Genomic DNA, 72,089 nt, shown 5'->3' with positions numbered 1-72,089 from the left:
CAGCATCGTTGGTGTTGTTATCTGTAGGAGCAGAGCCTGGAGAAAACAGCATGCTGGCAAACATTGGTCACTACAGACCCTCCTGGAAGAAATTCTTGGGTGAGGATGAAGATCTTGGCAGAAGTTACAAAGATTTTTTTTTTTTTTTTTTACTTCAGCAAAAAGCATAGTAGGGTATCTAGGCTGTTGTAGGACTGAGATTTGAGTTCCCTTGGAATTAAGCAATTCCTTACACTTGAGATGTTCATCAGTATTGGGGCAGACCAGCTTCCATTGTACAATATTGGAGAGAATGTTGAAACTACAATTGAGTATTTGGGAACTTTTTCCAACAGATGCCTAGCCACATCCTCCAGCGTCTTTTTGTGTACAGTAGCACCATTGTAAAGGATGGCTAGCTCAGGTGAGGTAAATGATGGGGCTCCTCTCCTTAGGCTTTAAGTTTCAGAGGCTTGGGGATGAGTAGGACCCTGGCTTGGATTCCCAGCTTTCCCGTTTCATTCTCAGCATTTGATGCTGTTCTGCCATGGCCCCTTTCAGACCCTGCATCATGAGGTCCAGAGCTGAAGTGCCTGAGTTAAGCTGAGCTGAGCTGAGCTGGGAGGGGACCCAGATGCTTGGCCTCACAGATGAGATCAGCTGCAGTGGCTCATGGCCCTGAGGTCAGCGGTCTCTGATGCAAAAGCTGGAGGAGGCAGCTATGTGGAGCCCTGACGCTACAAGGACCTCCAGAGCAGGGGCGAGCATCTGCACATCTTGGCCCAGGCTGCACTGCCTGGGGGTGTTAGGAGGATGGAGGGGACCTGGTGGCTTCTACTCCCCAGGGTCTGACCAGCTGTCATTGGCTGAGGAGCATGAGGAAAATATTAATAGTAACTGCAATGGTTTGGATTTACGCATAACTCTTTTAGGAGAATATTTCAAAGGTCATTAGCTTTAGGATGAATCAATACTGCAAGGGGTTGTGTAAAATGGGGTATGAGTGAATTGAGTTATTGAGGTTGCAGTCTTCAGTTTATTCATTCATGGAAATAAGTGGTTGATGGCTTAAAATGAGTAAATTTTTAAATAGGAATTTTAGAAATGACTCAAATGATGGTCAGTCATGTTTATGGTAAATCGACTCAAGTTGATAACCATTGGAACAAAAAATGTGAATTCACAGTAGTCTTATTAAATTCCAATCATCAATTTAGTTCCACCAGAATAACATTATCCGCCACATGAAATTAACGTTAACTTGAATTTTATTGCACTGTTTCAGTTTTTATACTTTAAACTTTTATTGATATGAGACAAGCATAAAATGTATAGATTTTGTATTTATAAATCTTTAAGTAATGTACCAATAAAATAATTTAAATCAAAACTGGGGTTCGAAGTGTACGTGATGAGTTTTAAAGAGATCTTTGATTCTCAGTCCTAGGGCAAGTAGTGTCCGCCAAACGTAATGTCAGTGACACCTAGTGGTTGCAGGAAGCACTGCAATTCACTGAATGCTGGCCCGTTTAAACAGCCTTGCCTTGGATAAACTTCTGCGTTCTTCTGGTGAGGTCTTGAAATGAGGTGAGCACCAGTTCCTCATCTCTCTCATGTTGGCCTGTTCCATACTGTGGCTCTCAAGCGATATGAAGCAACTATATGAGCGAGAGAAGTAGACTCCATGTGCTGGGAACAGAATGTGGAAACAAATGATGACTTTCAGAGTGAGGAAGTTTTCAGGAAAGTGTTGCTAACAGAGTGATCCAACAGTGTATACACTTTGGCTAGAAATTCTCTTCTCTTCGATTTTTACTTTTGGTAGCTCTAACATTTCTTGACCTTTTGCCCTCTGGGTAATCCATTCCCCACCACCAGAAGAGTTTAACCAGCAGCTAATAACCACCAGTCAGGGATTCTATTGACGGGCCTCCTGCATTTGGGTTAGAAGGCCTCCTGGCTGGCCCCAGTGCAGCCCTGAGAGTCTATGGGCTCAGAGTTGGATTTGATTCCAGCGACTCTATGAAGGTAGGAGGGGGAGAGGAGGCCCAGAGCAGGTGGGCGGGACGTGTTGGTCCAGCTTGTTGGGCTCAGGCCCACTCTGCTCCATCCGCTTCTGAATGGTGTCCATCCAGGTCTCCATCCTCACTGTCTCCACGTCACTTGAGCTCTTATTAGGGTCACTTGAATAAAACCTTGCTACTGCCCTCTCCACTGGGGTGTCCTACAAGTGACTGCCGACCAGGGGACAGGGACACTCAGCCCCTGGACTGTCCTGAGCCAGGCCTGAGGGGGCATCTCTCTTTCTTGTGGAGTCTTTTGCCAAACGAGTGAGGAGGTAATCCAGTCAACTCCAGGGCAGGTTGGGTTCAGATTCCTTGTCCTGGGGGTTGGGGATGCCCTGGCCCCCACCTGGGCACAAAGCAGGGGCTCCCTGGAGCTTGAAACAGGAGGCGCCCCATGAATGGAAGCCAAGCAGGCCTTTCCCTAACTCTGCCTTAAGCAGCCCCAGGAGAAAAGTGGAACTTTTCCCTTGTATAGGAGATAACAGCTGAACTATAAGGCCCATTATTTACAAGAGGAATCTTGATTACGTGATGTTACTGAATACAGGTGTGTCATTACTTAAGTTTTATATCTGGTTCTTGTGTGATGATGGTAGTCAAAAATATGTACAGGATTAGCCAAAAAAAATTGGGGGCACGCACACCCCAAATCAACTCAATGTAGGGACATACCCCTAAAAGACAAAATATTATGTGGGAGATACATGTTGAAGACTGTCCCAGAGACAATGCTGACCTCCTGGTTGTCACTCCTGCCTCCCACCTGGGGTGTGACTCTTGTCAGCTCCCCGAGGTTGAAAGCAGTGGCTTTCCTGCCCTGGGAGTGATGGAGCAGAAGCCGGAGGAACTCTGGGTAAAGAGGTACCAGAGCAGTGCGATTCTTGAACGTTTTTACCCCTGACTCACAGTAAGAAACACATATTACATCACCAGCTCTAGGAAATCTGAACTCTGGGACTTCTATTCCATTCCATTTCATTCCATTCCGTTTTCTGGCCCACTAATTGGCTTTTACAGCATTGGGTCTTTGAGATTTTTGTTTTATTTATTCGTATATCCTCAGCCCCCAGAACAATATTGCTTGGAATAGAGGAGAGTAGATGCCTAATAAAGGCTGGTCAAAGGATGAAGAGCTAATACGGAGTGATGATTTGTACCGGGACATTTGTGTTTTGGGATGCCCTGAACATTCCGTGATCTGTTGACGTGTGTTCTAAAGTTATGTGTTGCATCTGGCTGTTTTATGATTAATTAACTTTATCTGAAAAATGTAATACTTTGTCTTTTAGGAAGTAGGTCCATGCATTGAATTGATTTGGAGTGTGTGTGTCCCCAATTATTTTTGGTTAGTTTTGTTTATATGTTTGCCTGCCATAGTCACGTAAGTGCCATATATAAACCTGAAGCAATGACACACCCATACTTTGTAACCCCCTGTAATCAAGATTCCTCATGTAAAAAATGAGTCTTATTTTTTGGCTTTTATTTCCTGTATAAATAAAAGTTGCCACTTAAAGGAATCTCCCTGCGTCTCCGACTGACAGAGCCTGGTAAAGGAGATCTCCTTTGCACCAGGACATGTTGGCAGCTTGGGCACGTGACTGCCCTGACGCTGGAAGCCGAGGGGTAGAAGATAGTGTGACTGTGGGGCTCAGTGGGGTAGGGACACGTGTCCTGCAAACCAACAAGACTCTGCTCCAGAAACAACGGTACTGCTTAAGCCAGTGGTTCTCAAGGTGTGCTCCCAGGACCAGCAGCATGGACATCATTTGGGAACTTGTTAGCCAGGCAAATTCTTGGGCTCCACCCCAGACCTTCTAAATCAGACACTCTACGGGTGGGGCTGGCATCCGTGTTCCAAGAGGCCTCGGTGGTTCTGATGCAGCTGGAGCGTGAGAATCCATGCCCTAGAGGAGGCTACCTGGGCCCAAAGATGGTTCTTGAAGCTTTTTTTGAGAGCAAATATGCCCCAAATGGCCAACAGATCAGGAAAAGAATTGTGCCTTTATCTCTATGAGACAATCAGAGGTGGCCTTGTGCTTAACGTGTGGCAATATGTGCAGATGGGGTCTCAGGAGTCAGAGTCGTAGATTTACAGAATAATCCCAATAAGAACAGTAGTGTAACCCCTAAAACCCCTCACCAGTGTGAGACCTGTCCACTATCACACCTGAAGGGAGACCGACAGAGGCCAGGAAGAAGAATGGGGACAATACGAGATTGTCTAAAACAAATGTGATAAAATCAGGAAGGTCACGGGCAAAATGCAACCAGAGGTTATGAGATATTTACTGTGAGTACCACTGTGAGAGAGGTCCTGTTTAGAAAGAAGAGACTTATGGGGATCCTGAGATAAGAAGAACTTGTAATCTAAAGAAATATTGAAAACAAAGCAAAACCCAGGAATTTCTGTGGTTCCTACAGAACTAGAGTGGGGACAGAACAGGGGAGTTCTCATTAAATGAAGGAGGCAGCCTAACTTCTTAAGAGGAGTGAGAACCTGGAAGAGATGACGTGCAAAGGGTTTCTACACAGCCCTTCTCGGCAATGCTCCGAGGCCTTTCCTTGGAATTGAATTTCTGGTCTCAGAGCCTCTGTGTTGCAGGCCCTGGATCAGTGCTGTTTGTGGGAGGTGCTGCCCACTTTGGGAAATCTACTTGACCTAAGACCAAGATCCACATGTTATGCAGGGTGACCTGACCATCGTCTCCATAATTGGTTTCCTGCCTGCAAACAACCAGGTGGAGATTGCGTGTACCCTGGCTGAACTTGACAGGAATTTCTTCAGAATCAGGTGATGCTGTGATCTGTTGCCCAGGGAGCATGCAGACTTCTTCAGCGAGTCTGGCCTTTGGGCCCATTTGGGGTGCCCCTGGCAGCATGGCCATATTATTGGGTACAATCCCAGGCTTTCCATGTGGGGGCAGGGCTGGTCCTCATGGAGCTACAGGTGGATCTGATGTCCTGCAAGGATCAGAGGGAGTTTGTGTGGCCTGGGGATGGGGCATGGTTTTGTGGGTCCAACATGTGACGGACCACCTGGAGAAATGTTCTGAGAGCAGAGACTGAGTATGCAGGCCTTGCAGACAGGCGGCGAGCTCTGTCACCTTCTAGTTGAATGAGCTTGGGCAAGGTAGTGAACTCTGAGCCTTAGTTTCCTTTCTTTCTAAGATGAGGATGTGAAAGTATTAATTGCACCTACCCCAGAGGACTGCATGGAATAATGCCTTGAGGTGCCTAGGCCAGTGCCAGGCACATGGCGGGACCTCGGCAGAGGTGAGTTGCAGTTACTGCAAACCTGTGGATAAGACAGACCAGGGCCAAGGGGTCCATCTGGTTGTCTGGGATTTCATGGGACAGGCCTTTGCCGTAGAATACTGTTAAATGGTCTGGATTATGAAGATTGGGTTTATAAGATTTAGGAAGCCAATAGAGACCAATCATGAGGCATCTCTCTCTCTTCTCTCCTTCTCCCCATCCCTGGTTGCAAAAAGACAATTATGAAAAGTTCAGAAGTGTTTGGTGCCTCCATGATGCTACAAGCAACTCTTTTCAGGATGCCTGTAACTTGGGTGCAAAAGCTTGTCTGGTAATGGGAGTGGGGTCAGGCATAGGCTGCCGAGGAGGGATGTTGTAAAGACTAGAATGACCTTTGGAATTCTGTAACTTAACATCAGTAGGTTTGATTATCGATGAATGACCTGAAGGTCTGTGGCATGTAATGCATAAATTTACGAGTACAAAACTTCAAATCATATGCTCTGTGAGGCTAGTGTGCGTTGTAAGTTGCTTAGCTAGTGAGCGAGCCTAGGAGACAGCCCAGCACACCCAACCAATGTGGTTCTCTATGGGTCTTCATGAGCATGGTAACTCTGGAGATTTGATTAAGAACGAGTGTGTGTAGGGCCGGCCCTGTGGCCGAGTGGTTAAGTTCCCGTGCTCCCCTTCAGCGGCCCAGGGTTTTGCTGTTTCAAATCCTGGGTGCAGACATGGCATCACTCATCAGGCCATGTTGAGACAGCGTCCCACATGGCACAACCAGAGGCACTCACAACTAGAATATATATAACTATGTACTACGGGACTTAGTACATAGGAGGAAAAAGGAGGAAAAACAGAAAAGATTGGTGACAGTTGTTAGCTCAGGTGCCAATCTTTGGGAAAAAAAAAGAAAGGAATGAGGATGTGTATGTATGTGTGTGTGAAAATGGCTCTCCAAAGAGAGAAACATGTTGGTGACAGAAAAAATTGTCTTATAGCACGAGAATATTCACAGGAAACATCTGCCTGTTAATGAAAGTGTGGTCCCAGGGACAGAAGAGAGGCCGCTCCCATGGCTCTGTACATGTGAGTTTGGAGATATTTGCAGGTGTCCAGAGAACACCTAGAAAATACCCAGGGTGTCCTGGATGATCCTAATGTCCTGGAGGAAGTGAGGCCTTGTCTGCTCAGACTCTGAAGGTGCCCATCACGCAGGGCCAGGGACGGACCCAGGCTCCCGGCTGCTATCAGAAGACAACCCTTTCATGAATGGGGCTTGGGATCTACTAAGCGGTAACAATGTCCAATGATGTCAGGATGTGACAGCACTGTGGTGACATACGTATAAATTGCACTGACACTCTGATGACCCTCCTTATAATGAGATCTTAACCCTATGTGTTGATGCTGTGACCAAAATGATGAGGGTTGAAGGAAAGCTAAGAAATCTGTATGTGTCTCTGCCTTAAGGAAACACTAACCCTTTGAGAAACTTCCCCTTTCTACCCTTTCCACCATTATGGCTGACAAAACAAGCATACTAGTAAAAGGAAATTGTTGTCTCTCCTCTTCTCACCTCTTGCCCCTAGCTGGGAGAAGCACACACACACACATGTCCTCACTGGAGGGTCCTGGACACAGGAACACTTTCTTCCTTCAGGTTGAATGTTTCTCAGCTGCTTCATGTGGGGCACAAATCTTCAGTGTGTCCATGGATGTCAGTCTGAAGACCAGGGAGAGATCACGGTGAGAAACACTGAGCCACCTTGCCTCCCCTCCCTGCCACCGCGCCACCCAGTGGCTTTCTGTCTGGATGCTGCTGGGCTTTGAGAGTGAGGCCCTGGTTGCTCAGTCTGTTTATACCCCTGCTTTGCTTTTACCATAGGCATGCTCCTTTGCAGAGCATTCACAGAAATACTGGAAATGGCCCCACATGGTAGAGCTCTTGCCTGACTGGGTGATAAATTCTTCCACATGTGCTGAGGCAAGTGATGTTCTTACCGACAGTGATAAATGATAGCTGTGTCCTAGTCAAGCATCTTTCCATGTTTCTATCATTTTACCAAGGGCTCTTTTGCAATCATATGCTGGTGCACAGACTGGGGCGACGGTCTGGTTGTGGGGAGGGAAGGTGTAAATTCTCCGTGGAGAAGTCATGAGCTCTGTAGTGGCTCCGTGGATTTCTGCCCGGTGGAAATGAGGCTCTCCTGAGTTCATTTGTCAGGCCCAGGTCACTTCCCATCATTTGTCTTGAGGGCTTTTTGTTTGCTTTTCTGTTTGTTTGAAAGCACTCGTTTTATTCCTTAGAGTGGCAGTCCTGTGAAAATAGCTTTTCACAAAGAATAAAGCGTAGATGTTACTCTAGAGAATATATTATGAAAGCCTTTTGCATCCAAGTGGGGGGTTTTTGAGGCTTCAGACATTACGTTGTCAATCATCAAAAAGTTGACATTCCCCTTGGGAAATGGTTATTGAGTCCACATGACAGTCGCAGGCTGACCCCAAAAGGGAGCTGTGAGAACTTGTGCTGTGCGTCCTTATACAGCCCTGCAAAGGGCTGTGGTATCTGACAATTTCTTCAAGTCCACATGACAGTATTTGTTACCATGTTTTAGTTTTTTGGTTGGTCTTTTATGAATAGCCTCTAACCAGAATGGGCGGAGATGGGAGGGCCTGGGCGACGGGAACCCCTGAGTAGGGCCCTGTGAGCACCTGTCAGGGGCTCAGCAACCGGGTGCCCAGTTTTGAAATGATCAAGTCAGGACTTTTACGTGTTTGCTCGGTGTGTACAGCAGTCTCCCTGCTCTGTGGTTTCACTTTTCACCGTTTCAGTTACTCATGGTCAACCGCAGTCTGCAAATGTTAAATACAAAATTCCCGAATGAAACAATTCCTATAAATTGCCTGACATTGGGAGTAGCATGATGAAATCTCACACCATCCCGCTCTGTTAGGCCTGGGACGTGAATCATCGCTTTGTGCAGCGTATCCACGCTGTGTACACGACCCGCCCATTAGTCACTTGGTAGCTGTCTACCGAGGGCTACCACCCTCTGCCTCTGTCAGATCGACGGTGGTGGTATCGCGGTGCCTGTGCTCAAATAACTCTTATTTTACTTAATCACGGCCCCAAAGTGCAAGAGTAGTGATGCTGGCAATTCGGATATACCACAGAGTAGCTGCAGAGTGCTTCCTTTAAGTGAAAAGGTAAAAGTTCTCAACTTAATGTAGAAAAAAATATTGATATGACAAGGATGCTAAGATCCACGGGAACTCTTATTACACTATATTGTGGTAATTGCTTTATTTTATCATTAGTTACTGTTGGTAATCTCTCACTAGGCCTAATTTATAAATTAAACTTTATCATAGGTGTGTATGTATAGGAAAGAACATAGTATATATAGGACTCGATATTATCCACCATTTCAGGCATCCACTGGGGGTCTTGGAACATTTCCCCATCAATAAGAGGGACTACTATATTTTTCTCAAGCTTCGTCTCATTCATTTAGCACTTCCTGTGGTGGAAAATCTTGGTCTGGTGCTCGACCATCTGCCTATTACCACAGACTCTTCTGGAAAACACTGTTGATGATGAAGCCTATCTCTGGAGCCCTGATGGCCTCGCCTTACTCAGTGGCCACACAGCCACCATATGTCCTGCTTTGGTCACTCGAGTCCTGCACCTGTTATGTTTCTGCCTCCCTGTGTTGGTGGTCTGTGCACTTTGTACCCACCACACAGGGTGACGAGCTCTCAATGGTCTTAGAAGAAGGACAGAAACTGAAGACTCCTTCCGTTTTGTGGCTGGGGACCCCATGAATGTGGGTCCCTGTCCTGCTGAGGATGAAGAATCTGAAGAGTGTCTGGCGGTCCCACAGGCCTTCCTGTAGGAATCCGGCCCTCCCTGACCCCCTTCCCTTCCCTCCCACAGGGCCGAGGGCCTAACTTATTCTTCTTTCCTTTTAGAGCTTTCACCAGCCAGTTTACCTGGGGTTTTCTCTTCCCTTGACCCTGACTTTGGATCCAGCTCCCTTATGCTTGCCTATTCCTGGGACCCTTCATTTTCAGGATTTTACTGGGTTTATTCTGGGGGTGTAGACTAGGGATTCAAAAATAGGCAAGTTATAAAGTTCAAGAAGTCCTAGGGGTGTAACCTGAGGCTTACCAACTGCTGAGAGTTTTCGTGAAAACCTGTCTGGCTGCAGGCTGCCAACGTGAGAAAGGGGGTACTGGGGGGAGTCATGGCCAAAAGCCTGGAGGTATTTTCCACCCCTACTGGGAGCCAGAGAGAGAGCCGAGCTTGTTTGAGATGAGAAAGATGGTGATCACCAAAACGAAATCATCACATTGGGTTTGGGTTTTAATTTAAAAATTCAGAAATCACTTGAAAATTTTTTGTTCTTGTTGGAAGAGAACAGTGAAATTGTTCCCCTGACACCACAATTAACTTTTCAGCATTAAAAGTAAGTCCTTGACTACTATGGACTTAAAAAGTTTGATCAGTTTACTGCTGAATTATTTCTATCACCCTATATAATTTTCCAAATCACCTTTCATTTTTACCCTCATTATTTTCTTATGGCTTAATTATCTAAACAACATTTCAGTCCTTCAAACTATTGAAACATGAAGGTTTTAATGTGTATCATGTGAACAAAATTGGCAAGTTTCTTTGGATTAAGGGAGTCCTCATTACCATGGTTTGTTAGGGTTTGAATATAGTAAGTGCAGTCAAAGCCAGAGAAAATAAAAACAGAAAACAACAACAAATGTTTGCCCTGAGACTTTTTATTTAAATCTCAATAGCTACAAGTTTACTGATTGGACGCTGTTTTAGTCAGTTAGAGATGCTGCATTAGTCAGGATTCTCCAGAGAAACAGAACCAATAGGATAGATAGACGATGGATGGCTAGCTAGCTAAAAAGGATTTATTATGTGGGATTGGCTCACTCCGTTATGGAGGCTGAGAGGTCCCACAATCTTCCCTCTGGAAGATGGAGGCCCAGGAAAGCTGGTGGTGTTAGTCCCAGTCTGGGTCCACAGACCCAGAAATCAGGAGCGCTGATGTCTGAGGGCAGAAGATGGATGATGTCCCAGCTCAGTCGAGGGCAAATTCATCCTGCCTCCTCCTTTTTGTTCTCTTCAGACGCTCAGCAGGTTGAATGACTCCCACCCACCCACAGTGGTGAGGGGATCTTCTCTGCTTAGTCCACCAATTCTAATGCAAATTTCTTCTGGAAAGACTGTCACATAACACTCAGAATTAATGATTTACCAGCTATCTGAGCATCTCTCAGCTGAGTCTAGTCGATACATGAAATTAACCATCGCAGCTGCCATAACAAAATACTGCCAATTCTACACGTATCAATAACTATAGCTTTGTAGTACCATTTGAAATCAGGGAGCGTGTTGCATCCAGCTTTGTTCTTCTTTCTCAAGTTGGCTTTGGCTATTCAGGATCTTTTTTGGTTCCATACAAATGTTAGAATTATTTTTTCTAGTTCTGTGAAAATTGCCATTGGAATTTGAATGGGGATTGCATTGAATCTGTAGATTGCCTCAGATAGTATAGGTATTTTCACAGTTTGAATTCTTTCAATTCATGGGCATGGAATATTTTTCTATTTATTTGTATCTTCTTCAATTTCTTTCATCAGTGTCTTATAGGTTTCAGTGTACTAAACTAGAAAATATATTAAAGAAATAGACACCTAAAGTATTACTTGGGATTGGCCTTGAATTTCTTCCTCCACACCAACCCATCTTAACTGTTAGTGAAACTTGCCCTGCTGGTGAGTCTGAGTGTTGGACTCTGCAGTCCATCTTCCTTCACAGGCACCAGCAGTCTATGACCTAAGCTGCCTAAAGTGCAGCCTGTGTCAACCTGTTGAGATTAGAACTCCTATTTGCCATTGATGGGTGTGTCTGTAGGGGTGGGTGGGTGGAATGTGCATAGAGGCTGAGGATGGACAGAAAGACCATGGGTTGTATTTAGGGAAGAGCTGAGACTTGGTTGTAGGAAGACTTGGGGTGTATTTAGGCAGGAGCTGAGAGCAAAGAATCAGAACCATTTGTCTGTCTGCATCCCCATTTCCCCTCTCCGTAGGGCTGAATTCCCCGCACCAAGGAAAGGGTGGAGTTGGCCCAGATCAGCGTGATGGCCTGCAGACCCCATGCCTTCTTGAGTTTTATAGCAACTGTTCTATGCCTGGACAGCCGGAACAACATGACCTGCCATTGGCTGAGCCTTTATAATATGTGTAGTACTTCGGCTGAAGAGAAGTCTACTTACATTACCCCCAATGTCATTTATCATTTTAATAATGACACATGGACTGGACCAATTACTACTACTAATAGTGATAAATATCATGACACATGATGATGGTAATAGCTAATGTTTAATGAGTTCTTTCCATGTGCTAGGCATACTCTGAGTATTTTATTCATTCATCATTCATAAAATACTTAATGAGTTCCTACTGTGTACTAACTATGATTCTAAGAGGAGGACACGCAGAGAACGGGACAGACTCAGTCTCATGGACGGCACCTTGGAGCTGGGTAGAGAGCAGATAAACAAAGAAACAGGCCTGTGCCACCTGAGGTCATGCAGTGATAAGTGCCATGAAGAAACTACAAGCAGGGCACAGGGACAGTGAGTGATGGAGGGAGAGCCAATGTGTGGCATTGTTTTCAGTAGAAGGGTCAGAGCCAGCCTCTCTCAGGAAGTGCCATCTGAGTAGAAACTCGAATGCGGTGCAGGAGTGAGCCCTGCGATGATCTAGGGAAGAAAGGCGGGGCACAGCAGGGTCCAAGTCTCTTAGGCAGGAATAACCTGCACTGAAAAACAGCTCCCCTCACATTTAAAAATGTATCCTCTTTTTAGCATATAGTCTATGAGTTTTGACAAACATACACATTCATATCACCACCACCACAGTCAAGATAGAACATTCCATCGCCCCCAGAACCCTGGGTCCCTCTGTAGTGAAACTTTTCTGTCCCCCCTCATCCCACCCCCATCTCTGGCAGCCGCCGAGGTGTTTGCTGTCCCCGTCATTTGGCCTCGTAAGAAAATCATGACAGTGGCATCGTGCAGAGTGTACTTCTGAGAGTGGCTCCCTCCACTTGGCACAGTGTATGAGATTCATCTGCGTTGCTGCAGTGTCAGCAGCTTGCTTTTTTGAAATTTGCTGAACAGGGTTCCATTGTATGGACCTTGTCCATTTTGCTTATCCTATTCCCAGTTAGGGAATATTTGGGTTGTTTCCAGTTTGGGGACACTATCAACAAAACTGCTAAAAACATTCACATGCGGGGTTTGGTATAAATGGAGGTTTCCGTTTCACCTGGGCAAACACCTAGGCCTGAGATTGCTGGGTTGAAGAGCGAGTGTGCGTTTCACTTTACAGGAAACTGCCAAATTGAGAAAGAGTTTTTAAAACTTTTTAAATCTTAGTCTTTACAACAATTGTTTGGGGTGGGTACCATCATTATCCCACTTTCCAGGTGAGGGTTCTGAGCTCTCCTGTGGTGGATCTCGGGAATTTGGGCTCAACTCTCTTGCCTGATATAATTGCTTCTCTCTGCCCAGTGGCTTCTTTCTGGTCTCTCAGGCTGGTTTCCTTGGCTTTCTTGCTGTTTCTGCCTCTCCTAGCATGCAGGTTGGCCCAGTCCTGGCCTCCTGGGGCATCTTCTCCATCAGGACGTGTTCTCCCGTGGTGGTGCCATGGGGGGCTTCCCAGGCACTTCTGCCACGGCTGCCTGCTGAGGGGCCCCTGCCACTGTGCACTCCCCATTGTCCAACCTGAGGCTTCCCATGTCTGGGACACAGCTGGCTGTGTGCAGAATGCCAGCTCTTGCCGCTGGCAGAGCCACTGGTCTCCAGCTGCTGCCTCCTTCTGTCCCATTCTCTGTCACGGCCCCAAGGAGACAGGAGGCAGCTCCCCCAGGTTGTTACTGGGTACTAGTCACCCTCCCAGCCTGGCACCAGCCCGGGGACACAGTGACCTAGCGGTCACTAGTTAGAACTGTGGCTTTACATTGAGTTTCCGATGCGTTGACAACACCCTCTCTGATGCACCTCCACACGAACTAGACACATTCCTGCGGACACGACTCACGCTCGTGTTTACAAACTCAAACAGTAGATGAAAGTACACGATAATAGTAACATTCTCCTCCCTCTTGCTCCAGTTTTAGTCCTTCAATTACCAACTTCTGGTTTTAGCCACCTAGTTATTAGCACACAAAAACAAATAGCATAGGATATGTATGTAAATTATTGCTTTATCAGCTTTAGATAGTGTCTGTTAACTACGTTGTAGGAAAGATAAAGAATTTAGGGCATTATACGACCTTCCTTTCTTCCTGCCCTCTCTTCTTGCTGGTTTTGATCTGTAATGTTACTGGGTTTTCTAGTGGTTAGATGTATGGTTAAAATGAGTGTACTTAAATCTCTATTTCTTGATGGATCGTCTTTACACAAAATCTATTGATGCTCCACTACCCAGAACAAGGAAATTAGCGCACGTAGACTTCCCTCCGCTCTCCCCTCCAGAGTTCCGCCAGCCATACTATCACTTTCATACTGAGCGTGTTTATAGCGTTTAAATACTGAAACAACTATAATTAAGTATTCTATACTTTGGGTTGATTCTGAAAACTGAAAACCCTTAAACAGTGTTTAATGCATTCTGATTATGTAAACATCATTCACTGCAGAACCAAGTCCTCTGATTAGACTCATGGAAAAGGAAATAAAGGACCGTGTAATTAAACTTTGGGCACTCAAGGACAATGTTCTGTGAATGAAGGTCTCTTTTCTTCCGCTCTGTCATTTACCCACAATTACCGCACGCTTCAGTTTGCATCAAATTTGAACCATGACTTTCTTAAACTGTCTCGTTTTTCCCAAGGTTTCTAATTGCCATTTTATTTGTTGTTTTTAGAGAATCACATATATCTTCATTTTATCATTTAGAATTGACGAAGACCTCCTTAGGATCTTTATTTTGAGTTCTTATTCATGTAACTTGCATAGTGGAAATGACTTGCTTTCTGAATACAATCTGTACAGAGTCCTCTGACTGTTTTGGGGCCATTTGCTTCCTAGGGCTGCTGTGTGGCTGTCAGCTTGGGAGTTTTTCATTGCCCACCTGAGTCCTACATTCTCCTTGATCTGGGACACTTTCTTTTTTGGAATTCATTATCATTGCTGAAATTTAGATTTGCTAGGTGCATACTCCATCAGTGTAGCATACCAGTTAAGAATTGGTCTCCTGAGTCTGACATCTGTCTTCACCACTTATTAATTCTGTGCTCTTGAACAACTGTGTGCTCAGAGCCTTGGTATCCTCATCTATAAAATGGCTAGAATACAGCTCCCACACTGGGTATTTCAGGATGGGCTAACAGCGACCAATAAACAATACAAATTAATATTTTGGTGGATTCTGGGAGGGAGAGGAGTAAATTGGTGTGCTCGTGTGACCATCCTGGAGCCTGGCAGACAAGCGTATTTCTGAAGTAGCCATCAAGGACTGTTCTGCCACAGCATGCTCCCTGATTATCTCACGCTGTTTTTTATGGCCAAGAAGCCCACACGCATGTGTCCAGACCTCCCTCCCTGCCCAGACTCCCATCGCTGTCTCTTCAACATCTCCACTTGCATGTCCAGTACACATCTCAAATGCAACTGTTCAGAACTAAAGTCCTGATCTTCTCCCCCAAACTGGTTCCACTCACTATCTGTTTTCCGCTGCTAGAATGACAGCTCCCTGAGGGCAGAGTTTTGATCTGTTTTGTTCACCGATGGATCCAAGTGCCTAGCATGTGCCTGGCTCAGTTGTAGGCAGTAAATAAACCTTGTCGAATGAATGAGTGAATGGCATTGGGGAGAGCCGAGGTTCTCCCACACTGCCTTGCTCCACTGGTGCAGCTCTTTGAAGGTAGCACCTGGAGGGGTCCATCTGGTTAATAAGTCCAGAGAGCAGAATCTCCTTAAGGGTAAGAGTCACAGGGAGGTGGCTTCCAGAGTGCAAGAAGGGAGACAAGAAGCATGAGGATTTCCCACCCCAGCCGTCACTACACCAGCTGGTCTCAAGGGTTCTCTCCAGCTCTAACCTTCTGTGGCCTCACAGCATGCTGAGCTCCCTGGCCCTGGAGGTGTTCCAGCATAGGCTGGATGATGTCTCAATAAGGATAACAAGGGGGGACTCAAGCATGAGAAAAGTACCAAGAGTGGATGACCTTCAAGTTCTCCTCTAATAATAAGATTTGATAATTAGGTGACTAGCCTCCCGCTTGTCTCTGCCATCTCCCAAAGCCAGAGTCACAGCCCTGGAATCCATGGCCTGCTGGGTGCTCCTGAGCCCTGTCCTGACCCTCACTGCTCCCCTATTACTCCATGGTCACAGCCAAAGAAGCTGGTTTCCTTTCCCTTCAGCATTTATTCTATGTTAGACGAGCAATATGGAATGTCCTTGACTGAGAGAGGACATACTGGACAGATGGAAGGGAGGCTAGAGAGGGACATCTGCCTCTCAGTCTTGCTTTTCCATCTCTTCTCCCAATTCTCGCCCCTTCTCACTGACATGGCCACATGGCCAGCTCTGGAGCAGACCTATCCATCAGGATGCACTGTGGCTCTCCACGTGGAGACACAGGTGGACATGTGGGTTCAGAGGTGTAGAGCAAGCCTGGGAGAGATCTGGACAAGAACAGTGATGATCAGGTGGGAAGTGAGGCTGGGGGCTGGGGTGTGGAGGAACCGCCCCGAGGGTCCCATCAGCCTGAATACTCTCTTTTCCTCCTAGTTCTGGGTCCTTCAGCTTCCTGGTGCCAGGAAACCTAGCGCTGCAGCATATGCTGCCCCTTGCCCAAAGAATTGGTATTTATTCCAAGCCCTCTTGAGAGCAAACGGCATGCTCTTTGGTCAAGAAGAGACCTGGAAGAATGCATCTAGGGAATTCACTCCTTTGCTCTTATTTCTCTGGAAAATGGCCAGATAACACCCAAATCACAAAGGTCAATCCCTGAAATGCTAAACACCCATATTCCCACACCTCCCACCTAATTATCCCATTCCCCTCGTGTTAAAAAGGGTACCAAGTGATTTTCCACCGTTTTTCTTCTGGAGTGTCTTTTTGCCAGTTCAGCAGCTGCTTCACTGTAATGATGGGATCAGGACCAATAAAGCAAACAGAAACCAAGGAAAACTCTGTGATGAGCACAGATACCTCACCATCTACTTCTGAGGACACCTGCTCGGTGTTTACACAAACCTCCTCTCCTTCGATATGTAATCTGGTCAGCAGCTGTTATTATTTTTCCCATTTACAGATGAGGGAACCAGAGCGTGGAGAGGCTAGATGGTGAGTGATGGACGCTTACAGGAGCCAGGCCTTCTGACTCCAAGGTTCATGCGCTCCTCTGCTTCTGCACAAATGCCTCTGTCCAAATGGGACTACCGGCCCGTGAAGCCCATCCAGGCCATTTGGTGAAGTGGTTAAGAGCATGGACCTGGGCGCTGGACAGTTCAAGCTCCAACTTACTAATCTGTGACTTTGGGTAAATTGCTTCATTTCTGTAAACTTCAGTTTCCTCATCTGTAAAAGGGATAGCAATGGATACTCATTGTGTAGGTTTATTGTGAGAATTAAACGATGTATGCAGAATGCCTAGCATGATGCCTGACACATTAATTCTTCAACAAATAGTGACTATTCTTATGAGCTAGGTCTCTGTTGAGTGGGCAGAACCGATCAGAGGGGCAGGAGGAGGGGAAGACAACAAGGTTGGCTAGTGGAAGTAGAAGGAGTTCAATCAGGAGACTTTGTGCAGGTCGGACAGATGTCAAAAAGAAAGATGGACTTGAAGAGGGCTAGAGGCGAGAACAGAAAGAGAAAACAGGTGCACCGTTGATATGATTGACATTCTTTTAACCACAAAGTGAGGGAGGCCAGGCAGGCACCTCTCCTTCTTGAGGAGACCCCCAAATAATGCCCCTCTTTCCTGTCAGAGTTCTGAGCCAATTGAGAAACAGACCAAAAGATTTAATGGTGCCAATAGACCACCTTTGTGACTGTGATGGTGAATTTTGTGTGTCACCTTGACTGGGCCATGGGGTGCCCAGACATCTGGACAAACATTCTGGGTGGGTCAAGGCAGGTGTTTCTGGATGAGATTAGCATGTGAATTGGCAGACTGAGTAAAGCGGATTTTTCTGCCTAATGTGGGTGGGCCTCATCCAACGGGTCAAAGGCCTGATAGAACAACAAAGGTTGACCCTCCTCCAAGTAAGGGGCGATTTCTCCTGCCTGACTAGCTTCAAGCTGGATAATCATTTTCCTTCCCACCCTGGACTCAAACTGAAATATTGGCTCTTTCTGGGTCTCAAACCTGCTGGCATTTCGACTAGAGCTATGGCATCAGCTCTTCTGTGTCTCCAGTTTGACAAATGCAAATCTTGGGACTTGTCATAATCACGTGAGCCAATTCCTTATAATAAATCAATCTCTCTCTTCTCTCTCTCTCTCTACATATATATTCTATTGATTCTATTTCTCTTGGAGAACCCTAATGCAATGATTAATAAAGCTGAGTTGTGAGAGCCAAATGGACTCGCTAACTGCCTACTCTCCAGGGTGACCTTGAGACAGCCCACCTCAGGGAAAATTTTGGTTTTCAGAGAAGATTCGCTTCTCTAGATTGCAGGCTTATGCTGGTCCTGGGTAGAGAGGAAGGAGAAAGACAGCAAATCCTCACGCTTAGGACTTGGATAGAGTAGATTCACCAGTGAAGACGAGTGAACCAATGGCCCTCACCCACTAACTGAGGAAGAGTAAGGGGTGTTTAGAGAAAATGCTAATGTTCTGTAGCCTTTGTTCAGACCATTGTGCTCATCCATTAAGCCTGTGGTTGATCAGGGGTGAGGTCAGCAGAAAGAATATCTAGACTGACCACCTATGCAGGGCTGCTTCTCCAAATCAGATATTCCGTTTTTGTGCAGCCTCCTGGGAACGCTGCTGGGCAGGTGGGGTTTTGTCCCTAGGGACCTCTGAAAGGGGTCAGAGCAGTGAGCAAGTTGGAGTCCACTCCAGGTCACCGGCACCTGACGCTGAGCGCTTCCTCTCTGTTCTATTACCCATCCTGAGTTATTTCATCCATATGTTCCAGCCGTTTATCAGAGGCTCTGCAATGAGATCCGATGACATCATTGAGCCCTCCAATCATAACATGCCAGCAGATAGATAGTCTGATGATGAAAACAAAATCCATTCCATTAGGGAATCCTCAGGGAAGAAGACAGTTCAAAGGTTAAATTCCCAAGGAAATTAAAGCAAAATATTTTAAATTAAAAAGCCCAGCAGTCGTCCTCGAAGTCTTATCTGGCTATATCCTTGGCGGGGGTGTCCCAGTGGCTGAGCCAGGCAGGGCTCATTCCACACTGGGAGTGGCAGACGGTGGCCCCCAGGACTAAGGGAAGTTCTATCGGCACCTCGGGGTGCTATCAATTCAACACTGAGCGTCTGAGGGGCTCCATCCTCCCCCACCCAATGTTTTAACTACAGAATTTTCAAACTTCGGAAAACTCGAAAGAGAACAATGTAATGAACACTGGTGTGCCCTTCCTTGCATTCACCAATTGTCAATTTTCTTTGGGTTACGTTTGTACTCTTTCTCTCTCTCTCTCCACAAACACACATTTTAAAAATTTTTACTGAATCATTTGAAAGTATTTCAAATATTTTAAAAAATATTTCTAACGTAATATCAGATTATCGATTCAATAGTATGAGTAATACTTAGTCCATATTCAACTTTCTGTAATTATCTCCAGAATTTCTCCGACGTTTTTTCCTCTGGATCCAGAATCCAATCAAGGTTCCTCTGAGGTTGTTGCGTGTCCTCAGCTTCCCTTAGTCTCGCTGCCCTTTTGTTTTGTCTTTCGTGACTTCCGCAGTTTCAGGAGTCTCTCTCTGAATGGCCCACGTTCTGAATTTGTTCATCTTCTCCCATAGGTTCTGGATGAGCTTCTTTGACAAGAGCACTCTAAGGGGGAGCCTGGACTCGCCCCTGCTCCCATCAGAGGGCACATAGGGTCAGTGGCGCCCACTACTGGTGATGCCATGTCTGATCACATCATTAGGACTGGCCCTGCCAGCTCTCTCTATTGTTAAGGTACATCCCCCCTTTTGATTGACAAGTACTGAGAGTGGTGATGCATTGAGATCCTGTGGATGGCCTGTTGCCCAGCAACCTCTCATCCAGTAATTTTAACATTTATTGGTGATCCTTGCCTGAAGCAATTGTTACCAGGGGATGGCAAAGTGATTTCCTAAGGTCAACATTCCTTCAACACTTACTATCTGTTTTCTTCTGTAAAGAAGAGCTTTTGCCTACCCTTTTTTTCTTTTGAGAATAGTTATCTCACGAATTCTTTTCAAATTCAATGTTATAGCTTGTTGCTACCAACATTCTTTTTCATGCTCACATTATCCCAAGGTTAGCTGGTAGATGGTTTGTCTTACAATTTGCCACATACTGAATGTTTGTGTCTCCTCCAAATTCATATGTTGAAAACTAATCCCCCATGTGATGGTAGTAGGAGATGGGGCCTTTGGGAGGTGATTAGGTCATGAGCACAGAGCCCTCACAGAGGGGATTAGTGCTCTTATAAAATAGGCCCCAGGGAGCTCCCTTGCCCCTTCTGCCATGTGAGCGCATGTCTATGAACCAGGAAGCAGGCCCTCACCAGACACTGACTCTGCCGGCAACTTGCCTGTGGAAATCCCAGCTTTCACAACTGTAAGAAATAAATTTCTGCTGTTTGTAAGCCACACAGTCTATGATGTTTTTCTTAAAGCAGCCCGGGCAGACTGAGACACTATTTAAAACAATCTAGAGAGTAACTAGGACACGTCAGACTACGCAGCACTGGCCCTAGACTCACCGACTGTAGAAAAGGAGCCAGTCTCAAACTCCTGAGCAGTTATCCCAATAAATTCATGTCCCCAGGGCCTGGCATTTAGCATTGCCAAAGAGACTGTGTCTGAATCATGGAGGGGAGATGGAAAAGATCTCTTTAATGTTAGTCTTGCCAGAATGACCTCAATCTTTATATCTGTCTGGAGTCTACAATTGTAACTCAAGTGGAAGAGATCTTTCCAGAAGTGGTTTGCTTTGCCACGATGCAAAGGGGAGGGGGAAGGAGGAGACATCCACCTGGGAGGAGCCTTCCTCTCCCGTTGAGGGATTTTAACATTTCCTATTTTGAGCCTGGTGCTTCTGCTTTCCCTGAGCGACACAGAGGCTGACCTTTATTGGGTCATGTGGCCTCCATAATAGAGTGGGACAGAGTTCTTCCTCTGGTCCTGGGCTACTCTTGCCATTGGCATCTCTTGATTTGCAATTAGACCTAAAATCCTGCCTCCCAGGGCCTGCTTGCCCCCGCTCCACCCCTGGGTTAGCTGCAGTTCTGTGGTGGAGAGCAGGTCTCTCCCTCGTGCTCTGCAAGGCAGCACAGGGCGCTGTTCAGGCTCTTGTCTGTGGTGTCTGGTTTCCTTTTTGAAAGGCTCAGCTGAGGCTGGGGCAGCAGGTGCAGCGCTGCCTATCTTGGCAAGAAGCTAACACCTAACAGCTTGAAAAGCTTTAGGACACGCAAGAAGTCAGCTGCCTTTGATTAAAAGCAGAAAAAATTGCCCTGGCTCCCAATATGTCAAAGGCCTTTCACGAAAAAGTTCTTTTTTATGGTTGAATCTTTGCTGCAGCCACAGCTGTTCAGGAAACCCACATCTGTTGAAGCAAAAGTGGGTATTTTTCAAGGCCCTGGCTTTGCTGAGGCTCTCACCATGTCCTCCCACTTGCTGAGGCCACATGCTGGGCATCTGACTGTTAGGTCCCACGTGGCCACCATTTGGCTGAAACTCTGTGTGGCTTGAGGCCTATGGAACCTGCTGTCTTAGCTCTGGTTCCCTAGAAAATAGCCTGAAGCAAAAGCTCACGTGCTAACCCATTATGAGTGAGTACAATCCCAGGGAAGCAGGAGTGAGAGGGGATGGGGAGGCTGGGGGAGAAGGAGGACACATGTGAGGGTGTGTGTACCTGACTTGGCCACAGCTTACAATAGGTTAATGGCTTGTTCTCTCAGGATGTCCTCCGAGAGGTCACATAAAGCCTTTGTATCTCTGAGTAGTCCATTGAGGAAGGGTTTAGAGTGGAGAAAAGGAGCAAAATTTATTCACTGATTGCAATATCCCATTGCTAAGGTCAACTTCTCTGCACGTCTGCACTTCAGCCCAAGAGAGGAGCCCCAGGGTGGAGCTGAAAGGTGCATGATGTATGTGAGGGAGGTGCTGTCAGGTCATGCCTCCATGGGAGGAACTGGGACCCTTGCCTGGTAGAGGAAGCTGTCTGAATTCATAACCACAGGAACAGCGCAAGCCGCATCTAGGGCCGCTCCAGCCTAAAGAGTCCAGTGCACCTGCTCACCACCGCTTAGTGGTCAGTGTGCGCAGCCCCAGCCCCAAAGCCCTGGGTCAAAGCCAGTCCAAGCTCTAGAAACTTGCCAAAAAACACTGCAGCCTAAGGCTTGGAGCTCCTCCCACCAGTTCAGCATCCAAAAGCCCACTTGGTTCCAAACACATTGATGGCTCTTAGTCAATTGCCATGAAGAACCACAGTAAAACCCACACGGCCTGTGTGGGGTAAGCACCTCCAAAGCGTGAAGCCACCTGCCCTGGTTGGAGCAGAAGCCTCCATCTCTCGCTGTGCATTTTGCTCCCCTGACTTCTCTATTTTTATTTCTTAAGGTTTGAAGCCTCATGAGTCAAATATTGAGGTTAGGGTTATGCCTGTGAAACCATAAGCAGCCCTCTGAGTTGCACGTCCTTTTCAAACTTAGAGCAGAGGAGAACACAAACTCCTGTGGGCTGCTCTTGGCCTTGAGAAAGGGAGACCGAGAGGCAGGGCCGTTCAGGCCCGTGTTAACCTTCTAAGCCCACTAGAGACATAAGTAACTGTTCCTCCTCTGGGGAATGAGTGAGGGCAGGAGTGTTACACTCACAGAACTCCTTCCCCATGGGAGGAAACAACAGGAGTGGAGAAGAAGACATTCCTCTCTAACGTCCCCAAACTCCAGGGCCATCGTGTCAAGATTTCTTAAAAGCTTTCTCACTGGGCTTGGATCTGAGAGCCACTCCAGGAGAGCCAGTGAGTTCCTGATGCCCAAGAAATCTCCTTGAGTGGTGAGGGACTGTCTTCCCTTCTCTAAGCAATTATCTAGGGGTCCTGTCTTCCCCTGGCTGGAGTTCAGATGGGAGGTAAAATGCCCAGCGCCCCTCACTGGATCACCATCTCCTTCCCTATCATCATCCTTAGTGAACTCTAGACATCAGCTCATAAAGGATATATGAGGAGGCAGGGAAGTGCTCAAGAGTGGTGTGGCCACTTCTTAGTTGATCCTGTGGGGGTGTGTCTAGAAGCTGCTCTTCAGAACATGTGGGTAACTATCAACTGTTGAGCTCAGCATTGGAGCTTTAAGTGTTACTCTGAGAAAAGAGGAAAAGTCTCATTCCACACTACTGCCCATTCATTGTTTCACTAGGAATTGAGTATCTATGATTTACCAGGTCCGGTGCTGTGTTTTGGGGGTAATGTGAGGATGCGGGGAGGATTCTAAACTAGAGCAAGTCATAACACTTGATCCTGGAGAGGCTTTAAATAGTCCAGGGAGGGAAGCAGACACACACACACACACACACGCACATGCACACAAACACACACACTCCTGCAAGGACTACAAGAAATGTCGATTCAAAAGGCTATGGAAACCCAGAAGGAAAAGTGAGGCTTCCTTTGACATTTGGACTCGGTCTTGAAGGATGAGTGAGTTCGACAGAGAGGAAAAAAAGGGAAAAGTTAGTAGGAAAAGGCATAGCATGTGCAAAGTCATGGCTGCTTGAGAGGAAGTGGTACAGACAGGAAATCGAGAGGTTTGTGTGGCAGCAGCACATGGTGTATGTCCTTGGTGGTTCAGGGGGATATTGGGAGATGAAGCTAAAGCGTAACTTCGAGCTAAATCATAAAGAGCTTGTGTCCCATGATAGAGTCTGACCTCTGGGTAATTCAAGGATTTCCAGCAGAGGAATAGACAGGGTTGGGATTTAGGAAGATCGTACTAGCAGTCCTGCTGGGGATGGTTCTGCTCGGAGCGAGTCTGCAGGTAGGGAAGGCAGTTCTGAGGCTCCTACAATAGTCCTGGTGGTAGGTGATGGAGGCCTGCCCTAGAGCAGGGGCAGTGGGGATGGAAAGGAGGACAGGATTTGAGATATTTAGGGAAGAAAATTGGCTGAATTGGACTGGGTGACCAAGTCAATGTAGGGACTCAGAGATGGCTATGTATCTTCCATCTTGGGTGACTGGGAAGAGTGGATACCTTCTCTAACAGGTTCTTTCGACTAAAGAAAGAAGGTATCTGGGTACTTTCAAGTAAAAAAAAAAGACGAAGGGAGGGAGGAAGTCCTGGGTTTAGTTTGGTATGAGCTTTGTCACTAATTGGTGGTGTCATTTTCAGCTGGTTGCTTCTGCTTTCTGGTTCTCAAGTTCCAACTACAAAACTAGAGAGTTGTCCTGGATACACTCTAAGTTCTCTCAGAACATCAACCATTGGCGACTCCAAGTCTCATTGTGTAAAAGTACTAGGGGAGCCTGACGGAGAGACGGGTTAACTCTGGTAGGGGCTAACATTTGAGTTGGGGCACGAAAAATGAGCAGGATTCCAGTGGACGGAAATGACGAAGAAAGGCTTCCTAGGAGGAGGAAGTATGGAGAGTCTGTTTTAGGGAATGGAGCAGTTCACCCCCTGACTGGGTGCAGAGTATGGAGGGCAACAAGGATGGGAGAGGCTGAGAGGTAGGTAGGCAGCACCAGTGGAGAAAGACCTTGAATGCCCTATGAAAGACTTTATTCCAGGGCAATGACCCCCACTGAACAGTCCATCGGAGAGTGGAGCTCAAGATAAGGTGTGATGGGTAGCATACAAGTGGAACAAAACATCCCATGGTGCAGGGGTGGGATAGATCAACTTTGCATGGAGAAGGCTGAGGGGTGTACATATTCACAGTGTATTCACTCCCTCTTTTCAGGGGAAAGTGTGAGGCCTGAGGTGGGGAAACAAAGATGGTGGCAGCTGCATTTCCTCTACCCAGGGTAGCTGATGAGGTCCTACACATCGCAGAGAAGTTCTCTCAGCAACAGCAGCTGGTGGTGTCCCAGTGGAAGGACAGCACAGGGAGCAGTGTGCCCTGCGTGAAGGCCCCCATGCGGTTAGGCAGTGGGCAGGCAAAGCTCACGCTGCTTCTCCACAGGCCTCTTCCAAGACCTATGGGGTCTCAGTACTCAGTGTGGTGCTGGGACCAGAAGCATCAGCAGCCCCTGGGAGCTTGTTAGAAATGCAGAGTCTTAGCCTCCACCCAAACCCACTGACTCAGAATCTGTCTGTTTTTTTGTTTTGTTGTTTTGGTGAGGAAGATTGTCCCTGAGCTAGCATCCATGCCAGTCTTCCTCTATTTTGGATGTAGGATGCCATCGCAGTATGGCTTGACGAGTGGTGTGTAGGCTCGCTCCTGGGATCCGAACCTGTGAACCCCAGGCCACCAAAGCAGAGTGCACAAACCTAACCAGTATGCCACTGGGCCGGCCCCCAGAATCTGCATTTTAACAAGATCCCCATGCTGAGCCCTAAGCACACTAAAACTTGAGAAGGCTTCCCACTTGCTGAACACAGCTTTCCTCACTCAAACTCTTTCTTTTAGTTTATTTTGTACTCAGGGAAGACAGAAGAGTACCCCCTGGAATTCCTAGGGAGCACATGAGCCAAATGCTAGTCAGAGGGTAGGAATGCTTCATAATTATCCCGAGTATCTTCCTCATTCATTCACTCATTCAATTAAATAGTAATAGATCACGGCCTATATCCCAATATGCCTTCTCTCTGCATTCCTGGTCCTCCTGGCCACGAATGTGCTGGGTTACTTCTGGCAGAATGGGAAGGATCTGGAAACTGGGGTCTGAAATCCACTTAGTTGGGCAGATAGATATTGGCACATGGGCAGGAGAGAATTTATCCTGGTATTAGGTACTGACCTCAAAGTTTCACACAGGCAGGGGAGTGTGAAATGCATTCCCATTATGGGGAGGTCCATAACAAGCCCAGTGTACGTGTCTCCAGGGGTGTGTGCTGTCCCTTCTGGCAGAGCACCACAGTAGCCCACCAGGCTGCTGGCTGTTGAGAAATGGACCCACTGAGATGTCCACGGCGGAGTACAGGAGCAGTCCTCATTGAGGAATGGTGGGTGTGTGTGTGCAAGTAGGACTCAAAATAGTGACCTAAGCTGAAGCCCACGAAGGAAGCCAGGGGATGTGATGGGCCCCAGGTTGGGACCAACATGTCGTTGGACACAAAGACCACGAGGGCAGGGCTGTAACTTGGGAAATAGGCAGGAGTCCTGCAGAGCCTTGTGTTCTAGTCAGACTGAGGGTGCAGGCACTTGACACAGAGGCCACTGGATGTGGCCTGGGGCAGTTTAAGCCATCCTACTTCGATGACCCCCTCGTCCCCAAGGATGGCTTTCGGGGGCAGAGGCTGAGACAGCAGTCAGGGAGCTATGTGGACTCATCGGTGAGGAGCCGAGGAAGCCAAGAGCTGAGGCCGAGAGGCTGGAGTTGAAGCCACCCTCACCTGGGAGTAGATGACAGAGGAATCCTGGGGGAAAGAGCACACAGGTGAGGCCAGAGGCTGGCGGGCCCATGGCGGGAGGGCACGCGGGTCACGGGACTCACCGAGTTCTTGAGAAGCCCTGGTGTGGAGGCTGCTGTGGAAAGAAGGGAAGTGTTCAGCTGTGAAAGGCCCACTCAGAGCTCTCTCCTTGGCTCTGTGCTGTTAGCCCAGACAGAGCTGCCTCTCAGGGCCCCCTTGCCCTCTGTGGGACGTCAGCCATTCCTTTCGTCCTCTCTCTGTGCTGTCACCGCACCTTTCCTAAGCTCCTCAGCCTCAGGGCTTTGACCAACTCTCCCCTCAACAGCACTTCCCACTTTGTTCCCCACCCGGAGCTCCCTAGGGGCTCTCAAAAAAAATCTACCCTTTATCTTGTTAGTGCTTTGATCATAGATTCATAGCACGGTTCATGGAGAGGCAGCCTGGCCCGGAGCGAGGCAGGACAGTGGTTTAGAGAGCGGGCTCGAGATCCATACCACCTCAGGCCGAGCCCTGGGCCGGCTGTGTCATTCCTGGGCAAGTCACTCTACATCTCTTGCCTCAGTTGTCTCATCTATATGATGGGAATAATAGTATCACCTACCTACAGAGTTATTGTAAATTGATGTGTTTATGAGTGTGTGTGATTTCTAATACCTGTCATGATTGCGCGGTTCCTACGTGCCAGGTACAGTTCTGAGTGCTATAAATAAGCAACAAACAAACTATAAATGTATGTGTGTGCATGTATTTATGGCACATATATTCAGAGTGTATTTATTTATAGCACTCAGAACTGTACCCAGCACATAGGAACTGCTCAACACATGCTGATGCGATGTTAGAAGTTATGATTATTGCCATATTGTCTTAAAACTGGAGTGAAATATGACATTCTTCAAACAGGGCTCTCTGCTTTTCACCTGGAAGGAGCATGAAGGCTCCCTGGAGCTGCGCTGAGGAGCAGAGCTTGGTCGAGAGCCTGGACTCTGGAGACAGATTCATCTGTGATTTACAAGCTATGTGGCTTCTGGCCAGTCATTTAAGGTCTCTCTGCCTCAGTGTTCCCTCATCTGTAGAATGAGGATGATAACAATCCTCATCTCAAAGTGGGTTGTAAGTGTGAGTGAGTTCATATGTGTTAGATGTGGACCATTGAACCAAGAATGGGGCACAAACACGGTCCATTTGACTTTATACAAGAGGGATCAGAAAACCAGAGAGGGAAGCAGAATGGCTAAAATCACACAGCACGTTTTACAGAGGAGAGTTAGAAAGACATCTGTTCCAAAGACTGTCCTGCTCTTAGTGGGAGGAAGCCAGGCTGGGACCCACTACCAAGGACCATCTACCCTGAGTAAAGATGACAACATGGCCAGACAACCAGCATAGAGTCATCCTCAAAGCTGCTTACTACACCGCTGTTGTAATAGCATTTCCTCCTCGTCTTCTCATTTGACCCTCACAGTCACCCTGTGAGATGATGTGGTGGGCAGAATAGTGCCCCCTTACCAAAGATGTCCATGTCCCAATCCCTGGAACGTGCGAAAATGGGACCTTAGAAGGGAAAAGGGGCTTTGCAGATGTGACTAAGATTAAGGACCTTGAAATTTTCCGAGTAGGGTTTTAAGGAGGCCTTGAGAGTCAGAGAACTCCTCCCAGCTGTGGTCAGAGGGAGACCTAACCAGGGAAGATGGCCAGAGAGATGCAACCTTGCTGGCTTTGAAGATGGAGGAAGGGGCCATGAGCGACGGAAGGGGGTGTCCTTTAGAAGCTGGAAAAAGCAAGGAAATACATTCTCCCCTGATGACTCCAGAAAGGAATGCAGCCCTGTTGTCGCTTTGTTTCTAGCCCAGTGAGACCTGTGTCAGACCTCTGACCTACAGCAAGGTAAGATAATAAACTTGTATTGTTTAGTCCCACCAGGTTTGTGGTCATTTGCCACAGCACAATAACAAACTGATACAGGTTGGGAGGGAATAACAGTTTTGTCTCATTTTCCAGGTGGGGACACTGAAACTCTGGGAGGTTAAGTGACTGCCCAAGGTGATGGCCTTGTGACTTGGCTTGTGCTTAGGTATCTGAGGAGAATGGAGAAAGCAGCACTCCGTGATGGGCTTGGATCAACACCTCAGTGTGGGTGGGCACCAGTTAAGAAGCCCAGGGACCCAGCGTGAGAGGTGACTCTGTGTCTGGCTGGCCCAGACCTGCTGAAGTGGTGGAGACTGAGCAATTGGCTGGATTGTCAAAATCAAGGGTCCTCAGGTCTTACCTGCATGTTTGTTTCCCTTCTGAATGCTCCGGACTTCCGTGTACACCACGTCTTCTCCTTCAGGATTTACTTGGAAAGAAGTTGAAGTTTGAGAGGATTCTAAGGTTCTTGCCTCTTGTCTGAGCTACTTCCTCCTCCCCCAGCTAGAGCTTGTCCTCTGTGGGGACTGGAGCCCTACATGCCTCTGTATAGTCCCATCCTCATCTCCTGTCCCACCTCTTCCCGGATCAACCCTGGGGTCCCTGCCCAATGGAGGGTCCCCGCTCCTCACCATTGCTGTACACTGGTTGCAGTTCTATCCAGGTTGGCACATTGTGGTAGGTGGGCTCTTGGGAGTCTGAGCTTGAAGGCCTCCTATGAGACAGAAACGTTGATATTTCCCAGGAATCCTGACAAAGTAGCTATAATGATTGTTCCCTGTTAGTGAGTCTTTACCACAGGGTGGCTGTCAAGCCTGGAAACACAGATCACTACATAACAAATGGCCCATTCTTATGGAATATTATATTACAAATCACGATAAATTAATATTATCTGTGTTTCCAGACTTTATGGCTGTGTGGTATGTACCAGGCACTGAGCTAGTTCTTATAACACTATTAAGTTGATTCTATCATTATCCCTATTTATAGATGAGAAAAATGGAGTTTACAAGAGGTGAAGTGACTTGCTCAACACTATGTAACCAGAAAGGGATAGAGCCAATATTCAAACCTGGCTCCAAAGCCTCCACTCTCAGAGGGATGAGGATCTCAGAGAAATCAGTGATTAGAAAGGCTCTGAGGAACCCTGCACGTTTTGGACACTGCTACCATGGGCTTGCCCAGGGATAGTTTGTGAGCTGTGGTGTGGCTCCTAAAGTCAGCCTTTGGGATCCAAGATGGCAGCCCCTTCTTCACAGGCACCACGTCCTGTTGGCAGAGTGGCTTCTCTTGGTTGCCAAGTTGTGTGATTCCATCCTCTTGGCTGTCATCACAACATGTATTGGTTAGGTTGGCCATGTCCAGACTTTCTAGGCTCGTTAAGCTAAGATCATCTTTGAACATGGATGGATTCGGTGGTCATAGTGATCACTCAGACAACCAAGGGAACAATGGTACAAGCATTTAAGTTAATGAAAAAAAAGCAATTAACATTTGATGCAAGCAAAAGGCCTATGTGGCTAAGGCAGTGGGTAAGAAGGTCCTGGGAATTTCCTTGAGATATCCCAAGGGAGATGACAACATACAATTGGCACAACCCATCTCAGCGACACAAAGCAGTGACTGTGCTCTCAGCAGTAACCACACTAAATTCCATTTTTATGCCCTGAAGGCATTTTATTAACCACACAGGAATACAGCCTAGCTCTTACCTGGAAGGGTCGGAGTTAGACTTTCCTCCTGCAAAGGAAAGCAGAGGGGCATTAGATCCGGAAGAAGGAGGACTTCACAAGGAGCACAGCTTGTAGGAGGCTCACCTAGAGCCTGCCAGGAGTCACTGTCACTAAAGTGTGAACCCTTCTTTGCTATGCCCAAGGGAGGTGGCAGATTGGGCAAAGACGATGGACCCTGGCTTCCAGAGGGGTAGAGTTATAATGTGAAAAGGGAGCCCACAATCCATATCCTTCAACCTGGAGTTTGTAAAGAACGACGGTCAATAGCTCCGGTTGGGAAAATACACTTGTTCAGCTATGAAAATACTGGACATTTAAAAGTCAGTAACTTATCAAACCTCATTTGGTTTCTGTTTTCACTCCTGTTTCTCAGAGTCTTTCTTCTCCTCTTCCCATTCTTAGGGAATCTTGTAAGAGGAGAGAGGGAGATACACCACAGTTTATGATGTTGAATAAACTACATCTCATCAAGTCATCTTCTGCCCGATAGGGTTGCTTTGGAAACTTTGCGTTTGGTAAAGATAAATTCTGGGGTACCTAGAGGGAAAGTGCGGACTGTGGGACAGTGGTGGGAGGAGCTGTTGAGAGCTTGGGGGCGGTTACAAAGGCAGCAGGAGCCTGAGGGAATGGAGATGGGAAGGGCATGGACTGAAGCACAGTTTAGTCAAGGAGTTACCCACCTGCTTTTCTTGGGAGCCAGTAATAGAGCAGCAGTGCCGCAGCAGCAAGGCCCAACAGGCTGAGCAGTCCACCGGTGACACCTGTGGCGACAGGGCCGCTTCTGCTCCCTGTCAGCCCTGAAAAGCAAACCCTGTGCATGAGCCAGAGGGAGAGGTTTGTGGCCTTGGGTTGCCCCTTCCCCTGGGTCAGAGCTGATGCCTGGGCATGGGAGAGAGGATTCTGGTGTAGAATAGGAAATGGCTCTTCTCTTTGTGAGGAAGCTCATCTCTGCTGCTGAGGCAATGGGTGAAGGTCAGGATGGACAGTGCCAGCAGACAGGCATTAAATGCAATGATCCTCTTTGGCCCCTCTCTCCCACTGAAGTACTATCACTTCAGAAACACTACATAAAACAACAATTTAGAGAACTGCCAGCTTTGTGTACCTGTCCCTGATAAGGACTGTCCTGGTCAAGCATCAGGACGGTTATCAGATTATCCTTGGAGGAAATGTTCTGTCCTCATCTGGTGCTTGGGCATAGGAAAATTACCTGTGATGGAAAGCGTCACTGCCTCACTGTGCTGGGCCCCCAGGCCATTGTTGGCTTCACAGGAGTAGTTCCCAGAATGCTGTGTGGTCAGAGAGAGGTTGAAGGATGCTCCTCCTCCATAGGGGGCCGAGCTGCTCTCCAGGGTGACGTTCTCATGATAAAACTGGTACAGGATCGGAGGAGAGCCTCTCTGGACCTCACAGTGAAGCTCCACCATGTCCCCCACCATAGCCTGGGACCTGGGAGCCCTGAGGGTGAGGACAGGGCGAGACACTGGAACTGAGGGAGACAAAAAATCAATGGGAGTTCCTACTTTGACTATATTTGGAAAGGATCAAAAAATATTATAAACAAATGGCAAAAGTCAGATCTCAATTTCAGAAAATAGATTTAAACACATATGACAGACAAAGCTATTGATTTTAACATACAAATAGCCCTCAGTGCACAAAAATTTACAACAGAAAAGCATGAAAGGGGTGTGGACCACTAAAAACTTCAAATAGTCAATAAATATGTAAAAAGATTATCATCTTCATTACTAATTAAGTATATACAAATAAAAGCACCCATTGGATTGGCAAAGTTTAACAAGACAGCTAATGCTGATGAGGTTGTAGATAAACAGGCACTTCCATGTTCTGTAGGTAGGAATGCAAATTTGATACACTTCTTTGAATGCCAACTTGGCAATATCTACCAAATTTAAATGCACATAAACTTTGACCCAGAAAATGTACTTCTAAGGCTATTTCCTTTAGGGACACTGATATAAGGTATCCAAATATATTTGCACAAGGATGTTTCCCCCCCGGGGGAAGATATCCCTGAGCTAACATCTGTGCCAGTCTTCCTCTACTTTATAAGTGGATCACTGCCACAGCATGGCTGATGAGTGGTGTAGGTCTGTGCCAGGGATCCCAGCTCGTGAACCTGCACTGCCAAAGAGGAGAGTGCCAAACTTAAACACTACGCCACGGGGCTGTCCCCCAAGGATTTTTATTGTAGAATTTTTATACTAGCTAAAAAGTAGAAATAACCTAATTGACTGACTAATAAAATATATCAAAGAGTTAAGATATCAAAAGTGTACTTTTTTAAACTAAAGTCAAGATGTATTTTTAAGTGAAAAATGTAAGTAGCATAACTACATGTGTAATATGATCCTACTTTTGTGAAAAATTCTATGCCTTTATGTTTATAATATATTTAAGCATTTCTAGAAATATACACGGAACTATTAACAGTGATTATGTCTTGGAAGTTTGTGGATATGAAAGTGTGTAGATGCAGGTAGAAAGAGACCTTTACTTTCCATATTGTCCTTTTTGTACCATTTGATATTTTTATCATGAAGATTTATGTATTCTTTCAGAATAATTATTAAAAATTAAAATGTTGTGTTAAAAGGGGCCACAAAGGATGAAGAAATGTCATATGTTAAGAGTTGGATAAGCCCATGTTTCAAGTGGGCTTTGCCATTGCCAGCTGTGTCTGTAAGCAAGTTGTTTCACATCTCCAAGCCTCACTTTCCTCTCCTGAAACTTGGGGATAAAGATGATTGATTTCATTTTGATCCTCACTGGTTTATCTTAAAGATTATTGTGTGTCTCAAGCACAGGGTGTGGCACATGTGAGGGCCCAGTAAGTGTTAATGATGACAATGATGATGATGCTGGTGGTGGTGGTTGTGGTGACAATGATAACGGGAAATATTCCTTTGTCTGGTAGTTCTCCACGATCCGTATCCTAGTTCTAGGACTCAGATACAATTCATTTAGGCTGGGCAAGAAGTCCTTTAGGTGCGTTAGCAGCAGAAATAATATACATTTGTACCAAGCCATCATAGAAACAAAGGAGCAGAGATGAGCAGAAAAGCATGAATACAGAGTGTAGGAGGGATGACGTGTTGGTCCACTGTGTTGTGAAGAGAGAGGGAGCAGCACTCGGTCAGTGGTGCATGCTGGCATGGTGGATTTAATAGGTGTGTAACCACGTAGTAAGAGTCCCTGTGAATCTCAGAGGAAAATTGGCTGAGGTGGATGCTTCTTGCCAGTAGGGAGAGAAGAAGGAACTGGTTGAATGGAAGAAATCAAATCTGAAATCAAGTGGCCCCCTAGATGCTAAAGAGGTGGCTGCAGTGGTCACCTTGATGAGATGCTGAATCCTGAGCTGGCATCCCCAAATCAACCTGCTCCTGTGACTTTGTCTTTATTCCTTAGGATACCCAGGGACCCAGCCAAGAGAAACTAAGAGGATCAGTCTGTATCTTGCTTTACGTATCTCAGAGAGTATTTGCATGCCATTTCATGGTCTCCTGTTTCTCTGGGGTGTATCCCTGGAGCAGGGACTCCCAGCTTTTGATTCTGCATGTCTCTTTCCACGAACCTTTGAGTTTGAAATACTCCATATTCTCTGTGCACCAAAATCATAGAATTCTAAGGCTGGGGATAACCATAATATCAATCGAGTCTGATTTTCCCACTATGTGGATGAGGCAATTGAGGTCAATATAAGGAAATATGCTTGGCCAAGGTCATACAGCTTGTTATCTTCAGAGCCAAGACTAGAACATTCATCTCAAGCTGTTAGCGTACTTTTGATACACCCCTGGTCTCTCTAAACGAGAGTTTGGAGGTTTGGCTCGTAGGGGATCATCACAAAACAGATACAGAGCTCATGAGAAGCAGTTTTCCTTTGGATATCACACTTAAAAGCAAGCGGTAAAATGACAGCTTAGAGAATGAAGGAATTTAATTGGTAGGTGGACATTTCCCTTCCATGTCCTCCTGCTCTTACTTTCTCTGTGCTGGTCCCCTGTGCACCTATTGCTTTAAGAATCACTTTGTAAACTAACTTGGACTGATTGTATCTCCTGAAAGGATATGCACACAGCTAATGTAAATAGTGAATTTGTATTATAGAAATGTGAGGCCTATTTACATCCCTGGTAATGAAAGAAGCTCAAGAGAATGACTTGTTGGGAGTCAGTGAGAGAAAAACCTAGACAAGGAATGGCCAAACCTTTTCTGGAACAGAGACACCCATACTCAAAATTCTTTAGTTTCCCTTTTGTATCATAACTGCAGATCAGAATATAGTCTATGCTCTAAGAAAGTCTTCTTTGCATTTTTAGTGAGGAGTTTTGAACATATTCAAGAAAACTGCTTGAATTGTGCTGCTTGGAAGGGCAAGGTTCCTGAAACCAAAACCACAGGAAAGATGCTAGACTTCCAAATGGAGGTTCTGTGGGCAGGAGGTCTGCTAGGGTACTTCACAGCAGCAGGCGGGAGGGCTGGAGCCCTATTTCAGCTGCTGGAGAAAGAAGGCAGTCAGTCCTTGTTTGTTGCTGATTGGCAAGACCAACTCACCCAAGACATTGAATGTCACCACCTCACTGTGCTGGGCCCCCAGGTCATTGTTGGCCTTGCAGAAGTAGTTTCCAGAATGTTCTGCAGTCAGGGAGAGGTTGAAAGATGCTCCTCCTCCAGAGGGGGCCGAGCTGCTCCCTAGGGTTACATCTTCATGATAAAACTGGTACCAGATGGGGGGAGATCCTCTCCGGGCCTCACAGTGAAGCTCCACCATGTCCCCCTCCACAGTCTGGGCCCTGGGAGCCCTAAGGGTGAGGACAGCGTGAGACACTGGAACTGAAGGAGAAAAAAATAGTTAATTATCACTTCCTACTATTTAACTACGCTCTTCCATAGGAAAGACATTTCAAACAGGGAAATGCTTTTCTCAGTTTTTAGTGACCTTGTGACACCACTCAGGACTCAGCTATAATTTCTTCAGATTGGAAGAAACAACATTTGTGTTGTGCTCTATAGAGTTTGGAGTACCTGGAGGCACAATCTCAAATGTGTTTGGGGAATCTGAAAACAAAGATTAAATTGAATCTCGATAACTGAGAACTCAAAAGACAACCGGGGAAAAGGAGAAATCAGCTCAATGGAAAATAAGGACCAGGAGAGACCTGTTGCCAACATGGCCAGGGAAGAAACTGACCTTGGGTCACATCAGAAATGAGGCCCAAAAGAGAACGAATATTGATTATTTCATTTGCTTACTTTTATATTCATTCATCCTTCTACAAATAATTGAGCAATTAATAACTGTACTACTTGCTGGGGTTTTAATAATGAGAAAGACACAGTCCCCAGTCTCATGAAGCCTATAATCTAGAAGAGACGGTAGGCAGCAATTAAATAAAAATACAAATATAGAATTAGGACATTGATAATTGATATGAAATAAAGAATAGTGTGCTATGAAATGTATAATACTAGGACTTGATCTAGTATGAGTTAGTCAGCAAATGCTTCCTCATTAAGTGATATTTGAAATTAGCCAGGTGAAGAGGGAAGTAAAGAATGCACCAGGCAGGCAAACAGTATGGGCAAAGGTTCTCAGTCAGGAAGAAAGTTGGAACTTTTGAGTTATGGAAACAAGGTTATAGCAGCACTAAGGGTCTGAACAGATGGGTCTGAAGACTACCATGAAATAGGAGGCTGGAGAGCTAGGCAGGGCTTCAGGAGCCACAGTGAGGATTTTGATCCTTCTTCAGGGAGCAGGGGGAAGTCTCTAAATGTCTCACTACAGGGGCATGAGATGATCAAATTTGTCTTTTTAAGACCATTATAACGTCAGTCTGCAAAATGGGTTGCAGTGGGACAGAAGTGGAGTGGAGATGTGGAATTGCAGTATAATTGAAATGATGGTAGGTTTCTCTATGAGAGTGGCAGTAGAGATAGAAAGAAAAGATCCAAGAAATATTTAGGAAGACAAATCAGCAGGACTTAATGATTAACTGGCTGTGGAGGGTAAGGGAGAGAAATGTCAAGGAAGACTCTTAGGTTTCTGCCTTGTATATCTGGATGAATGGCTGTGTCTTCACAAAGGTAGGGACGCTTGGAGGAGAAACAGGTCTGGGGGAATACCATGAATTTAGTTTTAGAAATGTTCAGGCTCAAGAGCCTTTTAGGCTATTTGAGTGGAGATTTGGCATATGCAGGTGCTTAAGTGGGAGGTCTCCATTGGAGATAGTTTAGGAATCACTTATAGATGACATCCTCAGGATCATCCAGAGAAGAAAACATAGATGAGAAGAGAGTGCACATAGGACAAAGCTCGGGAACACATCAATGCTTAGTTTGTCTATACAAGGAGGAGCCAGTAAAGGAGACTGAGAAGGAGGGGCAGAGAGACAAGAGCCAGGAGAGAGTGGGGTCAATGAAGCCAATGAAGGGCGGATTTCAAGAAGGAAGAAAAGGTAAACAACACGGGTTACTTCGGAGAAAGCAAGTAAGATGAGGAGTAGAAAATGGCCATTGGATTTAAAGTCCTGGAGGCCATTGGTGACCCTTGTGAGAACCATTTTTGTAGAAAGGTCAGGAGAAACCAATGTATTATAACCCAGTGGGTAATAAGGAAATGGAGACAACAACCTGTGTGGTTGACTTTTTTTTAGAAACTTAGCCTTAATAGAGCTGTGGCTGGAGTCATAAGTAAGATCAAGTGAGAGTTTTTCTTAGACATGGGAGAGATGTAGCATGTTAAATGTCAATGGGAAGGATCCTGTAGAGAGGCAGATGTTGGGGGACATAGGAGAGAAAGTGATAATTGGTTATACAAAGTGTCTGAGAATGCAAGAATGGGTTGAATCTAGAGATCAGATGGAGATCTTGACCTTTCATAGGGAACAGAGTTCCCTCATACCTTAGGAAGAGGAGGGGTGAGTTACCAGATGGATACAGTGACAAACATTCAAAGTTGTGGTGGGAGTCAAGGGTGTCATTGTCTGGGAGGGAGTAGAGGTGTTAATGAACTGTGGTTCTTCTGAGATGTGAGAAGAATAGTGATTGGAGGAGTTGAAGAACCAGGTAGAAGGATAGGAGGTTGTGGTCAGATAATTGGAGTGTTGTGTGTATGTGAGAGTGAGTGGCTGATGTGGAGAGGATGACACAGCCATGGTGTTGAGTGGATCATCCATGTGGACATTAGAGTCATGGAATGATGGCAGAATGTAGGGTACAGACAACATAGACTACGAGCCTGGGCATGTGGGCAAGCGAACATGACCTGGAGGTCAGCTTATGACAGGGCCAGGTGGGAAAAAGTACTTTAGCTGAGTGGATTAAGGACATGTAAGAAGTCAGGAGAATTATGTTGGGAAGTCTTTTAACAAGAGTTCTCAGTCAGGTGCTGAGCTGCTGTGGGGCAGGGGCAGGAGAAGCTAGAGAGAAATTCATGAGCCAATGAGACAATGAGTTGGCCTTTTGATTGATTGACAGACAGTGGAAGCCCCGACTAAATCTCTTCTGAGGTGAGACATGCTGAACTTCTTAATTTCCTTTCTTGCTGATCATGGTTGACCAGGACATAATTTGTGATTTTAAGGCCTTTATTCCTATGTTAGGGGAGTTTGGTCATAATGGCTGCACTGTTGCTACCAGGAAAGGCATAGCAAGCAAAGGAAAGCTGCCATTTCCTGGAAATGTAGAATCCAGAACTCCTGGATGGAGGCCTGCTATGATGTCACACAGCAAATGGCCCTATGGCACCTCCAATCTTGGCTACTGGGCAAGATGGAGAGATGGTGTGTTCCTGGTGTGCTATAGTTAGAAGGGTCAACTTACCTCTGACACTGAGTGATACTGTGTCACTGCGCTGAGACCCCCAGCCATTGCTGACCACACAGGCATATTTTCCAGAATGTTCTTCAGTCAGAAAGAGGCTCAAGGAAGATCCTCCAGAGGGAGTTGAGCTGCTCCCCAGGATGACATCCTCATGATAAAACTGGTACAGGATTGGGGGAGAGCCTCGCTGGGCCTCACAGTGAAGCTCCACTATGTCCCCAACCACAGGCTGGGCCCTGGGAGTCCTGATGGTGAGGACAGGGCGAGACACTGGAACTGAGGGCAAAAATGAGTTAGTTGACAGCAATATCTTTTCCTATTTTTTAAATTTCATTTTCCAGAGACTATCTCTGTTGAGTATTAGGTGACACTTTCTAGATCTTCCTATGTATAAGAACACTCACTCATATCAACACACAAATAAATACACTAAAACACACACACATGCATGGGATCACAATATGCATACTGGTCTACTACAAGATTTTTCCCCTTAGCAACATATCATGGGCATCTTTCTATGTTATTACTTAAAGATCTATCTCACTCACTTTTAAAAATCAGCTTTATTAGCATATAGTTTACACACAATAAAATACAACTCTCTTAAATTTACAATTTGATAATTTGGGTTAAATATTCCTTGATTATTTTTAACAATCAAAGCCTTCCATTGTATGGATTTACCATAATATACTTAAGCAATTCCCCATTAATGGATGTTGAAGTTGTTGCTGTTTTCTAACCAAACAATGCCACATGAAACAATCCTGTATCTATATCATCGTATATTTGTTCATGCATTCTTTATAACAAATTCTTAGAGGTGGAATTTCTGGCATGAGGGATAAGGGCATTTCAAATAATGATATATAATGCTAAAATGTTCTTCGAGAAGTTTGGACCAATTTACACTTGCACTAATGGTATATGAGTTTCTATTTCCCCATTCGCTGGTCAATTATAGTCATATAAATGTAGAGGTTTATTTTTATTACTTATTCTCTTTTGCTAGTCCTAAACTCTACAGTTGCTCCATCTGAGCAATTCACTCACTCTTTCCATATGAACAGGTCACTTTAGTGACCCTACAGTCTATTACTTGACTTTTCATGGACGACTAGTGAACTATAATCCACTAATGATGAGTTACTGTCTGTAAAGAATTCAAACAATTTGCAAAATGGAAATTTTGAAATCTATCATTAATTTTTCAAAATTATCAAGTCAATTCTTCTTTGTTTTCCTCTATGAAATAATAATAATTATGAGAAAATTATTGTTCTTTTATTTCTTCTTCTCCCTCTGACCCACAGTTTTTTTTTTGTATATTTTTTTACATTTTCAGTATTTATAATAGTTACTTTCTATTCTGTAACTCTAATTTTCACAGTTGATTAGCGTTTGTTTTGATATCTGAATCAGTGGTTTTCAACCTCATCTGAACAATAGTCTTGTCCGAGGATGAGTTAAAAAATATGGATTCTAAGGCCCCATCTGAGAGACTCTGAGTTTAATTGGTCTGGAGAGGGTTTACTAATAAGTCTTTTTTCAGTTCCTAGGTGATTCTAATATGCAGCCAGGGCTGAGAACTCCTGATTTAAATAGATTCAGTACTCATATTTCATACCACAATTTGCTCATTTCGAGGCTTTTAAATTGATTCATAGCTTGGCTGCCTGGATTTTGTCATCAAGTAATTTTTTCAGGAAGGGTTAATGGGTACCTGAGTCTCTGCATGTTTCAGAACGCCTTTTTGCTTTGACGTAAAATTCTCAGTTCTCATTCCTCCCCTGAAAGTGCAAGTCTGGACACCACCCCCTCTTTCTTTTAGCACTGAAGTCTGTGGAAAGTCTAAGACAAACTTGATAGTTTTTCTTTCTGAGATGACGGCTTTTTTTTCTTTTGCCACAATCATATGTACACACACTTCTTTTATTTTTGCTGAGAAAGATTTGCTCTGAGCTAACATCTGTTGCCAATCTTCCTCTCTCTGTCTTGTTTCCTCCTGTCCAAAGCCCCAAGATAGTTGTGTATGGTTGTAAGTCCCTCTAGTTCTTCTGTGTGAGCCCCACCTACAGCATGGCTACTGACACACAAGTGGTGTGGTTCTACAACTGGGAACTGAACCCAAGCTGCTGAAGACAAGCACGCCAAACTTTAACCACTAGGCCATCAGGGCTGGCTCCACACACATATATTTTTAACCTTGAAAGTCAATACCACACGAGGATATGTCTTTTCATCTACATATTAAAGTTTTCTTCACTTCAGGAAAAATTTTTGTTACAACTTTGAGCTTTGTTTCTCTCTTCAGTTTGGTTTTCTAACTTAGAGACGCTTAATTATCCACACAATGGGGTCTCCATTGTCTGATCTCCATATTTAATTTTTTTTTCTTTTTGCCTTTATTTCTGTGTCTTGCAACTGTGTGTTCTGTACTATTTTCTCAATCCAATTCTTCATTCAATTAACTGTTTTCAGAAGTATACATGCTATTCTTACTGCTTCAAATTTGGATTTCATTTCTAAAATAACTTTATTTTCTTTGGTTTTTCTTTTGAGCTTCACTAGATAAGTTTTTATTCTCTTCTGTTATCATATCTTATTTAATCTTAAAATTTCTGTTTGTACTTTTTTTTTTCTGGAGTTCACATTTTCGTTAACTGTATTGAGAATATCCAGAAGAATTTTTTTTTCTATTTCCCACAGCAATTCTACTTAAAAGTATTGTGTATGATGTGTCCTTTCTTTCCCTTTTATAATTTTAAATGCATCAATGCAAAGATTCCTCTATCGCAGTTTTTTTGTTTATAGCTTATCCTTCAATAAATAAAGTTATATTCAGAGTCTTTTATCTGCTTGAGAATGCTGTGAGATTGTGTTTTGGGGGTGTGGGTGTGTATTTCAGTGACCCAGGGCTGTTGATAGAGTCAAAATGTGTATATAGAATCAGAACACATTCCTGTGAAATCTCTGTGTCTTTTCTTTGGGGTGCATTCCCTCAAATAAAGTAGATTATTCTGCCAGAAAGCCTGCCTGGCTCACAGTGAAGCTTTTCAGCTCACAGACAACTTGTTTGCTAATTTAGAGCTCATTTATTTGTCCAGTTGATACAAGCAGATGCAAAGATCAGTGTTCTTTCCCTGCTCTTCTCTTCCTCATCTCACCTCAAAGACCTTTCGTTCATTGAATTGCAAATGCTGACTGAGGACTTCCTCTGTGCCAGACACCAAGCAGGCACAGGGATGTAGAGGGGACCAAAGCTGAGGAGGTTCCATCCTCATGACGCTTACATTCTGGTATTGAGGCAGACAGACAAGAAACAGGAAATAAGGAGGTTTTAGATATTGCTAAATTCGAGAAGAAAATAAAAGATGATAATGGGATAGAGGATGCCTTAGGGCTTGGGGCTTTCCTAGATAGACTGGGTTCTGGCTTTGGAGTCTGGGTCTCAGAACATTTGATTTTCTTAAATAATCTCTTTACCCAGCAATTTATTTGGGGAAGGACTTCCTTTGGTCATTCTTGATTTCCATGGTCTGAAACAGGAGCTATCAAGGAGCAAGTGATCCTTCAGATTCATATGTTCCAAGACAAGACCATAGTAATAGGAATTCCAAATGGGCTCCTGTGTTCCCAAGACCGCAGACTGTTCCTGCAACTCACCTAGTTGACAAATTCTGACCAGACCACACTTCCGGTTACATCACACTGACTAATTTCCACTTCTGAAACCCTATATATACCTCCCCTAATTCTCCCTGTGAGCCAGGATGAGACTCTGTCAGAAGGATGCTCTCTCTTGCTCTGCCAAGTAGGGGAGCCCAGTTCTGCAGCACACACAGGGTCCCTGTAGTCTCGTGCAGGGCTTTGACAAATGCTTCTCAGCCTCTTTCTTGCCTCATTTCTTCCAGAGCTTCGTAGATTCCTGGTCTTTGGGTTGCTGTTCCAGCTCAAATTCCAGAATTCTGGGGCTAGAAGGATGCTAATTATTATCTAACTTTCAATAAGTGGAAACAGTAAGACAAAGAAAGTTTAAATGTTTTGCCCAAATTATGAACTAGCTATTTTCATAGCCAGAGCTGGATTTCAGGTTTTCTGACCCATGCTTCTATCAGACAACCCAGGCAATGTGTTTTTCACATACGTTGTTTTTTTCTAGGAAAACTCAGAGTTCCTGCTGTGCCTTGTGCTTTTTTTTATTACCCTAAAAAAGTATTTTCTTAAACGTAGTTCATTATGTGTCATGTTCTCCCAAGTGACTCTGCTGTCTTGTCCATAATTTGCTGAACTAGAGGTGGGCAGTTCATTCAAGAACAACCCATGTATTGACTTTCCAGTGGCCCGGGATGTTGTTTATAGGCTAGGCTGCCCTACTGGTTAGACTATTAGAACCACCACTAGACTAGTTAGAACCACTAGTTAGCAAGTAATTATACCCATAAGCCCAAGGCAGTTGATGCTGGGGTCAGCAGAAGCTTTGAGTAAAAAGAAGTCATGAGATAGAGGGAACGAGAGTGGAGAGCACTTAGGAGCCACATGGGCAATGGGACAAAAGGACATAGAAAGAAAATAGTTGATGGGCCTATGAGTAGAGCGTAATGGAAGCTTCTAGGCTCATCAGGGATCAATATAATCTGTTTTTGAGAAATAAATTATATTCTGAGAGATCTCTCAGTTCTCATTCCATGAATCTAGATATGCTGTCTTTCTTGTTTTTCTTACTGCCTTGATATCATTACAGCAAACCGTCACTCACTGGGGACACCTGGGGTCTCTGTTTTCTTTTTTTTTTTTTTCCTAAAGATTAGTGCCTGAGCTAACAACCATTGCCAATCTCTTTATTTTTTTTTTAAAGCTTGGCACCTGAGATAACAACTGTTGCCAATCTCTTTTCTTTTTTCTTTCTGCTTTATCTCCCCAAATCCCCCCTGGTACATAGTTGTATATCTTAGTTGCAGGTCCTTCTAGTTGTGCCATGTGGGACACTGCCTCAACGTGGCCTGACGAGCAGTGCCATGTCCACACCCAGGATCCGAACCGGTGAAACCCTGGGTCGCCACAGCGGAGCGCATGAACTTAACCACTTGGCAATGGGGCCGGTCCCAGGGTCTCTGTTTTCTAGTGATGTAAAATGTTGTAATAAACCAGACTCAAGATTTTTCTATCATACTCCTGCTTCAGTGAAAAGAAAACTAAACGTCCACTCTACTAAACAAAGATCCAAGTGTAAACAGGAGCAATTTCACTCCTAAAATGACAGTTTTTTGATGGTTACGTGGGTAACCATGAGCTGTATGTCTATGATTTGTACACTTTTCTGAATGTATGTCATACTTCAAGAAAATTTTTAAAAACATAATATAATAAAATGGCACTTAGTTTAATGGATTAAGACAAGGCATCATAGAAACCCCAGAAAACCAAGGAGCTGGTTCCCAGGAAGCCATTTCCTCCCTTCCCTTCACCTTCAGCCCTCTCCAAACCTACTATGAGAGCTGGAACTGCTTGGGAACTCCTTGGAGAAAGTAAGGTCTTGCCCACGCTTTGTCCACATGACTACGCTTGTAGCTAAGTTAATATGTAAGTTAGTGGGGAAATATGAGATGTTTCTACGCATCGAGTTAAGAGAAATTGGCTTGGGAAATGAACATACAGGGCATGAGAAGATAATTTGAGAAAATACATTCATTTGCTAAAAGCTGGAGAATGTACTGAGCTATCTTAGCAGTCTGGCTGAGCCAGGGCTGGATGAGGACTGAGGCCCACAGACAGCTGGTTCTATGAGAGGGGAGCCAAGTGGGACATTAGGTTGATTTGGGTAGGAAACTGAAAGGTTCACGCAGACTTCTGAAAGGGTTGGTGCAGGTAGCATCAGAAATGAGTGACTGGCAGGAATCCAGGGCTTACCTGTGACAGAGAGGCTAATGGCCTCACTTTTATGGGAACCAAAGCCATTGTCAGCTGTACAGTGGTAGTTCCCAGAGAGCTCTGAGGTCACAGAGAAGCTGAAGGATGCTCCTCCTCCAGACGGGACTGAACTGCTCCCCAGGGTGACGTCCCCATGATAAAACCGGTACTGGATTGGGGGAGAGCCTTTCTGGGCTACACAGTGAAGTGTCATCAAATCTCCCTCAACAGCCCAGGGCCCAGGAGGGCTGAGGGTGAGGACAGGATGAGACACTGGAACTGAGAGAGAGAAAAAATTAGTTAACAGTTGCTTCTGCCACTTACGTAGATTTCAACCTGCGGCCAGTGAAATGTCTCATCTCATCTCCACTGGCCTCAGGGTGGACCAGCTGCCTCCCAGGCTTTTCTCAGCAGCTCTCTCCTGTCCTCATGCTGATCTTTTCCTTTCCCCTCAGACCTCTGACCCCTTACCCTCACCTATCTCCCCTTTTTAGGTGACCTCTCTCCTGTTTTCCAGAAGAAGAAGTCCTTTATCTTGCTGCCATCAGACTCACACCCTTACCTATGTCAGCCCCTTGCTCCTCCCCTCTGCCCAGGGACCCTGGAAGAGCTGTTCCTGTTCTCACCCAAGGAGTACCCTTCCTTTCCTTGACCCTGAGCTCAGCTCCCTCTGTCTTGGATGTAAATTCTCTGCTTCTATTGGCTTCTTCCAAACACCATTTAGATGCATTTAACTCTCTCCACATTAGAAAAACAACAAAACAAACCAAGACAATGCTATCTGCATTTAATTTTCCCTATCATCCCTTTTTTCTCTTTTCTGTGGACAGACTTCTGCAAAAAGTGGCCTACATTTATTGTCTCTACTTCTGCACTTCATATTTATTTTTTTTGTCCATTACAACTTGGTTTTTATCCCCAACAATCTACTAAAGTTGATTTTTCATGTTTATGATTATAATGATGATTATAGTAATAATAATAGATACTTATAATGATAATATAGTGCTTTTAAATATGTCTGGTGTATGTGTATTTGTCATATATAATTTGTAAATAGATGTATGCAGACACTAATTTAACTATCAAAATAATCCTATGAGGCAGGTACTATTATTGTCACTATTTTACAAATGAGGAAACTGAGGCCCAAAGGGGATAAATTGCACAGTTAGTAAGTGGTGAGCCAGCAGTCAAACCCCGGTATTCCAGTACTCATTTGTGTTCTTCTGCTTTTGTATTCAGTGTTTTGTGACTAAATTCAGGAGAGGTGGCCCTGTTCTTAGCTTTCCTCATCTATCAGCTCTGCCTTATCTGAATTAGCCTGCTATCTTTTGCTTAAAACACTCTGTCCTTTGGTTTCTGTGGTACACACTTTCATAGTGTCTCTCCTCTCAGCCATAATCCCTCTCAGAGTCCCTCCTTCTCAGCAGAGGCTGGCCTGGGGTCCTGTCTGACTGTGCACTCTCCTCTTAGTCCATCTCCTCTGTTCCTGGCTGCTCCCCAGACTGGCCCTTCTACCATCCATTCTTCACCCTGCGACTGGAGTGAGGTTCCCCAGTATTAAAATCCTTCACAGACCTCAGATTACCCTTAAGAATAAAGCCCAAGCCCTTACCACTGCTTCTAAGTCCTAATAACCTGGGCCTGCCTCCCTCCCCCACCTCATCCTACCCCTTCCAACCATTTCGCTCTATGTTGCGGTCAATGAGAAAAGATCTCCTTCCAGTTCCTTGAACATTTCTTCCTTCCCTCACCACAGTTCTTTAGCACGTGACTCAACCTGGAACACAGCCTCTTTCTTCCTTCCTCAACCTCTCCCTTTTCTTGGAATGTTTCTATTCACCTTCAGGTCTCAACTCACACATGAACTCTTCTAAGAAATGTCCTCTCAGCTCCCAACTCAGGTTGAGGTGCTCTCCCATTTGCCCCACAGCCTCCTGGCACTTCTCTCCCTTGGATTGGTGTTTGCCCTCTTGCTCATGCACATCTGCTCTTAGACCCTAAGCACTGTGTACACAGGGCCATGTTGGTCTAGTCTGATGCATCCTTGGACAGCAGTAGAGCCTGGCATACAGCATATACACAACAATTATTTAATAGGTGAATAAATGAGTCATTGTATAGAACTTTATACATCTCTGAGAGCATTTGATAATAACGTTACTGACTCCAATTTCCTTGGGCCTCTGGATTCAGAAGCATAGTTTCTCTATCTCTCTCATTTGATGTCTCCCTCCAGATTTTTCTGATCTTTTGCTTTACATTCTTTTGCACATCTATTGTGGGAGGGGCTAGATTTTAGCTTGTCTCCAGCTTGATTTTGTTTTTTTACAGAAGAGGAAATCAAGGCTGCTTCCAGAACCAGCCGGGACTGTACTCTCTTCCACTAGTACAAGCCCAAATCACACTGTCCCCTAAAATTGGGCTTGGAATTTGGCTGTACATAGATGCACAAAACTGAGACTCAAGGCTCAACAGAAACTACTTAACTTCATAACTGGTTGACAATTCCCTTCATGGCTTTTGAGGTATCAGGCTTAGCAAGCAGAGGTGAAGTCATCTCTGTTCACGAGAGGCTCTCTCTTGCCCTGCTTCCAACTGCTTCCCTGTCTATTTCTCCCTCCCACTGTTGCCTAAGCAACTCCAAAAGTGCTTAAGCGAGAGGGACACCTTTTGAGTAACTGTGACCCTGCTACCTGTCTTTGTATCTTACATGGTTTTGTACACTGTTCATGATCAATATCTGATATTAAAGGGACAGGAGACACCTCTGTGCCCCTGGGAACTGATTTTGTCGCTACTGAGAATAGTTTACTAAATAAAAATCAGGCATCTGAGGATTCACAGACAAGTGGAGAGAAAGAGAAAAGCATTTGGCTCCTCAAAGGTTGGGGGCCAGGAGAGAGAAAGTGCTGTGCAGACAGTCAGGGGAGTAGTGGCACCTGGGCAGCTCAAGGAACGAGGCTTGAAAGCAGCCAACAGCTGTTTCAGTGAGCCAGGGAGTCTCGAAGGACATGGGGTTAGCCTGAGAAAGAAGCAGAGGAAACTGGAAGGTGGGAATGCGTTCGTGGCGGGGTTGGTGAGAGAGGCCAGGGCTGGGTGATTGGCAGAATCTAGGACTTACCGATGACGGAGAGGTGCACTGCTCTGCTGCGCTGGGCCCCCAGGCCATTGTCAGCGGTGCAATAGTAGTTCCCAGAATGCTCTGCAGTCAGAGAGAAGCTGAAGGAACTTGTTCTCAATGAAGTGACTTCTATCTCCTTGAGAAATACATCTTCACGAAAAAACTGGTACTGGATTGGAAGAGAACCTCTCTGGGCTTCACAGTGAAGTGTTACCATATCTCCTTCAAGAGCCCGGTCCCCAGGAGGGCTGAGAGTGAGGCCAGGAGGAGATACAGGAACTGAGGGAGAGAAAAAAATTAGTCAACAGTTGCTTCTGCCCCTTACTGTCGATTTCAACCAGTGGCCAGTGAAATGCCCCATCTCATCTGCTCTGGCCTCAGGGCGGCCCAGCGGCCTCCCAGGCTTTTCTCAGCAGCTCTCTCCTGTCCTCATGCTGGTGTTTTCCTTTACCATCAGGCCCCTTGTCCTCTCCTGTCTCCCCTTGTTAGGTGACTTCACTCCTGTTTTCTAGAGAAAATGCCACTCTTGGGGGAGAAGTCCTTTATCTTGCTGCCACAAGACCCACACGCTTACCTCGTTCCTTCCCTCTGCTGTATGCCGGTGGAAGAGCTGTCCCCTACCTGCCCAAACCATTTTGAGTCTTCTTGTCAGTCCCTGTTCTCTATTTAGCCCTTCACTTGGGTTGGTCTCAGGGCTCTGCCCTTGACCCTTTTTCTGTCCAGATTCTCATACTCTTCCAGGACCCTCTCCTCTGTTCCTACAATTTCCCTGCATCCAGCCTGATCCTCTCTCTTTACAGGTGAAAAACGGAGTTAGGAAGAGGCTAGGACACCTGCCTGTGGCCACTCAGCAGGCTGTTTTCAGGGCCAGGCAGGACCTGGCTCTGTCTCCTGACTCCTGGTCCAGTGCTGAGTCACATTGTCTCCTTAAAACTGGGCCTGGAGTTTGCCATGAATGGAGGCAATGGCACAGGGCTCCACAGAAGCTGTTTTCCTCTCACCACCACAACAACCTTTATAGCTTTGATGGCAGGATGGCATCAGATACTAGTACAGGAGGTGATGATGTCTGAGGTTCTCCCTACCACCATACTTACATCTTTGGAGTAACTATGATGTTGCTACCTGTCTCTGTATCCTGCACGGATTTGCACATTGGTTATTGTCAAAAATTAACTTGATTGAGACAATATATGGAGGGATACCTCCACCTCCCTGGTAAATAGAAATGATTTGTGAGCTGCTGAGGTTGATTCAGTACTTAAGTATCTGGGGATTCAGAAGACAAAGGAATAAAGAGAGAAAAACAGAGTTCTGCAGATGTTGGGGACCAGAGAGAGAGAAAGAGAGAGCTGCTGCAGACACATTAAGCGTCTGATGGCATCTGGGCTGGTTAAACAATGAGACCCACCTGGTCTGGTTGCATAGTGGTTAGGTTCCTGAACTCTGCTTCAGCGGCCCAAGGTTTGCAGGTTCAGCAAACCTCCATTCATCAAACCATGCCATGGTGGCATCCCACATACAAAACAGAGGAAGGTGCCACAGATGTTAGCTCAGCACCAATCTTCCTCAAGCAAAAAGAGGAAGATCATCAACAGATGTTAGCTCAGGGCCAATCTTCCTCACCAAAAAAAGAGTGAGGCCCACAAGAGGTAGACACCTGTTCAAAGATCTGGGAGCCAATGGCAACATTAGGATGGTGTTATGAACTGAATAGTGTCCCTCCAAAATGCATATGTTGAAACCATAAGACCCAATGTGACAATATTTGGAGATAGGGCCTTTAGGGAGATAATTAAGGTTAAATGAGATTATAAGGGTGAGGCTTTAGTCAGACAGGACTGAGGTCCTTATAAGAAGAGGAAGAGACACCAGACATCTCTCTCTCTTTCTCTCTGACCTCACGTAGAGGAAAGGTCATGTGAGGACACACTGGGAAGGCGGCCAACTTCAAGCCAGAAAGAGAGCCATCATTAGACACCAATCCTACTGATACCTTGTTCTTAGACTTCTAAGAACTGTGAGAAAATAAATACATGTTGTTTAAGCCATCCAGTCTGTGGTGCTTTGTTATGGCAGCTTGAACAGACTAACACAGATGACTTGCGGAAGAGAAAGGAAGCAGGTAAGAGAGTAGAGATTTGTTGGGTAGCTGTAAGAGAAGGACTGGAACCAGGAATGGCTGGACTTTTGTTGATTGACAGAAGAATCAAGAACTATTATCTAAGTCAGGTGATGCTGAACTCTGTAATTTCCCTTTGGCCAGCGATTGCTGATCTGACAGTATTTAAACCCTAAAAAATTTTCACAGCTATGTTCAGGGAGTTTTGTTCAGACTGTATGCTTTTCTGTTGATGATTCACTCTAAGGAATTCCTCAGTTCCTGAGAATGTGGTCACAGGAAGAAGCTCAGAACTCCCAAGCAGAGGCAGCAAGCCTGCTGTGATCCCACATGAGCCAAAAGCCTGTGATTTCTGTAGCTGGAGTCTCTAGACTATGGGGGAAGTGTGCAACCTGACTCTGGCTGTGACTTCTGGTGGTCAGAGTTAACTCACAACTGACAGAGAGTGGCCTCTCCTTGCTGGCTGGGCCCCCAGGCCATTATCTGGACACAGGAGTCATTCCCAGAATGTTCTGTGAGCACAGAGATTGAGGGATGCTCCACCTCTATAGGGCTCTAGGGTCCTCAGGATTGCAGCCTCATGATAAAACTGATACAGGATGGAAGAGAGGCTCCCTTGGTTTCCCAGTGAAGCTCTACCACTTTCTTCACAGCATCCTGTATCCTAGGGGCCCTAATGGTGAAGAAAGGATGCGTCACTGGGGCTGAAGGAGACAAAAAGGTGGACAGGGAGGGTCCCTGCACATCCTTAAATCACTGAGGCTTATCAAGAGACACGGAGCCAGAAGAGACCTGGTTCTAACATCCTATTGGTTCTTACTTTATTCCCAGGAGCCATTTCTTTAAACTAAGATGAAACTTGTAAATATGAAGGGTTTGGACACAGGCCAATCACTGAGCGTTTTCTCTAACCTCCATTTCTAAGAGTTTACAAAACTTCCCATGTCCCACAGCCCCTTCTATCCCTAACTCCCCCTCCTGCTAGTCTCTGACTAACTCTTGGTAGGTTATTCAGAGTATTAAATTATTGTTAACTATCAATATCCATTCCCACTCAACTACGTTGTGGTCTTCACTAAGTTTGATAACCCATTCCTCAGACAATATCTAGCAGATGCACCTTTCACATTGATGGTCACTGGCTTGCTGAGAAAGGAGAGGCCACCATTGTTGGCTTCACAGTAATACTCTCCAGCATCGCTGTTTTTCACCATGGAGATCTTGAATTCTGCTTCCAGGGAATTCTGAATCTTTATTTTCATACTTTCCTTGTTTGATGTTTTGTACCAGGAGATTCTGACAAGCCCTGGGACTCCATCTACTGAGCAGATGAGGACCAATTCCTGTCCTGGAATCACGAACTCTAAGGCAGGGCGGGTGTGTATTTGGACCTTGGCAACACCTCCTAAATGGATAAAAACGACATATAGGACTCTTAGCAATGAGATACTCATGGCTGGAAAAGAGTCACAGGATGGGAAGGGCTAAAACTGCTGATCCAATGTGGATTGTTGGCCTGGGGTGGGATTGGGCTTGTTCCTTGAGAAGAAGGGGGAAGTGGTGGGGAGACCATGTTCCCTCCATGGCTTGAGAGACCTTCTACTCCATAATGATCTTGTGGAGTACCTGGCTCAATGAATAGAGGCAACCTTGCCCACCTCCCTTGATGTCCTACCTATCCCCTAATAGGGCATGGACCAGTCATTCCTGAGATTACACCCAATGCCCAACAGTGGCATTCTTTGGGGAAAGTGGTGGGGTTGTTGAAGGGGGCAGGGGGACTTTGCAACAGAGGTGCTTGTCCTGGAGCTGTGGTCACTGCAGTGGCTAGATGAAAATCAATCATTGGCATATACAGTAAGCTTGCTCTCAAGGAAGCACTTCTTAACTCCTCTAGCTTGTCAGTTAAATGGTCAGAGGCCGTGGACTCAAGCAAGTCCCTCTAAGTGGGAAAATCTGTGATGAAAGTGTTCCACTCTAGGTGTGCATGGTTTCAAATAATGATGTTGGCTTAGAGCAGTTCTCTTAGAGCAGGGCCTTTTTGAGTCATCCTGGGATCTTGAAGATCAAGATACCTGAACAGAGGGTAGATAGAGCTTGAGGCTGGGGTTCCATCAATTATATTGGGGGAGAGTCTATGCTAGAAATTACTGTGTTGCAACTCTTAGATAAGACCCTCTCCACATTCTCTTCATGGTCATTCCTTAAATTGGTGATCTAAGAAACACCTGTACCTGTGATTGGAGAATAGAATATTAATAAAATCTAGGAAGTTTAGGAGAAATAATTTTAGCACGAATTTTTTCCCCCAGGAATGAGAATAAATTTATGGAGTGTGCTACCACTTTCACTCCCTTCTTACTCAGCAAAGCATGCATCCCAGACTATATATGCCTTCCCAATGCTCAAATAGATTTCCTATGAGACAGGTCAAGTTTAATCTGGGGAGGCATCTGACCATTGTTTTGCAGTCATACTTGAAACCTATACAACTTCAGAGATATAGGAGAGAGCAATAGTGGGTACAACACCATCCCTAGACACATCAAGTTGGAACCATTATTCCTAAAGCTTTTGTACTTTAATTTTCTTGTTTTCAAATGTTCTTCTCCAGGCATCTAGCATTCTAGGAATCTGTCCATTTGGCTGAGCTGAGTCCATCCAGCCTAGCCAGAGGCCTCTACCATAGGCCACAGCTTATGCCTATGGGCCTAGCAAGAAAAGAAAAATGATGTCAAGAAAGAGAGCTTTCATAGGGCAAAGAAAGAGTTGTATCTCATGGCATTGAAAGAAAAAAATAATCTTCTGTTAGACTTTCTTGATTCTAAGCTCCTCTAAGATGTCCACAAGAACTGGGGTTTCTTCACTCATACCTTTCTTCATCCCATCCCGACAGGTATGAGAAGCACATTCCACATGGAACAGCGGCCCAAGAAGATGTGCAGCTCTGTCTGGCTCTTCCCAGCCCCAGCCCTGGTAGATCTCAGAACCCAATGACACTCACTCTGCACATATATCTTGGATGTCTGGCTCTGTTTCCAGACAAGGGAAGTCACTGCCTGTGCCTGGCACCAGTAAGACCCTGAGTCTTCTCTCCATATGGTGTTGATCTGGAATTCTGGGGAGCTGCTCCACCCTGACTGCAGGGTCTGTCCATCTTTGAAGAAGCAGAACTGGAGCCGGACATCTGACTTCTGTGAAGGGAGCTGGGTCTCACAGGTCAGGGTCACGAGTTCCCCCTCGATTGGCTGGAAGGAGCTGGCTTTCATCACAGGAGGTGGAAACAGCTCTAGAGAGAAAGATTACAACAGTCTCCAGAGCAATGAGGCTTGGAACTGCTCTGGAGAAAAACATAATTCATCCTCAGCACCCACATGCAGAACATACAAAAGCAGGCACAGAAAGAGATGCCACTTTTGACTCCTAGCATCCTTCAGCCCAAAGCACAGTTGAGCTTTCTCTGTTCCTTACAGGAATGCGCCCGGAGGTTCAATGGGATTCCAGTCCACCCTTTTCTTCCTATTCTCCCTTCTACAACCTCAGAGACCCTCCTTTGACTAACCCATTTCACAAGTAATGAAGTCTTTACCTTGGACTTGGATCTTGACTCTGTTTGAAACAACAGAGCTACTGTCTTTCTTAAATCCACTACACTTATATGCTCCATTGTCCTTCAGATCTGCTTGATGAATGTGAAAGTCAGAGGTGTTACTAAGGAATGCCAGCAATCTATCATTCTTGTATAGGATCACATTAGTCAGTGCTACTCCTGCCTTTGCTCGGCATCTCAGAACCACAGAGTCTCCTTCAAACACATAAAGTGGAGCCTGAAGGATCAGGGTAGCTGTAGGAAACACAAGACCAGTTATTCGTTTCACCCCACTGTTTGTACCTTCTTTTCATTATTATTCCAAGTAGATTTTATAGGAACACGGGCTGAGAAAAATGATTCTTAAAATAATTATCATTTCTGCTTTCTGATTTTAGAACGAACACACATGCCTTAAGAAAATTAGGAAAGCAGAAATGTAAATAAAAATCTCCAATCATCTCACCACCCAGACTTTGGTATATGCTTTTCCAGTTCTCCTTTCCATGTGCATGTATGTGAGAGTCTGTGTGTATTTTTTTATTTTTATGAAATTGGAATATTATTTATGTAATTGATAACTTGGTTTTCATTTAATGTGCTCTGAACACTTTCTGTCATCAATAGCACTACTGAACCTAGTTTTCCATGGCCACAAAGTTTCCTTCAATGGCAGCAATGTAATTTATTTAATGAGTTTTCTTTTCTTGACCTTTTAATGTCCTTCAATTTTAAGAGAGTATATCTATGATTGTTTCAGTAGGTAAATTCTTAAGAGGAGACTTGTCAGATCAAAGAGGATAAGTATACTATTTACTTCTTACTATTACACTGTTTCCTTGTTCACTAAATTAAAGAGCATTATAAGTAGGAAGACTCTGCTTCACATTCAAAACAGGTGGCTTTAGGACAAAAAAGGAAATGTTTCTTCCTTCCTCTCTCTCTCTCCCTCCCTATAGCTATCTATCATCTATCTACAAATATGAACAATCCTCATAGTGCTTATTATTCCATGTAAATTATCTAGTCTTAAAAGTTTACATAGATTCAGGAACTATTCAAATAAAGTAGCTTGTAAAAAATATACAAATTCTTCAGCCCTATTCTTATAAATTTTGATTCAGTAAACATTGGATAGGTTCTGGGTAACTACATAATTTCAAAAGTTTTTAATTCTTTCACTTTTTTCTCACCTTGAGAAAAGAGCAAGCTCACAGAGCTACTTTTTATTGAGTCTGGGGCCTGGCATCTGTACTCTCCAGAATCGTGAACCTCATAGGTGTTACTTGAGGTTTCGCTTATTTGTTTCCCCCTATAATACCAACGGTATGGTGTTGACATCTCTGGTCGCTTGAAATGAGATCCACTGCAAACCAGTTTCACCTTCTCTCCTGGGAAGGCAACGGTCCATGGAGGATGGACAGAAATCACAGATTTGGATGAAGTTGCTGAGGAGGAAAGAGAAACAGTCTGAGGTGGAGTTGCCTGCAGCCCCCATTACTGTGGTTTGTGAGGGACAGACTGGAGAATATGGCATTGGGAAATCTCTTAGAACACCCCCTGGGAAGGTCACTGATTGCTCAAGGCTATATGGCAGCCAGAGTACTCACCTACCCAGGGGACAGTGATTGCTCAGGAGATGGCAATGAGCAAAATGTTTCTAAGAGGGCAATAGCAGCAAGATTCACTGCCAAATGTCAATGGGAAAAAATGGCTTGTTAACCAGTTATGGAATTGAGTCCTAGAGAAAGTCACCCCCTGCCCCTGCCACTTCATCTGGTTCATAAAACCATAAGAACTTCTCAAGGAGTTATTAAAATCACAATTTTCCACTTTCCCTAAAAGGATAAATTATATTATCTTAAGATTTTGGCACTGAGAAAAGCTGGAAAGATTAACTTGTCTAACAGCTTCGCTTTATACATGACGATGAAAATGACCAGAAAAATCCTATCATAGCTAACTGCGGCAGAGCAAAGGATGGACAAGTCATTCGCTGGAATCCAGAGGTGAGCTAGACAAGGATGAAACTCTGGGCAGCAGATTTTGCACAAGGAGAGAGACTGAAGAGAGTTCTTGCTATTCATAGGTCCTCAAATATCCAAGACATTCTCTGACTGAGAAGAATGACAATAAGAGTCAGAACTAAGAGAGTATATGAAACAGACAATTTTTCTTCTCTCGCAAACTCCCATTTTTGTGTATTTCTTCCTTTTAAGGGCTCAGTTGTTGGATGTTCTCGTGCTCTCCATAGATTTCCTGGAGGATTTTACTCTTGAAACTGTATAGGATGCAATGCTGCTGCTGTATCTCCACAGTGTGATGTTTTCAGAGGAGTTTTTCTTGGTTGCTGATTGGAGAAAATCTTATCCCAAGCCCTGCGCATTTTGCCATGGAGTTGAAGATATCTTGTCTGGTTGACTGGAGTCCATTTGCAGTAGGAGTAAGTGTGGGGCATGGGAAATGCCAGGAGCTGCTTACGTATATGCCACTTCTTCCAGGGAGGTTCAGAGAGTGACCATGAAGCTATCCTGGCCCTTGGGCAATACCAGTAGACCAGGAGACACTTTCACATTCCTGCTGGTCTTGGCAAGAAGAACAGGAGATATTAGGGATCCTCTGACAGCCGTTACAATTGTTTCATATTTATTAGGGAGAAATTCTTACCCAGAGACACTGAAGGGCAAAAGGAAGGGGAACTCACCAAACTGTCCACTGATAGGAGCTGCAAAAAATAAAGAAAGAAATAAAGAATCAGAGATAAGCACAGAGTAAGAATTATTTGGCTTTTCAGAGGTAATACCTATTTTTTTCTGTCCATTTATTATTTTTCCATTAAAAATTCATTTTTAAAAATATAATAGTAATTTATTAAATGTCTATATATATTAGGCATTGTGCTTGGACTTCAAGATGAAAGAAAAATGGTATCTGCTAGTAAGAATTTGATTGGTGGGAGAAACAGAAACATGAAGCACAGTAATATAATTACCATATAAGATATAAGTTCAATAATAGAAACACACAGAAGGGCCACTCATCCCAGTGTATAGTGTGTGTGTGTGTGTGTGTGTGTGTGTGTGTGTGTGGTAAACAGGATAGGGTGATCATTAAAGGTACCTGAAGGAAATGATGCTTGAGAAAACTGAATGAGAACATAGGAGTCAGCCAGGCAAAGATGTTTGTGTGTGGCAAGAGATTATGGGGAAGATAATCAAGGGAGAAAGGGCACAAAAGTGAAGAAATAGCATTGGTGTTCATGAGTTGGGGCCATCTGGAAAGTAGCAGGTAGTGGGGGAAATCAGATTAGTGAAGGCACACAGGGCCCAAGTCATGGATGGTAAGTAGTTCAGATTTTATTATAAAAGCACTGAAGATCCATGGAAAGGCTTCAAGGTCAGAATTTGTAATTTAGGTGTACCACTCTGGCAGTGGGTAGACTTTAGTGACACCAGATGTGAAGCAGAGAAACTGGTTAGGAGGCAGGGCAAGAGATGACGGCGTTTAATTTTCTTCAGAGTGCTTATCTGAACTTATCTTAATTATCTACTTGTTTACTTTGTTTGTTTACTTTCCCCTCCCTAGAGTAGAAACTCTGAGAGATCAGGTTCACCATGTATTCCCCAGGACTTATAACAATGCCTGGAACATAAGAGAAATTCCATAAATATTTATCAAATATTTATTCATTATGTAGCAAATTAATTAGAGGACTAGGTCAGTAAGTAGAGATAGGGTGATACAGGTTTGAGAAATGGGTAATGGGGAGAGAGAGGAGGGAAAATTGGCAAGTTTATAAGTTGATTAGCCATTCTAGATGAGGCCAGATTTGGTTCATTTGTTCAACAAAAAATTTTGGAACCATATGCCAGGAACTGAACAAGACAATAGAAATCCAGCAGTGAGAGAGAGATATTGTCCCTGTCTACATGGGGCTGATAGAGGAGTAATCTAAACCTAAGTGTTTTGTAGAGAACAGTGGATTATTTGCCATTACCTAAATATCTTGGTTACCATGGATTTTGTATTGTTTTAAATATAGTTATTATTAACATTATACGCAGCTTCCAATTGTGTGGTCCTTTTTTATTACATTGCGCCCTACTCTCCCTGCCCCCTCCAGCTCCTAGTCACCCTCTATTCCGTGAAGTCATTACCAGCTACTTGTGTATAGTTTATTATCTGCTTGCACCATCACTGGTAATTTTGCCTGACAATTATTTAGATGGGATCTTGTTATATAGCTGTTTCTTGTATATTGGTCTTGTTGAGGGACCTTCTATAATAAGCTTCCTGAGCACAGGAATGCTGCCTCCCATGTCTTCTGATTATTCTCAGCACCTAGTACAGTGCTGTGCATAAATATTACTAAAAAATATTCATTGAAAAAATGAATAAATACATTTTATTTTAATATTGTCAACTTTAGCAAAAAACCAAGCAGTTTATATGTATGAACTGATAGACACATGCACACCCACAGGCACAATTGGAATGTTATGAGCTGGGAGTGACATGAGCAAGATGGCAGAATAAGAGGTCTCCACCCTGTGTTCCCCTTCACAGAAACAAATATTTGGCAGCCATCTATAGACAAAAGTGGGAATATCTGTGGTGCAAGTAGGAGGTTTCAAAATCCCGGTGGAGCCCGAGACCAAGGACAGCACTTTGAGAAGGCAGGCACACTCCCTGGTGGCAGACTCACTGACTATAATCCCAGTTGCAAGCTGAAAGCTGCCCAATCTCTCTTGGATTCAACTGCAGCCCTGCTTGTCCATGTTTCTGCCACTAGCCCCTTCTGCCATTGGACCCAGGAGAAACTATGCCCATCTGTGCCCTGGTAACATGCCCACTGACCTCAGACCTGACTGCTACTGCTGAAGCAATCCTGTGACCTGGCTCCAGTCCCACTCTACTACAGTATAAAGGCAGTCCTTGCTGCCAAGGGACCAGCCAAGTGACCCAACAGGAGCATGCTCAGGGACCCAGCAGAAATCACACCCATCCTTGCCCCTGAGGCTTGCCAACTGCAGACCCAGCAACAGCCACAAAACCCAGCTCCAGCCCTGCCCAACCATAATTCTGTAAGTCAAGGGAAGCAGCAAGAGAGGGTATTTATCTGACAAAAACAATCTGTAAAGACTGGAAAGCTGTTTGCTTTTCTAAATACACAGACACCAATGCAAGGCTGCACAAATCATGAAGAGTCAGGCAAACATGATAACACCAAAGGAAGCTAATAGAGCTCCAGTAACTGACCCTAAAGAAATGGAGATCCATAAACTGCTTGACAAAGAATTCAAAATAATTGTCTTAAAGTAGATCAATGAGGTATAAGAGAACACAGACAACTAAATAAAACCAGGAAAACAATACATACACAAAATGGGAATTTTAACAAAAAAGTAGGAAACTTCAAAAAGAATCAAACATAAATCTTGGAACTAAAAAATAAAATGACTGAACTGAAAAATTTAATAGGAACTTTCAACAGCATGATCAATCATGCAGGAGAAAGAATCAACAAACTTGAAAACAAGTCATTTGAAATTATCCAGTTACAGGAATAAAAGAAAAAAGAATGAAAAAGAGTAAGAAAGCCTATGTGACTTATGGGATATCATTAAAAAAATCAATATACTCACTACTGGAGTCCCAGAAGGAGCAGAGAACAAGGACAGAAAGATTAAAGAAACAGTGACAGAAAACTTCCCAAATCAGAGGAGGAAAATAAACATCCAGTCCACAATTCCCAAAGAACCTCAAATATGTTGAACATCAAAAGGTCTAAAATAAAACACATTGTAATCAAATTCTCAAAAGTCAAACACAAAAGAGAATATTAAAATCAGCAAAAGAAAAATGACTCATCACATACCAGAGAACCCCCAGAAGACTTACAGTGGATTTCTCAATAGAAATATTACAGCCTAGGAGAGAGTGGGATGATATATCCAAAATAGCAAAATAAAAACATGCCAACCAAAAATTCTATACTTGGCAAAGCTGTCCTTCAAAAATGAGGGAAAGATAAAGATTTTCCAAGACAAACAAAAGCTGGGAGAATTAAGCACCACTAGACCAGACCTGCCTTACAAGAAAAACTAAAAGCAGCTCTTTAAGTTAAAATGAAAGGACACTCATTAGCACATGAAAACAAAAGTATAAAATTCACTAGTGAAGGTAAATATGTAGTCAAATTCAGAAGACTCTAATCCTGTTTCTTAGTTCATTCTGGCTGCTATGACAAAAATACTATAGATTGGGTAGCTTATAAACAGCAGATATTTATTTCTCACAGTTCTAGAGGCTGGAAAATTCAAGATTGAGGCACTGGTATATTCATCTCTTGTGAGGATCCACTTCATCATAGACAGTCGTCTTCTTACTGTAACATCACACAGCAGAAGGGATGAGAGAGCTCTCTCTGACCTCCTTTATAAGGGCACTAATCTCATTCATGAGGATTCTGCCCTCATGATCTAATCATCTCTCAAAGGCCCCATCTCCTGATAGTATCACCTTAAGGGTCAGGATTTTAACGTATGAATTTTGGGGGACACATAGCTTCAGGCCATAGCATACTATGATGGTAGTATATAAGTCATGTTTAACTGTAGTATAAAAGTTAAAAAAGACAAAAGTATTAAAAAGAGCTATAATTATGCTCTTTTGTTAATGTATACACAGTATGAAAATATGTAAATTGTGACATCGCTAACAAAATGTAGAGGTAAGAGAAAAAAGTGTATAGTTTTTATATGTGACTGAAGTAAAAAGTTCTTAGTTTAAATTGACTATTTAACTATAAGATATCTCAGTAAGCCTCATGGTAACCACAAAAGAAAAACACTGTGGTAGATACACAAAAGAGAAAGCAATAAATGCATACCACTACAAAAAAAAAAAAAATCATAAAATCACAAAGGAAGACAATAGAAGAGGAAGAAAGGAAAAAAAGAATGATGAAACAGTCAGAAAAAAGTTACCAAAATGGCAATAGTAAATCTTTAGCTATTAATAACTACTTTTAATGTAAAGGGATGAAATTTTCCAATAAAAAAAATAGAGGAGCTAAATGGATTAAAAAAACCCAAGTACGACTATATGCTGCCTATAAGAGATTCACTTTAGCTTTAAGGGCACACATAGACCGAAGGTGAAAAGATATTCCATGCAAATGGTAGCCAAAAAAGAGCAGGCATGACTATACCTCTATCAGGCAAAATAGATTTGAACTCAAAAACTATAATAAGAGACAAAGAAGGTCATTATATAATGATAAAGGGGATAATTCACCAAGAGGATATAACAATCATAAATATATATGCACCCAAATTAGAGGACCTAAATATGTAACACAAATATTGACAGAACTTAAGTGAAAAATATATAATGATCCAATAACAGTAGGGGACTTCAATACCTCACTTTCAACAATGAATAGATCATTCAGACAGAAATGTTTAAGGAAACAGTAAAGTTGAACAACACTCTAGACCAAATAGTCTATATATCTAATATGTCCACCCAATGGACGCATAGAGAGCATTCTATCCTACTTCATCAGAATACACATTCTTCTCAAAAGAACATGGAACATTCTCCAGGATATGTCATACGTCAGGTCACAAAACAAGTCTTAACAAATTTAAGAAGATTGAAATTATATCAAATATATTTTCTGACCACGACGGTGTGAAACTAGAAATCAATAACAGGATGAAAACTGGAAAATTCACAAATAAATGGAAATTAAGCAACACGTTCCTGAATAAACAATGAGTCAGAGAAGAAATCAAAAGGGAAGTCAGAAAATATCTTAAGAGAAACAAATGTGGAAACATAGCATGCTAAAACTTATGAAACATAGTAAAAGCAATTCTAAGTGGGGAGTTAATAGCAATAAATGCCTACATTAAGAACACAAGAATGCTTTCAAGTAAACAACCTTGCTTTATAAGTGAAGGATTTAGAAAAAGAAGCCCAAAGTTAGCAGAAGGAAGGAAATAATAAAGATTAGAGCAGAAATAATCAAATAGAGAATTAAAAAAACAATAGAAAAGATCAAAACTAAGAGTTGGTTTTTTGAAAAGACAAACAAAATTATCAAATCTTTGCTAGATTAAGAAAAACAGAGAGAAGACTCAAATAAAATCAGAAATGAAAGAACAGCCATTACAACTAATACCAGAGAAATATAAACAATCAAGGATACTACTATGAATATGATACACCAGCAAACGGAATAACCTAAAAGAAATGAATAAATTTCTAGAAGCATACAACCTACCAATTCTGAGTCATGAAAAAACAGAAAATCTGAACAGACCGATAACAAGTAAGAAGATCAAATCGTTAAAAGAACTCCCCCCACCACCCCCAAAAAAGAGAGAAGCCCAGGACCAGATGGTTTTCCTGCTGAATTCTACCAGACATTTCAAGAAGAATTAACTCCACACTTCTCAAACTCTTGCAAAAAATTGAAGAGGAGAGAACACTTCCAAACAAACTTTATGAGGTCAGCCAAACAAGTACACTACAAGAAAACAAAATTACAGGCCAATATCCCTGATGAGCATAGATACAAAAATCCTACGGGGCCAGCCCAGTGGCACAGTAGTTAAGTTCACACGTTCTACTTCAGCGGGCCGGGGTTCACCGGTTCGGATCTCAGGTGCGGACATGGCACTGCTTGTCAAGTCATGCTGTGGCAGGCATCCTACATATAAAGTAAAGGAAGATGGGCGTGGATGTTAGCTCAGGGCCAGTCTTCCTCAGCAAAAAGAGGAGGATTGACAGCAGATGTTAGCTCAGGGCTAATCTTCCTCAAAAAAAAAAATCCTAAAACAAAATACTAACAAACTGAATTCAACAGTATATTAAAAAGATCATACACCAAGACCAAGTGGGATTTCTCCCTAGGATGCAAGGATGACCCAACATATGCAAGTCAATAAATGTGATATGCTGCGTTAACAGAATGAAAGATAAAAATCACATGATCATCTCAATAGATGCATAAGTAGCATTTGACAAAATTCAATGAGATTTCATGATAAAAACTCTCAACAAATTAGTTATAGAAGGAAATTATCTTAATATAGTAAAGGCCATACATGAGAAGCCACAAATAACATCACACTCAATGGTGAAAAGCTGAAAGCTTTTCCTTTAAGATCATAAACAAGGCAAGGACACACTCTAGCCACTTCTATTCAACATAGTGCTGGTAGTCCCAGCCAGAGTAATTATGCAAGAAAAAGAAATAAAATACATTCAAATCAGAAATTAAGAAGCAAAATTATCTCTGTTTGCAGACTGTCTGATCTTTCATAGAGGAAATCCTAAAGATTACGACAAAAAAACTGTTAGAACTAACAAATTCAGTAAAGTTTCAGGATACGAAATCAATGTTCAAAAATCAGTTGCATTTCTGTACACTACAATAAACTATTTGAAAAAGAAATCAGGAAAACAATCCCACTTACAATAGCATCAACAAAAATAAAATATTTGGGAATAAATTTAACCAAGGAAGTGAACAATCTTTATACAGAATACTATAAAACATTGTTGAAAGAAATTGAAGAAGAGACAAGTAAATGGAAAGAGATCCCATGTTCACGGTTTGGAAGAATTAATATTGTTAAGATGTCCATATTACACAAAGCAATCTACAGATTCAATGCAATCCCTATCAAAATTCCAACGGCATTCTTCACAGAAATAGGAAAAATATCTAATATTCATTTGGAGCCACAAAAGACTCTGAAAAGCCAAAGCCATCTTGAACAAGAAGAACAAAACTGGAGGCATGACACTTTCTGATTTCAAACTATGCTACAACACAATAGTAATTAAAACTGGTCTAAAAACAGACATATATGGGGCTGGCCCCACGACCCAGCGGTTAAGTTTGCACACTCCACTTCAGCAAACCAGAGTTTCACCAATTTGGATCCCGGGCACACACATGGTACCGCTCATGCTGAGGAGGCATCCCACATAGCACAACCAGAAGGACCTACAGCTAGAATATACAACTATGTACTGGGGGGCTTTGGGGAGAAGAAGAAGAAGAAAAACAAACGAAGATTGGCAACAGATGTTAGCTCAGGTGCAAATCTTTAAAAAAACAAAACAAAACAAAACAGAGCAGACATATAGACCAATGGAACAGAATAGAGAACACAGAAATAAATTCATACATTTACAGTTAATGATCTTCAACAAGGATGCCAAGAACACACAATGGGGAAAGGATAGTCTCTTCCATGTATGGTGCTGGGAAAACTAAACATCCACCGGAAGAAAAATAAAATTAGACCCTTACGTCTTATCGTGTTCAATAATCAAAGCAAAATAGATTAATGACTTAAATATAAGACCTGAAACTGTAAAACTACTGGAAGAAAACATAGGTAAAAAGCTTCTTGGCATTGGTTTGGGATACGATTTTTTGGATATGACTCCAAAAGCACAGGCAACAAAAGAAAAATAGACAAATGGGATTGCATCAAAATAAAAAGCTTCTGCCCAGCAAAGGAAACAATCAACAGTGTGAAGAAGTAGCCTACAGAATGGGAGAAAATATTTGCAAACCACATATCTGATAAGGAGTTAATATCTAAAATGTATAAGGAACTCTAACAAATTAACAGCAAGAAACAAATAACCTGATGAGAAAATAGTTAAGTATCCAAGTAGATGTTCTCAATAGAAGACACACAAATGGCCAACAAGTATATGAAAAGATGCTCAACATCGCTGATCATTAGGGAAATGCAAATCAAAACCACAATGAGATACCATCTCACACCTGTTGGAATGGCTGTTATCAAAAAGACAAAAGATAGCAAGTGCTGGTAAGAATGTGGAGAAAAGGAAACCCTTGTACACCGTTGGTGGGAATGTAAATTGGTATAGCCATTATGAAAAACTGTATGGATGTTCCTTAAAAAATTAAAAATAAAACTACCATATAATCCAGCAATCCCACTTGTGGGTATATGTCCAAAGGAATTGAAATCAGGATCTTGAAGAGATACCTGCACTCCCATATTCATCACAGCATTATTCACAATAACCAGGATATGGAAACAACCTAAATGTCTATTGATAGATGAATGGATAAAGAAAATTCGGAATATATACGCACTGGAGTATTATTCAGCCTTAAAAAAGAAGAAAATTCTACCATTTGCAACACATTGGATGGACCTTGAGGACGTTATGCTAAGTGAAATAAGTCAGACAGAGAAAGACAAATACTCTGTGATATCACTTACATGTGGAATTTTAAAAAGTTGAACTCACAGAACCAGAGAATAAAATAGTGTTTGCCAGGTGGTGGTGGATGGGGGAACTAGGGATGTGTTGCTCAAAGGAAACACACTTTCAGTTATAAGATGAATAAATGCTGGAGATACAATGTACAGCATAGTGACTATAGTTAGTAATAACGTGTACTTGAAATTTCCTGACAGAGTAGATCCTGAGTGTTCTCACCACACACGCACACAAAAGGTAACTATGTGAAGTGGTAGAAATATTAATTAGATTGATTGTGGTAATTATTTAATAATATATGTATATCAAAACATCATCTTGTACATCTTAAATATGTGCAATTTTTGTTTGTAAATTATACCTCAATAAACCTGAGGTGGCAAAGAAAGAACGTCACAGCCTTAGGTTTTCCCTTGCTTTGCTCACTTCCTCCTCTTTGTCCCCATCCTCCCCTCCCCCTCCCTGCGTTCTTTATCTGCCAGTCACTGCTGTGGTTTGCATTTGTGTGCAGAAGGAGACAGTTTTCATGTTAGAAACCTTGCCCTCCCATTCCTGGCACTAGGATCTGGGCTTGTCATAAAAGGTATAAATGTATCTCCTTTGCAGAGAGAAAATAAGATCTTCTCTGAATAAGACAATATGAACAAGCAAACATAATACATTTTTTGGACTTCATGAAGTAATACTTGTTGTAGAAAAAGATCGAATAAACCCTTAACAATGTGGTCACTGTGGTTTCTTTCTTTGTAAGGCTGATGTTATTCTAGCTCTGACCACTCCTTCAACCTCAAGGGAGGAATCCCTGAGCTATACGGTGAAGCCCAAGAATATAATCTCCCCAGGCAGGAAAGAACCCCTGAGCCCCGAGAAAGGGCCAGGGTCGTGGTGGAGAGAGAGGCTCTCCCTACCCCACCCAGAGCCCAAGTTGAGCCATTCTACTCACCCAGGACCAGCAGTGACACCCAAAGCAGCATGAAGACCTGGCCTGCCCAGGGCTGGGACCAAAAGAGAGATTTTCTCAGGTTTGGTCTTACAGTGGTACACTGTCACACCAGCCCCAAGGAGCACATCTGAGAAATTGCTTTTTCAAAAAGCAGGATGCCTTTAGTGAACTAGAAAGAAGGAAGTGGAAGTACCCATTTTTAACTACTAATCAAAGTTTCCTGGCCTATGATCAAAGTAAGAAAATATATGTTAGAGCTTTTAAAAAATGCATACCCTTGACCCTGCATTTCTATTGCTGGGAAGTGACCTTAAGGAAAGTGTATGAAGACAGCTCTAAAAGAATGTTTATTGTAGCATCATTCATTAATTCCAGAATGCTGGGAGGAACATAAAAGATCATAAATATGGGACTGTTTAAGAATATTCTGATACATCTTTACAATGATGTGAAATGCAGTGGTTAAGAATGAGGTAGATCTGCACATGTAGGAAGGCGAGGCCACCCTGATTAATGTGAAGAGAAAAAAGTGATAGCAGATAGGTATTTGTACTATTATCCCATTGTGACAGATGTAAGAAGTAGAATATATGTGTATATAAACTGATATAAGTATCCTTTTGTTTCCCTGGAAAGCATACCTAAAATAGTGGTTACATTTGGAGAACTATGGATGGGAAGGAGATATTTTATGTCTTTCTATACACTGTTTGCCTTTTAAAAAAATTACTATGTAAATATATTGCTTTTATAACTCTTTTTTTTCCTGAGGAAGATTAGCCCCTAGCTAATATCTGTGCCAATATTCCTCCACCTTATATGTGGGTTACCATCACAGCTTGGCGGACGAGTGGTGTAGGTCCACACCCGGGATCTGAACCTGCCAATCTGGACTACCAAAGCAGAGTGCACAGAACTTAACGACTACGTCGTGGGGCCAGCCCAAACTTTTTAAGTCATGTTTCCACCTTGGCATACTGATCAACCAAGATCCTTAAGACATTACCTGCCGTGAAGAATGCAGTTTCTTCCTTTCAAATAATTTTTTGTACCCTTTCTTTCTGGTCCCATGCCTTGGTCTTCTCAAGGGAACATTTAACTTCATATCTACAAGTCCACATCACATTATGTATATTATGTTACATCTGACCTACTGCAGTCCAAGACAAAAAAAGCATATAAAGGTAAATAGAGATTAATCCATCTCAATCCAGCAAGAGGACCTCAAGGGGAGCAAGGAGCCTTTACATGCTTTTGGAACTAATATGAATAGTGCTGTTACAAATATCCTTGTATATGTCTCTGGGTGCACATGTGCACAAATTTCTATTGGGCGTATACCTGGGAGTAGAATTTCTGGCTTATGAGGTTTGCAAACATTCAGTTTAGAAGGTACTACTAAATTATTTTCCAAAGTGGTCGTGTGAACTCACATCCCACCAACCAGTGTGTGAGAGTCCTCATTGCTCTAAAATCCTTGCTGCCAGTGGTACTATAGTCTTATAAATTTTAGCCATTCTGCCAGAATTATCTCAACATGGTTTTAAATTTCACGGCCTTGGTGAATTATGCAATTGAGCATCTTTTCATATTTTAATTGGTGATTTAGATATTCTTTATGTGAAATGTCTGCTCAAATCTTTCCCCATTTTTCTATTGGTTTTCAATCTTTCTCATTTGTTTTGCAGTTATTTTAAACCTGTGGCTACGGATCCTTTTTTTGGTATATGTGTATGTATCTCCGATATGTCTTCCCCTCATCTGTGGCTTACCTTTTTGCTCTTTGATAATGCCTTTTGGTGAACAACCATCCTAACTTTGATGTAGTCCAATTTATCAATCTTTTCCTTTATGGTCAGGGCTTTTTCCATCCTTTCTAAGGAATTTTGTCTACATCCAGCTCATAAAGACATTCTCATAAGTTATTTTCTAGAAATTTTATTTATTTTACCTTTATTTTATATCTGTAATATGATCGGAATTGATTTTTATGTATAATATAAGGGTTTATATTCACTTTTTAAAAAAAAAACTTACAATTACAGTTTTATTATAAAGGATACAAGTGAGCAGCCAGATGAAGAGGTACATAGGGCAAGGTCTGAAAGAATCCCAAGTGCAGGACCATCTGTCCCCATGGAGTTGGGGGTTATATTCACTTTTAATGTACATATCAATAGCCAACTCACCCAGTTCTAATATTTATTGAAAATTCATTCTTTTTACAGTACAGTGCAATTTCACCTTTGTCATAAAACAAAAAGTCATGTGGATCTGCTTCTAGAAATTCTTTTCTGTTCCAATAGTCTATATTTGTCTATCTTCATGCCAAGACCATGCTGTCCTAATTATTGCTGCTTTGTAATAAGTCTTTGTAGCTTTCTTGTAGAAGTTACATCTTTGTTAAGTTTATTCCTAGGTATTTGATATATTTTTGATGCTATTATAAGCGACATCATTAAAACTTTTTTTTCTCAATGTTTATTGTTGGTATATACCTACTACTTTTTTCCTGATTTTCTATCAATTACTGAGATAATTATGTTAAAATTTCCCATGATAATTGGGAATTTGTCTATTTCTTCTCTCATGTCCATTTTTTACTTTTTAATTTTGAAGATAATTTATAAGGTACATATACTTTTAGAATTTTTCTCTCTTCCTGGTGGTTTGACACAGCTTAGTGTTATTACATATCTCTCTTTATCTCTGTATGATTCTTACTTAAGAGCCAAATTCTGGAGTCTCATCTACGTTGGTACCTGATTTAGATGATTGGATGCTAGTCTTTAAATCCGAATTTGATACTGTGACTGGATGAGTCTTTGGGGGTCTCTCGGCGTGGTGGGTTTATTTTTCATATAAGAGGTATGTGAATATTTATGGCCAGAGGTTGGATTGACTGTCTCCTAAGATGGCCACCAACAATTCTTCTCATACCTGTATGTGCATGCTACTCTTCCCACCAAGAAATTACATCTATATCTTTTACCCTTGAATCCATCTGGCCTTGTGACTTGCTTGCTTTGACCCATAGAATGTGGCGAAAGTAAAACTCTGCAAATTTTGAGCATGACCACAAGAGGCCTGCCAATGTTTGTTTTTGTTATCTTGGAGTCCTGAACTACCATGTAAGAAGTGCAACTAGCCTATTGGAGAGAGTCCCAGCCAGCCCCAGCTATTCCAGCACTCCAAATAAGGCACCAGACATGTGAATTAAGCCATCTTGAATATTCCCTTCCCAGGTGCATTCTTTAGTGAATGCAGCTGCATAAGGGACCCCTGGCTGACACAGATGCCCAGTTGAGCACGTACAACCCATAAAATTGTTGTTGTTTGCAGCCACAAGGCTTGGGGATGATTTGTTATACAGCAATAAATAACTGAGATGGGCTTATCATACCACCCTTAGGAATGTTATTTCTATCATAATAATTCATTTATCCCTAATAATACTTTTGTCTTAAAGTTTCTTTTTCTCGTTTGATCAAGCTTATTAATTATGTCATTAAAATCTGCATCCTTACTAATTTTATTCTACCTCAGCTTTGATTTCTTTTATGGCATAGCTTCTACTTTTTATGCATGTATATTTTAATGTTACCTTATTTTTTCCCATTTTTATAATGTTTTATTTCTCTTGACTACTATTTATTAGCTAGTACTATGTGGCACACATTTATTGCTCACTGAATAGCCATATGCTCCACATTTCCCAGCTCCCATATAGTAGAGGAGCACATAACTAGACGTGCCCAATAGGCTATGAATGAAAGTGGTATATGTTATTTCCAGGCTGAAATATGCAAGAGTAGTTGTGCAGTGTCCATTCATCACCTCCTTTGCCTCAGAGACCAAATAGCCCATGTGTTCCAGATAGTGCAGAAGCCTCTGTCAGCTTCACCATTTTGGGTTTCTGAGTACCTGAAACAGAGTCTGCTCCCAACTTACGTTGAACATGTAACTTGAATTAAAAATAAACTTTTATGTGTTGAGTCACTCAATTTTTGGAATTTTGTTACCACGGCGTAAACTATCATCTCCTGACTGAAACATATTACCAGAACAATTTTAAATTACCATGCTTTTTTCCAGCCTCACAGGAAATTATTTTAATATTCTTCATTAAATATCAATCTGACATTTGGTGTGAGATATATAATTGTTATCATGTTGAGGAAGGCTCTTTTTATTTTTTGCATGCTCCAGGGCCATTTAAATAGCTTTGGAATTATCCATTCTTTGAAAGTTAAGAAAATTTAGCTCTGAAACTATTTTGTATTGATGTGTTTTATAAGGTTGTTCCTTGGCAACTGTCTAAATTTCTACTATGATAATTTACCTGCTCAGATATTCTTTCTTATCCCAGGACAATTCTAGTTTTTATTTCCTGGTGTTTGTCTCTTTATTTCAAAATAATCAGCTCTTGAATTTAATTATACTTCTTTTTCTTGATTTCTAATTTATAAATTTCTGCTTTTCTTAGATGCATTTTTGTTTTTCTAAATTCTTAAATTGAATGTTTATTTTCATTTTTTCCTATTTAGTAATATGAATGTTAAGGGTTACGAATTTTCTTCTGAGCTTTAGCCACATTCTATAAGTTCCGATAAAGTCTTTTCGCTGTAACTTGTCCTACATAGTTTATAATTTCAGTTTTGGTTTCCTTTTTGAAACAGGAGTTTTTAAAGAGTTTTCAAATATCTAGGTGGTAGATTTTTCTTTTTCTATTTTTGCTATCAGTAGTGACATTTTATTACACATTTCATTTTAGACCAAGACTATGATATGCATATATTCTACTTTCAAGAATTTATTGAGATTTTTCTCTGTGACTTAATATGGTCTTTCGTTGTTTCTGTTAAGAAGTCCATGGACCTTTGAAAAGGAGGTGTATTCTTTATCTTCAGGATAAAAGGTTTTACATATATTTATTCTAGTCAGCTTATTAAATATGTTAAGTAGATTTTCTATACTCTCATGTAATACTCTTTTTTGTCAATTTATAAATTGTAAAATTACATGATCTGATGTATGGAAATTCATAACCAATCTTTGTTGCAGATTATACTCTTTATCATTATATAGTGCCCTTTTTTGGTCTGATGTAATACATTTTTTTTTGGTTTGAATTAGATTTGTTTGATATTAGTGTCATGATTCCTGTTCTTGTTTGTATGTCTTCCTGGTGTGCTGTTATCATCACTTTAACTTCTCTCTTATGTCACTTCGTTTTATAATTATTCCCTGCATATAATATATGCAAACACCTACCAGGTTTTATTTTTAGATCCCAAATCTCTCTTTCTTAGAATTATTTATTCCTTTTATATATTCATATGACAAGTATATGGGTCTTAACTCCATCATCTAATTTCATGTTATCAAACTTTCTCTTTTAAATACTTTCTTTTCTTTTGATCTCTGTCTGTATTTTCTTCTAAGGGTTCATTATATTGCTCAGATTTTGAAAGGGTTATAGTTTCTTTTTAGTTCTCTTAGTGGTTAACCTTGTAATTCTAGTAGTCATTCTTGGATTTGATGATATCTATTTATTTACTGCTAAAGAAGAAAGAAATCAGCCTACTTTTACCTTTTCTCATATGTTTTCGTCTCCTTCGCCTCTTGACTTTTATTAGTAATAATTTCTCTATTTTCAAGTTTTATAAGATTTAGGCCAAATTCTGTAACCATAATTCTCACAACTGCTTAATGTTAGTGCTATATTTAAGTGGATTCAATGCTCAGTACTAGTTTTAGGTCATATTTTGTCTCAAAGGCTCACGGGTGCTAAAGTCACTGAGTTCTTGAGTGTTAGAAAATATTTGTCTTTGGCTTTATTCTTAAAAGATATCTGTGTTTAGAATTCTTAGGTTAAACTTTCTTCTCTTGAAACGTTGGTCTATTGTCGTCTAGTTTTGAATGCATCTGCGGATAAGTTTGAAGACTGCCTTTTCCCCCTTTCCACATGACTTGTTTCTTTCCGGTTTTTCCAACTACATTCTTTCTTTATCTATGAAGTGCAGTGACTTTATCAGGATATATCTTTTTGTCAATTCTGCATCAGTGTTCTGGACGCTGTCTTTTATTATTTCTCACACTTTAAATTTGCAGTTATTCAGTTGGCTGCTTTCAAAATACCGCTTATGGGCACGTTGGATATATTTTCTCTCTCACTTATAAAAATTATTTTTCCTGTAATAATTTTAACCCTTTGTTCTTTCCTATTTTATTTTGCTTAGTTTTCTCAAATTCATCTTTTGTTACTGAGTATGTTTTAGCAGTTTTTATTCTTTTTTTCCACTTTCTGATTTTAATAGGCTTATTTTCCCCTTCCATTTTTTAAGATTTGTTAATTCACCTTCAATATTCTTCTGTTATTTTCTTCTATTTTTCAATCCCAAGGTGTCCACTATATAAAAAAGAGAACTTAAAAGAAATTCTTTTGATATCATGGGGAGAGATTATCTGATTTTTTCTCCTTTGACTTAGCAGTGTGGCTCTTCTTCTGGCTATACACTTTGCTAGAATTATTCTTGAATATATGCCTGAATCTCAAGTTAGTAACCTTCTAGTTATAGTTTATCTCCAAATGAGGGTCATACTTTCCTGGCTGTCTATGAACTGAGGAACAGTGTGTGAAATGATCAAGGGATGTGCACTGGTGCAGCAGACAGCTTCAACTTAGGGATCTTGCTTCAGGACATTTCCTCATCATCTCTGCCATGTTTTCTGTCTTGAAGGTAAAGAGGGGGTCTTCCTAGCTTGAAGTGAAACCCTATAGTTCATAGAATTTCTATATGGTGACTTAGCATGTACTTTTCTTCAGCAGATAGCATTTGCACCTGTAGAATCAGTACCACCCACCATCTCTTCCGATGTCAGCAGAGTGCTTCATTCAGCCGTACTGTCTCTGCCCCTTGAGGGGTCAGTGGAATTCTGGGATGCTTCTGCAGCCTCCATACTCCCTAAATCATGCCTTCCAAGTAAGGGGTCACTGGTTTGGACTTTGAGGGCTTTGCTACCTACTTTTGGAGAACTTGGGGATCTCCCTAGAGGTGTGTGTAGGGGTCCATGTTCACTTGAGCTTCTTTCTTTCCTTAGTTTGGTTTTGAATTTGAATTTTGATTTTCACTGTGACTAGAAGCTGTTCTTCATGGTTTGTGAATTGGGGATGTGGCTCAAAAGTTTCGTTGAAGTTGGAATTTCATTTTTCTTTCTTTCTGTCATTTACTATTGGTTTCAGAAAGGAACACACGGTAGATATGCTTTTATTTTGAACTGAAAGACATCCTTACCTTAAAAGCTCCTGTGTATTGGATGCTTGCTGTAACACAGCATCACACATGAGGTACTTTATATATTTTACCTTATTTAATCTTTGCATCAACATTAAAACAGTTAAACAGTGAAATAACACAGGCAATATTCTACCAGACAGGTATCATTATCCTCCTTTTATAGATAAGGAAAACTGAGCCCAAAGACTCACATATAAGAAGTGGTAGAGCCAGGACTAGAATCAAGATCT

At 43.0% G+C, this 72,089-nt stretch overlaps 1 protein-coding gene across 3 annotated transcripts; it reads right to left on the bottom strand.

Annotated features, from left to right (window-relative positions):
• Window positions 1–25,121: 25,121 nt before the first annotated feature.
• LOC100147378 (Fc receptor-like protein 5) lies at window positions 25,122–64,715 on the bottom strand. Of its 3 annotated transcripts, none has more exons than XM_023640933.2 (17): window positions 64,559–64,715; window positions 55,028–55,048; window positions 53,517–53,771; window positions 52,324–52,578; window positions 51,739–52,023; window positions 49,855–50,139; window positions 46,613–46,891; window positions 43,486–43,764; window positions 37,573–37,848; window positions 34,306–34,584; window positions 30,935–31,213; window positions 30,405–30,521; window positions 29,704–29,731; window positions 28,621–28,703; window positions 28,350–28,418; window positions 26,164–26,195; window positions 25,122–26,086 (listed from the first exon to the last, which is right to left on the bottom strand). In XM_023640933.2, exons 1-17 carry the CDS (start codon window positions 64,587–64,589, stop codon window positions 25,997–25,999), a joined length of 2,943 nt encoding a protein of 980 aa, XP_023496701.2. In that variant the 5' UTR covers window positions 64,590–64,715; the 3' UTR covers window positions 25,122–25,996. The 3 variants fall into 3 exon arrangements, with proteins under 3 accessions (XP_023496701.2, XP_023496702.2, XP_023496703.2); XM_023640934.2 differs by having other exon boundaries at window positions 26,164–26,192; XM_023640935.2 differs by having other exon boundaries at window positions 28,350–28,406.
• Between the last annotated feature and the right edge of the window lie 7,374 nt (window positions 64,716–72,089).

The sequence above is a fragment of the Equus caballus genome, chromosome 5, assembly GCF_041296265.1.
Source record: "Equus caballus isolate H_3958 breed thoroughbred chromosome 5, TB-T2T, whole genome shotgun sequence".
In the NCBI taxonomy this organism is placed as follows: domain Eukaryota; kingdom Metazoa; phylum Chordata; class Mammalia; order Perissodactyla; family Equidae; genus Equus; species Equus caballus.
Note: the sequence above shows the minus strand (reverse complement) of the source record. Positions and strands in the feature narration are given on the sequence as shown.

What these genes read in the sequence shown, in the direction of transcription:
- LOC100147378 (XM_023640933.2), bottom strand. Translation starts at nt 64,589, where the DNA reads ATGCTGCTTTGGGTGTCACTGCTGGTCCTGG. An exon ending in TCCTATCAGTGGACAGTTTG is followed by an intron (nt 53,772 to 55,027) that starts GTGAGTTCCCCT and finishes TTTCCTCCTCAG; the next exon opens with CAACTTCATCCAAATCTGTG. An exon ending in GCAACCAGTGTACAGCAATG is followed by an intron (nt 28,419 to 28,620) that starts GTGAGGAGCGGG and finishes CTTCTTTCCAAG; the next exon opens with TAAATCCTGAAGGAGAAGAC.